At 43.5% G+C, this 72089-nt stretch overlaps 1 protein-coding gene across 6 annotated transcripts; it reads right to left on the bottom strand.

The window, feature by feature from the left end:
- Positions 1 to 28232: 28232 nt before the first annotated feature.
- LOC147639688 (uncharacterized) lies at positions 28233 to 70001 on the bottom strand. 6 transcript variants are annotated; one of them, XM_086772759.1, is made up of 14 exons: positions 69795 to 70001; positions 69598 to 69692; positions 69206 to 69241; positions 69017 to 69040; positions 64463 to 64547; positions 64292 to 64365; positions 64066 to 64196; positions 31803 to 32280; positions 31205 to 31698; positions 30656 to 31111; positions 30034 to 30098; positions 29872 to 29890; positions 29269 to 29438; positions 28233 to 29166 (listed from the first exon to the last, which is right to left on the bottom strand). In XM_086772759.1, the coding sequence occupies exons 2-13, from the start codon at positions 69620 to 69622 to the stop codon at positions 29412 to 29414; spliced, it is 1914 nt and encodes a 637-aa protein (XP_086628885.1). In that variant the 5' UTR covers positions 69623 to 69692; positions 69795 to 70001; the 3' UTR covers positions 28233 to 29166; positions 29269 to 29411. The 6 variants fall into 6 exon arrangements, with proteins under 6 accessions (XP_086628885.1, XP_086628891.1, XP_086628900.1 ...); XM_086772765.1 differs by having other exon boundaries at positions 29872 to 29887; XM_086772774.1 differs by having other exon boundaries at positions 69206 to 69301; positions 69795 to 69966.
- Between the last annotated feature and the right edge of the window lie 2088 nt (positions 70002 to 72089).

Raw genomic sequence — 72089 nt, 5'->3', positions numbered from 1 at the left:
TCTAGACTCTAGTTGTCTATTCTATTGGCACAAGTTTCTTCAACGTTGTTTTATGCATTTTTGAATAGCCCTGTGGCCAAGAGCCCTTTTGCATAAGTTTCTTCAACGTTGTTTCATGAATACATTTTGAATAGCCCTTTGGCCAAGAGCTTGTCATGGTATTTGTATTGTAGAATCAAAGCTATTGCTTTTCTCACTTGTTAGATAAAGCTTGTAAACTCTTTTGTATCTAGTGAATGACTTGTGATCCCTTTGACCAAGAGGCTATTGTGAACTCACTCTCACTTAAGCTACAAAACATAAGGCTATTCCTTGCCTCATTGTAAAGTGCAATCTCTTGTACCTCATAATGTTTTGGTTTTTCATTTGAAAAAAAGGTTACGTTGTTGGAACATTTTGTTAATCTCTATAAAGTGGTTCTATAAGACTCTAGTAGTGGACATACTACTCAACTAGGATTTGTGCACTCAAAGCAGTGCATTCATTATAGATGAGCCACTCTAAATGAAGGATATTTTTAAGAATGCATCTTCAGTTGAATGTTGTGTACATTAGTATGTAACACCATGCTCCATCATGTCACTTTTGAGGGTCTCAACTCTTAGATTTCCTTCTTCAAAGTAGACTTGACCCACTCTCAAAATTGTGCCAAAAACACGAATTATTCCCAAATTTCATTGTTGTCAATTTGGAGATAGATCCAAAATCATGCAAGCTAGGGTACACTTTTGGGGACAGAGCTATAGTACACGATACACATTTGTACTGGATTGCATGGGCATGGCCTATAGACAAGGTCAAGATGACGAGTGCTTTGAGTTCACATTTGATGGGAAGAAGGTTTGTAGTAAAGCATGGTATGTAATGCATGGCATTGGTAAGTCAACGTTCTATAGGCTCAGAAAGAAGTTCTTGAATGGTGCATGTAATGTCAGTCATGGCAACAGTGGGATAATACGGAAGGGCATGACACATGTTGAGATGGCAAAATCAATCATACAGAGCTTCATAGATAATAATGTCGATCAAATGCCACATAGGTCAAGGACAACTATGCATGGAGCTCGCGAGACCTAACGTGTTCTACCAGCAATGTATAAACAGGTGGACATATTGCGTGAAGTGAATGACACACTTGTCTCATTCGAATACCGGCCACTGTCACAACCATCATTCTCAAGATTGTGGAACACAGAGTTCAAGACAGTTAGTTTATAAAAAACCAGCACCTTCTCAAAATGCGACATTTGTACGGCAATCAAGGTCAAGTTGGAATCAACAAAAAATCAAGAGGATCATGCCAGATACATGGCACAAAGAAGGGCACACATGTTGCAGCAAATGAGTTGTAGAAATCTATACTATGCTTGGAGGAGCTCTTCCGAAATGAACCCAAATAGGTATTTGTGTATTATACATGATAAGATGGACCAGAGCAAGACTGCCATACCACAAATTAAACCAGTTCCTAAATCTCTCAATGGGGTTGAGAGGCTTCCAGTATCCTTAATAGGAATGCTCACTCATGGACATGGACAAACAGCTTATGGTCACTTTGCATTGGGGTTATGGCCAAGTGATCCCAACTTCACAATTTGATCTCTCTCAAAATGTTTAAGAAACTTAGAAAGAGGAGAGCAACACATGTATGGTGACTTGAGCTCACAAAACTCAGATGCAGAATCACAAACAGATCTTTTTTATTGTGTTTTGTCTACTATGGCCGTGTATCAGCATATGGAAGTGCTGAAGGAGAGAAACGCATATTGCAAGCAGAGCATTGAGGATGCAGATGCAGAGACACATGTAGAAACAAATGTGGATATAGAGGAAAATTGTTCTTCACATATTTCATACTAACACACATGTGCAGGATAGGGGCAATGTCAATGCCTCAAGTTTAATGCCATCAAATTCAAGGACATTTTTCAAGAGATTGCCAAGGACGTTGTTGTTGCAACTTGACAATTGTGGTTCTGAAAATAAGAATCGTTATGTATTTGCATATCTATCCCTATTGGTTGCCCGAGGAGTGTTTGACATGGTGCAGCTTGGTTTTCTTATGGTTGGTCATACTCATGAAGATATTGATGCATTGTTTAGTCGCTTCTCTGAGAAGTTAAGGAAACAAACCATTTTCACATTTCCACATTTAATGAAGATCTTTAATGACATTTCCACATTTAATGAAGATCTTTAATGAGTGTGTTAGAATGCATCCAGCCCCTTTCTCCTACAAAAGGTGGCAGACTTCAAAGGCTTTGTCAAGGGATGCTTACATGATGGAGCCGAAAGCTTGATTGGACATTCAAAGCCATTGCAATTCAGGTTTTATATGAGTGATGGAATACCTTTGATGCTATACAAAGTACACCCCAAAAATGTTGATTGGTTACTAGAAAGTGGTATAGAGTTATGGAAGAGAAATGACCAGGGAGGACCCAAGCTTCCTGAAGGTTTTCCAAAAGTATTGCCACCCTTTGAGTATGTTAAGGAAAATGAGAAGGTTGTGGAGGGCTTAAAAAAACATGTCAATTGGTGGAAAGAGCACTTGCAAGAGAAAGGAGACCAAAGTGATTATGCTAAGTGGATCAATCCGGTCCTTGCCTATTGGGAGAATCTTATGCTAAACATGCAAACCCCTAGTGCAAGGGAAGACATTGGATTTCATGACTTTTGGCCAAGGAGTGTATGCGAAAAAGCTGAGCCTCTTAACCTTCAAGTGGAGGATAATGTAGATGAAGGGTTTGATGTAAATGAGGACCATTATTGTGGTCCAATGCGCAACAGACCTGCTGAAGAGTTCAACCCGACTCTTGATGTGTCTAAAGGAGATTTTGTGCTTGTACAACCTTGTGATGCAAATTACCCAATATGGTTGGGAGTGACAACAAGTGATGTTGATCAAAACAACAACTCGATAAACTACCTACAAGTTCAGATACAATATTGGGCACCAATTTCAAAGAAGAAGAATGCAAGTGATGTGGAGGTTTATAAGGATTGCTAGAACAAGTATTGGCGAGAGAATAGAAATGATCCTCATGGGAAGACACTAGTTGCATCATTTGGGCATGCAAGCCCAAGGGTGGACGACTTCCAGAGAAAATCAAGATTCCAAAGGCTATAATACTCAAGGCCAAACAGAATCAATTGAATCAACATGAAAGTGAGGCACCATCACACGTCAGTGCAGTTGAGCAAGAATGATTTGTTAGCACATGGGCAACTAGCTTTGTAATCTTTTAGCAATGTTGTATGAAGCTACCAAACTCATAGTTCAATCATTATTCAGATTGTAAGGCTTTCTTAAGCTTTTAGATTCATGGTTCACCCATTGTTCAAGAATTTTGATTCAATACAGATGGGTGATCTTTTTAATTCTATCACCTAGTCTTTCTTACAACTTAAAGTTACATTGAATATCCTTTCTTTGTTAAAGTTTCTGTGTTTGATGGTCAAATGGAGGCTATGTGATATAAACAAACTTAATTCTTGGTGTGCATGTGTGTGTGCATGTGTGTGCATGTGTGTGCATGTGTGTGTGTGTGTGTGCAGGCAAATTTACATCCCACCAACATCATATATACTTGTTACAAATGTACAATAGTACATAAATCATATCGCATTATTCAAATGCTTGTTGAGAACATCCAATAATAAATCTTGCATATCGCACAGTAAACATTGTATTGGATCTAACAAAGAATTGTCCCAAAATTGTGCATATTTCCCAAAATTCCTAAATTTTAGTTTAATTGTATGATGCACTTTGGTGAAAGAAATGAATGAGTACTTCCAAAAACTATCAGCAACTTAAAGTGTTTAACATGATATGATGCTGGTGTCTGGATCACTAAAAATTATTGATCTTCACGGGTTGCATCTTCATCTTGGATCATAGAAACTCTTCCTCTTCCATGACCTCATCCATGATATCCACCTCTCTAGGGCTTTGAACTTTGTTTCTTACGTCATTGGATTGTTTAATGAAAGCAGCTCTTCCCCTAGGATTATTTGAGGGTCGGGGCCTCGCCCATGGATATTCGGACAAGAGACTAATCCCTCGGTTCTTCCAAAACGAACCCAGAAAAACCTCCCTCGCCCAGAAAGCACAGGTGATTCCTCCCGGATAAGTTTATTCTAACATAGTCAAAAGCTTTAACTATTCAAACTGATTAGACCAAACCCGTAAGTCACATGGTCAGATTAAGGAAGAGACTTGCACTTGGATCATAGAGACCAATGCTTTTTTCCTCATCAAGAGGCATAGCTGTTGATTCTTTTCCATAGAATAAGGACTATCCGGGATTTACTTCATCTATTGTAACATAACATAATTGAGTCTCATTTTAGGGATCCATCACTCCAGCCTAACCCCATCCAATCCCATGGGTTAGCCAACTGCCCAACCACTGTAGTGATAGGATCCATTTAGGAATTTGTTTATGTTTTGCCCCGGGTACCAAGGAAAAGAGCTCCCAAGCCCCCTAGCCGACGCTTCAAGCAAACTTCAAGATAGTCACACCACTTACACACCCAATATGAAATTGCCTGTTTCACTTTTCTTTTTTCATCATTTTGCAATTGCCGGTCATCGTGTGCACAAACGCAATCAAAGCCTTCCTTGCATCACCTTCCTCCTCACTTCTTGGAGTTCAATCGACACCTACGTGTTGAGGTGGGAGCTTGGGCCTTTCCTTGTTTTTTCTTTTCTTTCATATTTTCAAACATTTGATTGTAATCAATTGAATGCCTTGAACAAACAATGTCTTTGAATTTCGAACAATGTCTTAAGTTGTCGAAACACTGTCATCATCATTGATTACCTTGAGATCATCCTTGCACAAAACCCCATTGTGTGGTCCGATCAAATAATGCATTGATCAAATAATGCATTGATCAAATTTATAAAAACATGAAGGATTTCAAGAAGGATAAGGAAATAGTGGTGGAGATCAGATAGAGTTGTAAGAAAAAAGGCAAGAAGACTAAAGAGAAGCCAAACAACCTTAACTAGTAGCAATGGAATTAAAGTACCCATAGTTAAAAGGGAGAGAATGAATTTCTGGATGCCTATGTTTTCTCATATGAAATACATTCTTGACCACTAGAGCTCATGCATCTTAAAAGATAAGAGTCCTTTGCAACAACACTAGGTGGTAAAGTAGTCAATTAGTATGGTAATATGGTTTGTATGGCTCCCAAACATTTAACGAGCTTAAGAATTATTTCAGTGAACAGAAAAACAAGACCACCATGGAAGTGATGGAAAAGCTACAAAGTCTGACCTAGAGGAAGAGGCCTATTGAAGACTTGGTGGTGGAGTTTAGAGCACTCTTAATGAGATTGGATCAAGCCGATAGACCAACATAAGCTACTATGAGCCAATGGTTTTTGGAGGATTGTAGACAACGCTCCAAAGAGTAATTACCTCATCTGACCTTGAAACCCAATGAGAGGAGAAAGAATCCCAATGAAGAGCAAGAAAGAGCCCAAGAATAAGAAAAAGAAGTTTGAGAAAGGAATGTAGAACATTGGAGGATGGTGTAAGGATCTGTTAGGGTAGGATAAAACCATGTTCGCATTTAAAATAGTATGAGGAAAAATGTTGGAACAAGTTAATATCAACTCAAAATACGCTTAACGTACTTTGCTGATGGACTCCTCTTTGTGGAAAATTTCCATTCCTCCTTCCCACATAAATGTGCTGCAAAGGGGTCAAGCTTATCAGCAAAGCTATGGTAAAATTTATCAATAGAAAATGAAGGTTTAGGAATAAATAAATTTTATTCTAAAAGAGGAACTTTGAGTAATATTGACGAGAGAAATGCCTTGTGTCGAATGCAATCACTACGACCATCCCAATTGTCATTGTGCATACAAGGCACCTGTTCTTCTATACTGCCTATATTGTAAAACCTTTGACCATGATACTAAAAAGTGCCCCACTTCATCCACAATGGACTCAAAACCTCCATCTCCCATACACCAAACAGAAATAGTCCAAAGGGTAGAAACTGCTCACGAAGTAGTTAATCGAACACTTCAGTATTTCTATTGTCGTGGACCTCACAAGGTGGCAGACTCCAGAGTTTGGAATACTTCCATGCCCATAGTCACTGACACCTTGAGACCAATGTGTGAACAATGTGGCATTGATCACATGTTCCAAGATTACCCAAGACGAGTTGCTTCAATGCAACTTGTCTCACAAAATACAAGTCTTAACGTCTTAAGTGTACAAAACGGGCAACTGGCCACGGTGCCATTGAATTTGCTTACACGTTTACAAGCCAAGGCACAGTAAAAAAGAATGCAAAAGATAATACCTCAACATGGGTAGAAGAACATGCTTGAAAACAGAACCCAAAAGAGAAAACAAAACCTTCTAAACCCAAGAAAAACAAATGATAATAAATTGTCGAAACCAAGGTCGAATTAAAAGATAGGGAAAAGGAGTCTATATAGGACATAAACCCAAAAGGGGACATAAACATGAAAGAGCCAAAAGCTGTATAGGATGCAGAAGCATCCACCTCAAAGACCACCACACACACCTCAACACCCATATGTATGACAGGATACAAAAACCCAAAAGAAAATTCAATCTCGTCACATGGGTAAACATAGTGAAAAACTGACAAACCATAGAAAGTCAGAGAATGAAACGAGTTCTAGTACATCACTAAGTGAGGATGAGACAAGTTCTTCGTTCAGTGCACCACATAGACCAATCAAGAAACTAGAACCCACCCAACCACCCCAAATGGATAATGATAATCATATGACATATGCGGAATGCAAAAAACAAGCTCAGGAGAGCATGCTTACCTTGGTTGAATGTCTTACAGGGTCACCGGTTGTGATTGAGCCTCATAATGCCAAACCTAAAACATCAACCAAAATACAAAGCCTATAGGAGTACCGCTTTCCCTTTCAAGAGGAAGACATACTCTCTACACATTTGGAATAGACTGCGAACTATAGGCTTGAGAAAGCACGTAAGGAATTCGATAATTCCCTTACAAGATTAAAACAGTCTCTCAAAACCTCATTCGAAGGAATGCTCTTCTCTCATGAGATAAAGCCAGCATCACATCAATAACTGTACCTTTAATGGCTCAACCCGAGTTATACAAGGACATAACAAACTACATAAAATAGGAATGTCAAGATTCACAAGTTTCCAAACAGCCCTCATTAAGAATTGTCAGAGGGCCAAGAGTGCCATTGTACGCATTGGGTACTCTTGAAAAAGCTGAGACCCAGACAGAGGATGAAAGTGAATGGGAATATGAAATAGACACAGGATCTGAAGCTGAAACAATAACCGAAACACCCATGGTTCCTTTGGAAGATTCTATCATGGCATGGTTGGATTTCCCTACAGGCAATGACATTCAATGCAAACACGCATTGATTAGCCCTCGAGCAAGTCATAACATCATGACAATAGACACTTGGGTGTCATTGTCGAGACAACCTAAAATCACCCCGACAAGCAATAGTCTTGCAAAAGGAACCAATGAATAAAACATTAAAGTTCCAGGTTACTTTAGATACACTACTCGAACAATTGATGGTGGCGATATGGAATTTACATTTCATGTCACCCTAGATTCGCTTGAGTATGATGTCATCATTAGTGGACCTTGGATAAGTGAATTGTTGTATTCACTAGATGAATCCATGCAAACAGTCACCTTGAACACTCCTACATGCAATGTACAATTGTTATTACGGGAGGAAGAAACCTTGCAGGAGTTGGAACTTCCAGCATATCTTACTGAAAAGATACCTAGGATTTTGGTTGGTTTGGAAATTGCAAATAAAATTACCACAGCTAAAGCATAACTTTATCCAACATGAGAAAATCTCATGACCCTCGAGCTATGGGATTTGTTAGGTCAACCAACACTCACGGCACATCCTGAAAGGATTACCTTTACACAAGACTTGAACATGCCATGTCTGGGGTACTTTGAACATACAATGTATATTGAAACTAACACCCTCACTGGCAAGTTTTTTGTTGTTGAGTATGTGTTGGAAGTAGATTGAATATTGGGGCATAAATGAACTGTTGTGCTGCCCAAGCACCACTATGCTTTGCTCTAGCGATAGAGTTATCATGATGGTCAACGACAAAAAGTTGACAATACAATACTGCCAGGAAGAGGATCCAACTTTAATGGATATCTATGATGCTGAATGCAAAAGGATACAAGCCTCTTCCACAAAAGCCCCTCTACACAAAGACCTACAATCTGCGTCAACAACAACCAACTCCGATAAAGCCTTTACTCCTTCAACCCCATCCTCACCTACGAAGTTCAATGCCAAAACCTCGCAATCAACTCGTATGGGTGGACCAGCAATACTACTCCATTGCCAAGTTTTGTAGATCTATTGTCATCCCAGAGGATGACACTTTTCTCTTTCCAGCTCTCCCTATCTATAAAGTGATCTTCTTGATCAACAAGAAGTTCCGCAAAATTATCCTCTTTGGTATTAGTAATGTCTTTGTCCATAACAAGGTTGACTATTGGCCATTTGATGATGCTTCCAACTGCTTGAGACATTGTTCTTGCATCCATTGTGGCAAATGGAATGAGAAATGTGTCATCAAAGATTTGTTGAACATGTATTGCTGCACATGTCTCACCAATAATTCAAAACCACATGTTTGCATCAATGGTATGAATAACCCCGCGTGCCTTCCTTGCAGAACCATCAATGAGAAACACTGAAGCACCTTGTTTTAGACCTTGCAATCCCTGAGAAAATCAAGATCTCAATAAGAAAGATTGAAGTGATGTTTTTACGGTAGTACACAAAACTATAAATGTAATTCAATCTCAACATGAGTTCAGGCTCCAACCAACGTTTGAATCTCACCTATCAATGCTAGTTTGCTAGGAGGCTAGGCTCCATCTAAAGCTTGAGCCTTGCCTGCATATGCTAGCTTGTTAGTAGGAGGCTCCATGAGCCTCACTATCATATGTTAGTTTGCTAGGAGGCTCCAGTTAAAGTTATCATCCTCACTTGCATAATATATTAGTTTGCATATGTTAGCTAGAAGGGTAGGCTCCTCCAACAAAAGTTTGAGCCTCACCCGCGGATGCTAGTTTGCTTCTAGAAAGCTGAAAGTAAAGTTTGAACCTCACCCACCACAGATGCTAGTTTGCTTCTAGGAAGCTGAAAGTAAAGTTTGAACCTCACCCACAGATGCTAGTTTGCTTGGAGGCTCCAACCAAAGTTTGAGCCTCACCTTCATATGCTAGTTTGCTATTAAGAGGTCCCAATTGAAGTGATAATCCTCACCTCATGTATATGCTAGTTTTCCAAGAGGTAGGCTTCATCACCCTCTGCATCTGGACATACCGTTTCATTGGGATATTGAGTCAAGGTATGGTGTCAATTAGCCATCAATGTTTCATAGCTACAAAAGGCAAAGGTGAGTGGTTACAACAGTAGCAAAGGCAAAAAGAAAGCAATAGCGAGAAACAATATGCTAGTGAAGAGAATGTGACATGGAAATAAGCAAATGGACATTGGATTTGAGACTCTTCTCCTTCGTGAGGCTCAAACTCAAGTTTGAGCCATTGTGCATTATATAGATTTTAGTTGAATTTTTAATCGCATAGTTTATAAGTATATTTGGGTGTATGGGGAAAGAGGGAAGAAAAGAAGAAATCTCAAGCTCAAGCTCAAGCTCAAGGCCCAAACTTGAGTTTGAGCCTTGTCTATTACACAAGCAAGTAGGAATAGAGAGCGAAGCTAGGATAATCCCAGAGAACAAGTGGGGTGTGGGTGAAGAAGGGTATATAAACCAAAGTGAAACTAACTATAATCAAAAGACCTAGGACCTGGCCCTGGGGGCTTGGGGCTTGGGCTTGGGGAAGAAACCGAAACCGAAACCGACTTTCTATCGCACGCGATGCTCCTCTCCCGCACCCGCACTCCTCCTCCTCCTTGCGCTCAGCCAAGCGTGCCCACACACTCCTCCTCCTCGCACTTGGCCAAGCGTGCCTGCGCTGCTCGAGGCGCAAGACGCTCCTCTCCCGCACCCGCACTCCTCCTCCTCGCGCTCGGCCAAGCGTGCCCGCGCACTCCTCCTCCTCGCGCTCAGCCAAGCGTGCCCGTGTTGCTCGAGGCGCAAGGCAGAGCAGCGGCTGCTCGGCTCCCACGCTGCACGCACTGCACGAGCGCCGCTTGCCGCCCCGTCTCTCTCGTTTGAACTGCCCCGCCCCACCCCTTTGAAATTCAAATTTCCCCCTTCCCCCCAACCACACTAGTCGTGTTCCCACACCATGAAGACACGTCCGTGTTCCCACACTGTCCCCCAATCGCACTAGCCGTGTTCCCACCGCATGAAGACACGTCGTCCCATCCATGTAAAAAAAGAATGTCTCACCTTAATTAGAAACAAAGTGTCTGACCGACCTCGCGTTTAATCCAAACCAAAGGACCTGTGAGCCCTAAACGCGATTCTGTGTGGTGAGCGTACAGTGCTCGAACCGCCATCGCGCACGCCATCGTATGCAATAATCATCTCTATTTCCTATCTCTAAATTCCTGTCTCTGAAGTACTCGCTCAGCCCTGCATCCTCTTGCATTTTAAACAGTTTCTTTTCCTCCTGCAATCGACACGTCTGCATTGGTTCCGACCTCTGTTTCCTGCAAAACCATCACGCCATCGGAGACTTCAAGCATCCGTCCACGTCTGTGCGACATCGGAGACTCTTATGCACCCATCTATGTTTCGTGTGTTCCCAAGTCTTCAGCATTGATGTGATGAAATGTTATCCTGCTCCTTCAAACTATGTGTATAGAAGGTTAAATAAGGACTGGGTTCGTATTTTGACCCAAGACTTTATTGAGGACCCAAAGCAAGAAGAGGAGATACTTTCAATTTTGATGCCGTGTAATCGTGCTACGAAACAAACCCTTGATAAACTCGCAAAAGAAGATATTCATAAAGTTGAATATTGGATTATCTCTGGTCAACACTCCATTAGTGCTGCAAAAAGCTTGCAGGCTCTAAATATGGCTAAAGTGACCCCTCAACTGCATTAGCAGTTTAGGTTCAGAAGATCAAAGATAATTGTAAATTGCTCGCTTAAGATTTCTTGTGACATTTCCAAGGATGCAAATTTATCTGTTGTTACAAAGTCAATGCAAAAGGAGCCATTCCTCGATCAACTTCTATAAGCTCGAGCACAATGGCATGCAAACGGTCATCCTAGTAAACCTTTGCCTGGTGTCAATCAACCCAAGATGGACAAGTCTTGGAAGGTACTCTTTTGATTCTTTGCTATATCTTGGTAAATCATAGACATACATTACTTCTTCTTTACTTTTCATAATATCTTTTACGGATCTATAGTTTCAAGTGTAGCAGTAGCATAAGAAAGATGCATGTGAGGCTTCTTCTCAAACTGCATAAACTTAATAGTTTGGTTTGAAATTGAACTTCAAGCCTCACCTCTCTGTGATGGTGTAGCACTTGCATATCTAATTGTGGCTCGAACTTAAGTTGGAGCCTCACTTGCAAGTGCTAGATTTGCATACAGAGGTGATGCTCAAACCTAAGATCGAGCATCACCATTATATACTAGTTTAGCACTGGCAAGTGAGGCTCAAACTCAAGTTTGAGCATAAGCTCCAAATGATTGAAAACCCATAGATGCATGATTTCTCCTAATATTTTGTGATATCTATAGTAAGGGGGCTAACTTCTTACTTTGCAACTTTGCAGGCCTTTGTGGAGACCACGGAGCACACACTACATAAGAATTTTGTCAAAAATGATTTACACTTGCTTCTATGTGATGATGATGTATGGCAGAATTGGGTTAAGATCATGAGGCTATATGCAAAAGGCTTGCTACCAAATACAAAGGGCGAAACTCAAACTAAAGGTCTTGATCAAAATCCCAAACTTCCAACTTTGAAGAGGGGGCAAATTCAGCAGGCACCGGGAACAGTCACGCTAGGCCCAACGTTGTTTAGGTGCATTTTAGGCCTTCAAAAGAGTGAAGTTTTGGACATTCAAACAGCACTTCTTGACAATAGAATATTGCTTAAGAAGGTAAAGCAAACCCATCAAAGAATGGATATGGAGGAGATGGCTTGGAAGCTAAAAACAGATCGAGTGCTCAAAGATGCAATAACCGCCTTCTATTTTGATCTGACAAGGGAAAAGATGACTTCGGAACAGGTGCGTGAGACATATAAGCTAGGGGAGTATGAGTATAATCAATTGAGGAGCTACAACCAGTCCTTTGTTAGGGACTCTCTCAATCGTTCAAAAAAATTCCTTCACTTCCAAAAAGTGTAGTAACTTTACTCAATCACCTATATAGAGCATCTATGGGTATTGTATCTCAACAAGAGTCTATTCCTTGGACAATTAGGGAGGTGGGTTTTGATATGACAAAGATTATAGCCTTCTGTATAGTAGTGAAGAGCATGTACCATTTCAACTAGCAATCATGGACCTACATGGTACAAAGGAGCAGCTCTCGTCAGAATTTTCCTCCAAGTTGGCACTTGCTTTGAACACACTAAACTCACAATATGAATATATTCTTGTGTGTTTTGTTGATTTCATCACCATTGGAATGCTTATCAAAGGGATTTCTAGCCAGTCAACAAAGGTGCACTATGAATTTGGCGTGATCCACACGCAAAAAGATGATGCCTGGACATCTGGAACAGTTGAGATTGCAACTGTTATTCTTTTCATCAGCAAGGTTGACAAGTTTAAGGCCATAAGGTTCTCACAAAAAATGTATTCATCTAAGGCTCCAGTGCCAAAATAGAGAATTCATCGACAAAGGCTTTATTGACGGTCTCATCACACAGGGTTTTATCTTGAACACAGCTATGTTGTAGAGATATATTGTGGTGGAGTTGTGCTAGAGGAGAGCTTGCTAAAGAAGAGACGATATATTGCTTTATGCAAAGATGATTTGGAAGCGATGGCATTAGAATCAAAGTGCTCTGCTCTTTTAGACGGTCACCCGTCCTTGCAAGAGTGGTATGGTGCAAGTGGCGGCACAAAAAAGCAAACACTAGATGATGCAGAAAAAGAGAACCTTCAAAATCTTCACATTGACGACCCGCCAAGTACAGAGAAGGAAGACGAAGGTGATGATATTGACAACAAAAATGACACAGATGATGATAAAGAAGTTGGGGATGCTATAGACTTTGAAGATGTAGGGCAAAGGAATGAAGAGGACCAAGGGAATGATGCTCTATTCAATGAGGATGCCGAAGACAATTTTGAAGATATTGGAAGGCATGAAAATGATGATGAAGGTGGGAATGGTGATGATATATTGGATACTGCAAAAGCCATGGAAGCTTCAAATGTTGGGGTTGATATGGCCGTTGAGAAGATTGGGGATACAGATGTCAACAAGGCTTTCCATGCTCATAGCCCATCAAGCTCTCAACCAAAGAAAGGTAGAAAAGTGCACTGATAGTGCTTATGAATGTACAACGAATGGTGATCATTGAAAGGAGCTTATCAACAACTAATATTAACATAGGTCTTGTTCAAAGTGTGGATTTGTTGAAATAATTATTAGTCTTTTGATTAATACATTGGCTTTTTTGGATTCACTTTTAACATTTTTTTATTAAAGTGAATATTTCTATTCTAATTATCCTTGATTTCATGCCAACGTCTGGTACAAATTGTTAAGATTCTAGAAATGGGATTGATCATGGTGAAGGACATAGATTAAGCATAAGATTAAGGTGGATTAAACCACACTAAAAACTCCATGAGTAGAGAGAGAGGGAGATTGCACACTCAACACTATTCCCTTGTATTGCATATCACAATGAACCATACAATGATATAGGCTCTCTAGCCTTATCCCACTTTACACATCATCATCCATGTGGCAACTCCTTTTCCACTCTTTTAGTCAACACTCACACACCATGCAATATTACATGTGGCATTCCTATCTCACCACAATATCTTGCACCTCTAGGGTGCTTTCCCACACACACACAACACCGCGATTATATCTCTCAACACCCCCTCTTAATCGAGGTGTTCCACAACTCACCCATCATCCATCACCCATATCAATGTAGCATTGCACAACCGCAATCGCTACCTCTCAACACTCCCCCTCAATGATACATTGGAGTGTGCATCAACCAAACATGTGTGCCCGTGTCTACCATCTCAGACACCTAGTCCATTTTGAGCCGACTCGCTCATAGCGAAACCACTGAGTCCGATTTGAACATGGAAGTTCGGGTGGGAACCAACCCATGCGCATGCACCTCACACGTGCATCGCTCTTGCACACATCACACGACAACCATTTTGAGCTTCTCGGTGAGCTCGGGTAGGTTACCCTCATACCATGGATGATTACAAAAAATTCTGTTTTGAGCACGCATGCTCGTGGACGATTTGTCCATCATCTGGGTGAAAAAAATAAAAAATTACAAAGCCTTTTTGGCCAAAGCCGGGCAGCGGACCCTTATGCGGATGAGTGATCTCCATATAAGGTGTGTGTGAATAAAAAACTATGGATTTATGAACCTTAGAACTCCAGCATTGAAGGAAGTAGGTGTTAAGGGAATATACCCTTATGCCAATAAGGGTTACATTATTATATATTTTTTTAAAAAAAAATCCTGAACGTGAACGCCTGCTGTGCGCCGACGAGCCCAAATTGAATGCGCCTACTGCTGTGAGCCGAATTCGTTGCATGTGTCAGATCATCTTCTTCTCCTTCCTCTCGACCTGTTCTGCACAACAGCTATGGCGGTCTTCTTCCTTTCGCCTGCTTCTCTCTCTGGCTGTGTTATCGCCCTTCCTCTTCTCCAGCTGCCCAGCCGTTACTCCTCTTGCTGTTCGCTGCGCTTTTCTCTCTAGCTAGATCTTCACGGCGTGCTCATTTTGCCTACTATTCGCTGCAATATTTTTTACTGTCTCTGCTGATTCAAGGTTCACAGCAGTGTCGTGTGCTGAGGATGGTGGTCATGGCTTTTGCTCATGCTGCTATCCTTGCTTTCTTCCATAGCTGAAGCCCATGCGCTTTTTGCTATGCCCTGCTGTGGCTTTGGGACCTCTGCTGTTTCAGATAGCCGTTTAGCCAGCTCCTTAATAGTCGCATCCCTGGCTCGCATCTCCTTAGCCATCTGATGGAGTTCTTCAACTTTAACTCTAAGAGTCTCCTTCATAACGCTGAGATCGTCCATTGGCATGTCAATTCCTTTTGAGATGTTGGGTTTCACTCTGCTACAGTGCTGATGCTTGCATTGCAACAGCTATCTCCTCCGTGCACTCCTTGTTGAGAGTCACATTCAACTGCAGCACACATCTTCTTGCCATAGCAAACTGTTAAATCTCCTATGAGATTTACACAACCATCATCATGGCTATACCTTGAGCTCCCCATGAGCTCATCTTCTTTTGCCTCAACCATCAAAACCTCCCTAATGAGGTTTACACACAGCCATCCAAATGGCTTTCAAGAGCTCCCCAACTTAAGCTCTAACATGCATCTCCTTCTTGTTTCAATCTCTTTGCCTCTTCTAAACCTCTCTCATTGAGGTTTCTCCCATAGCCATCAACATGGCCTTGCAAGTTCCCAAATGAACTTGCACTCTCTATGCTTTTTCTTGCATACAAACTTCAAGGGTGCTACTTCACATGGTCTCTCAAATGAAACCATAGGTGCATAAACATGTGGAAACTGCCAAGGTTTCCATCCCCTTCTTTGCTCTCCTTCATTGAGCAAACATTCACAAGTGCATCCTCTTCTTGATGCACACACATGTGAACTCCATTGAGTTCACCATCTCACTTGCCATTATCTTGACAAGCATGCACCTCCACACAAGATTCATGGGATATACAAATCCCATACATAGCAACCCTTCATAGAGCATTCTTCCATGATCAAACACAAAACTTTGAGGCAAAACTTCACAAATTCAACCTTCTTGAGGCATAATCAGCAGCATATCTTCTCTTGGCAGCTTCTCCTTGATGATGATGAAGACTCCATAGTCTTCATAATGCTGAAATCTCTATTTTCAGCTTCCTTGATAATGATCAAGCTCTCTATGTTGCAAAACTCCATTTGCAACTCTCTTGGGCAGCTTCTATGCAACCTCCTTGTTGCAAATCTCCTCTCAAATCCTCACAAACACAAATCTCCTCTCAAATCCTCACAAATGCAAATCCAAATCATAATATGAGTGTGCATAAATTTTTTTTTCATAATAAGCTGAAAAAAAATGCTTAATCAAAGAAACTCACAAACCAAGCTAATATACATAATAAACACCATGACCAAGAGCCCATTTGGCTCTGATACCATGTTAAGATTCTAGAAATGGGATTGATCATGGTGAAGGACATAGATTAAGCATAAGATTAAGGTGGATTAAACCACACTAAAAACTTCATGAGTAGAGAGAGAGGGAGATTGCACACTCAACACTATTCCCTTGTATTGCATATCACAATGAACCATACAATGATATAGGCTCTCTAGCCTTATCCCACTTTACACATCATCATCCATGTGGCAACTCCTTTTCCACTCTTTTAGTCAACACTCACACACCATGCAATATTACATGTGGCATTCCTATCTCACCACAATATCTTGCACCTCTAGGGTGCTTTCTCACACACACACAACACCGCGATTATATCTCTCAACATTGATACCATGTTAAGATTCTAGAAATGGGATTGATTATGGTGAAGGACATAGATTAAGCATAAGATTAAGGTGGATTAAACCACACTAAAAACTCCATGAGTAGAGAGAGAGGGAGATTGCACACTCAACACTATTCCCTTGTATTGCATATCACAATGAACCATACAATGATATAGGCTCTCTAGCCTTATCCCACTTTACACATCATCATCCATGTGGCAACTCCTTTTCCACTCTTTTAGTCAACACTCACACACCATGCAATATTACATGTGGCATTCCTATCTCACCACAATATCTTGCACCTCTAGGGTGCTTTCCCACACACACACAACACCGCGATTATATCTCTCAACACCCCCTCTTAATCGAGGTGTTCCACAACTCACCCATCATCCATCACCCATATCAATGTAGCATTGCACAACCGCAATCGCTACCTCTCAACACAAATGATGATGCACACTTACTATTAAGAAATTACTCCATATCCTAGTGCAGCAGCAATGAGGCTCAAAATTAAGTTTGAGCCTAATACAAATGATGACACACACTTACTATTAAGAAATTACACTTACTCCATATCCTAGTGTATCGGTGAGGCTCAAACTTAAGTTTGAGCCGTACCTCCACTTATGTCCAACCTTGGGGATGTCTTCCAACACAAGGCACAATCTCAAGTTGAGCGATCTTTACTTTGCCCTTGTAAGTGAGGCTCAAACTCAAGTTTGACCCTTATGTGAAAGTCTTGACAGGTAATATGGTTCCTAATTCATTATGGTACATCACTCAATGTTTAGTAATCTAAGTTTGGATACAAAGTATATGTGTAGATATAAAAATGACTAGTGTTGTATTAGCCTTGGTGTATTATTTAAATCCTAAAAGTAATTGCATTTTATTTTAATCTTACAGATATATACAAAGAAGGGAAAGACGAAGATAACATTGCTCAACTAGAACATCATCATGAAAGCCTACTAGAGAGATCAACTCTCATGATTCAAATGCTAGAAATAATTAAGACAACATGGTGGAGGTAGATCACATCGATGATTCAGCTTTGCAAACATCTTCAAGGCCTTCAAGTGATAGGACTAAAGAGACTAAGGACATTCCTGATTTGCAAGTTAATGTTGAGGTTAGTGAGAATAAAGATAAAGTTAATGAAGAGCTTCAAGAGACTTTTGCAACCAAGGAGAGACAAGAAGAGATTGTCGAACAAATTGATGAGGCTACATATGCTACGAATCAAGGACTCTGTGGTGGCAGAGGGTGTTGAAGAAATTGACGAGGCTACATATGCTACGAATAAAGAGGGAATAGTTGAAATCAAGGACTCTGCGCGGCAGAGGGTGCCAAGAAAACTAAAGGTAGATCTTTTTCAATAGGATGTTATTTAAGATGATTTATTCAGCAATTTTGTGTGTTAAAAAGTATGTTTCTCAGTGAGAGTTGTTTTGCAGGTACAACTGCTTCTAACAATCACAAGTTAAGTGCGCAAGAAATAGAGCAACGTGTTGAGGAGCTACGTTTCGATACACAAAAGAGTAGGCCTCTAGGAAGTTTATATTCTTTTGAGAGAGATGGAGATAGATTAGTATTTCAATCTTCACCAATTAATAGGGAAATGCAATCAAGTCTAGGAGCCATCGTCATAGATGAGTATGGGAGCATGAAACGAAAGTAAAATTGTGGATGTTTTGTTGTAATTAGCTCTCATTGATAATATAGGATCACTTGTTTTAAAATTGTTAAGTATGTAAACACATTAAAGTGTTATCATTCTTCTGTATCGTATGCAAAAAATATTCCTCGTGCAATCATCATAAAGAAACATGCACTTATACTTGATCTTAATGGAGTTTTACTCAGCAAGGAAGAGAAGAGGCATCCACAAACAAATTGTATTCGAATTGATATTGGTCGCACCACAGTTGTTATTCGCCCCGGGTGTTTTGAATTTTTGGATAAGATTTGCCAGTATGTTGGTATTTGGTCCACCATGCTACACAAGAATGGTTGTGCCTATGTAAACACTCTTGAACAATATGCACATAAGAAATATCATTTCTTAATGGTGTGGGGACAAGAAGAATGTTATATCCATAATCTTTGAAAACCAGGTCGTGGATAGCATAATTCCTCTCATGCGTTCTAAGCTTTCGGGATTCACAGGCTACTGCATGACCTTCCTGACAGTGGTACTACAAAGCACATTACCTCGCATCGTGATATGTTCACTTGTCTTGAGGCTGTCCCTAATGGGAATACTATCACATGTGCCAATAATGCTTCTTACCCAGTGAAGGGCATTGGTAAAATTATGCTTACTGCTGCAAATGGCAGCGCTTTCACACTTTCAGATGCTTTGTATGTGCCAGGGATAAAGAAGAATCTATTGTCTGTCTCTGCACTTGCTAGACTTGGACTTGTAGTCAAATTTGTGGATGACAGATGTACTGTTCATGATTTGACTTCTGGTGATACGATTATTGTATCTGGCACCTTGTTTCGTGGGCTATATAGGCTCAATTCTTATGACAAGTGTGTGGAAGATTCAGCAAATGCAGTTTCTGATAAAAAGGCAGTTTCAGATGCAAAACTATGGCATGGTCGTTTTGGTCATCTAAACTTTGCTAGTTTGCTGCGTTTGCAGAAATTTGATATGGTTGCTTCATTGCCCCCTCTTGAGGCACCATTGAAATATGTTTGTGAAGGCTGTATTTTGGGCAAAATGCAGCGTTCTGCGTTTCCAAAGGATGGTTCTGTGCGGGCCACTCGCAAATTGCAACTTGTACATAGTGATGTACTTCGTGACTTTCATTGATGATTACTCAAGGCATGCATGGGTATATCCATTGAAGGCAAAGTCCGAAGTGTTTTTGTGCTTCAAACAGTTTTTTCTTATGGTTGAAAATGTATCCAATTGTACTGTGGGCACCCTCCATTCTGATCGAGGGGGGGAGTACATGTCTCAAGAGTTTGATGCATTTCTGGCTAGTCGTGGGATAAAACACCAATGTACAGTGCCGTATACCCCTCAGCAAAATGGTGTTGCTGAGAGAAAAAACAAGTCACTTATGGAAATGGCACGATGTATGGTCCAGAGCCAAGCTTTGCCACATGCATTTTGGCTTGAGGCTGTCATGTGTGCTGCATATGTACTCAACAGGTGTCCCACTAAGGCCTTGCAGTCTATTACTCCATACGAAGCTTGGCATGGCAGGAAGCCTTCTATTGGTCACTTGCGTGTCTTTGGTTGCTTGGCCTATGCTTTAGTGCCTATGCAACAACGCAGAAAATTGGATGATAAGGCTGTCAAATGCATTTTTGTTGGTTACAGTGCTGAGAGCAAGGGTTACAGATTGTATCATCCGCAGTCAAAGCGTATCTTGATTAGTCGAGATGTTGTTTTTGTGGAAGATGCTGTGCAGCCTTTGTTATCATGTACCAAAGAGACAGGTGTGAGCTCACGGGATGTATTTGATACGTTGTTGCCTCTCTTTACAGGTGTGGGAATTCAAATGTAAGTCCTAATAAGGCAAATATTCAGCCTATGCAGATTTCAAACGACATCATAGATCAGCCTATTTTTGATGCAGATTTACAGGATGTAATTCATGAGGATAGGGTTGAAAATGAGCAGGCTAGAGGTATGCCAAAATGGCTGGTGCAAACCTTGCGTGATAGTAAGATTGATGCATCTATGACTAGTCGTACTCGTTCAGGTTTTCAGCATGCCTCTTATACATCGGATTGTTATGCTTTGGCTGTGTCTAGTATGTGTGAAGAGGAAGAACCTCTTTCATTTGATGAGGCACAAAAATCAGAAAATTGGTTGGCTGCAATGCAAAGTGAATATGATGCTATAATGAAGAATGGTACATGGTCTTTGTGTGATTTGCCTATTGGTAAAAAGACCATTGGATGTAAGTGGGTTATTAAGTTGAAACGAAAGCCAGATGGCAGTGTTGATCGCTATAAGGCTAGGCTTGTTGCAAAGGGTTATGCTCAAGAAAAGGGCATTGATTTTGATGAGACCTTTGCTCCCACTTGTCGTATGACTACCGTTCGTAGCATTTGTGCATTGGCAGCTTATAATGGTTGGAATGTACATCAGTTGGACATAAAGACTGTATTCTTGAATGGAGATTTGCATGAGGAGGTGTATGTATCGCAGCCTCATGGTTTTGTTCAAAGAGGGCAGGAAAACAAAGTGTGCAGGTTGAAAAAGGCTTTATATGGTTTAAAGCAAGCTCCATGAGCTTGGTATGAAAAGATACATGCATATTTGACTGCACATGGTTTTCAGAATAGTCCAACAGAAAGCACTTTGTATGTTAAACGTGTGGATGATGTACATCTAATCATTGCTCTCTATGTCGATGACATGCTGCTCACAGGACCAAATGAGAGCCATATTGCTGATTTTAAGGCTAACTTGAATGCCTCTTTTGAGATGTCAAATTTGGGGCATTTGCATCATTATTTGGGGATACAATTTAAGCAGTGTGATGGAGGTATTGCTTTGTGTCAGACAAAGTATATTGAGACATTGTTGCGGAGATTTGGCCTTGAAGACTGCAAGCCTATTGCTACTCCAATGGAGACAGGTTTGAAGTTGAGTCTTCATGATGCTGAAGATCACTTTGATGTCACACTCTATCAGACAGCTGTTGGTTGCCTCATTTATGTATGCATTACGAGGTCGGACATTCAGTTTGCAGTCTCACAGGTGAGCAGGTTTATGCATAGCCCAGGGTCTCAGCATTGGAAGGCAGTTAAACGCATCTTTCGCTACTTGAGTGGCACCATACATCTTGGGTTGTTTTATCCCAAGGGGGGATCGTTGCCGCCAGATTTACATGCTTTTTCGGACTCAGATTGGGCTGGTTGCTATGACACAAGAGTGTCCACAAGTGGTTTTTGTTTCATGCTCGGTAGCTCATGCATATCTTGGTTGAGCAAGAAGCAACCTACTGTGGCCACTTCTAGTTGTGAAGCTGAGTACAGGGCAGCTTTCACAGCTACGGTTGAGTGTGTGTGGCTCAGATGGCTTATGGGTGGCTGAAGTTTGCCACCTCTATCTTCACTGACAGTCAGAGTGCATTGGCAGTTGCGAGAAACCCAGTTTTTCATGCTCGCACAAAGCACATTGAGGTGCATTATCACTATGTCAGGGAGAGACTCTCAGCAGGAGAGATTAGCTTGGCCTATGTGCCAACACAAGACAACCTCGCCGATCTTTTCACAAAGGCGCTTCCTCGTGAGAAGTTCGAAGCTTTTCGCAAAGCTTTGGGCTTGCTCCCCTTTGTGGACTGATCTACTTCGGGCATGGCACTCCCCTATACATGAGTGCCAGCTCTCGTTCACACCATCACTCCTAGGGGGGATTTGTTGTCATATATATATAGGCAGTGATGTGTGTGAACACACTTAGGACCGCCGGGGTACTTTTTCCCTCTTTAGGAGGTTTTTTCCCCCGCTTGTATATACGCCCATCCTTCTAGGGCTAACTTATCTTTTGTACATTGACACAATCTAATATACTTTGTGTTGTGTGCATTCTTGCTTCTTCTTCTTCTCCAAGCTTTGTGTGCTTTCCTGCAACCCTAATTCCAACAAGTGGAATAAAAAAAAGTCAACCTTTTAATGACACCTTACATCCCTCATAAATGACCCCAAAAATGGACAAATTGACAACTCATGAGCATCTTCTCATTGAATGCTTATTAGCTTTAATAAGTTATGTAAAAAAATGATTAAGAATTAATCTAAGATTAATCCTTTCACTAATCTTTTCCTCTTTTATAATAATCAAGAATCCTAATTAACCCACTAATCCCTAATTAATTCACGCAATTGAGCACACCATTAGATAGAGCAAGGAATAACTAATCTTTGTGCATCAACAATTGTGTAAATTAATCTAAATTAGGAGATTAATTAGACTCTTAATTATAGTCTCCTCGTCAAGGCAAAATTAAGCAAAAAGTTAAATTTCTCCAATTGATCAAAAAATTGATGTGATTAGGTGTTTTGATGCATCTAGATGCTCTCAAAACACTCAAAAATCCCAATTTCAACTACTCATACGATCAATTTAGACCCCAATTAACATATTTTCTAAATTTTTAGCCTCTTGAACAAGATTAATCACCCTTAATGACAAAAACCAGTCCATTAAGAGAAATTATTGAAATTCAAGGATTTTTTGATGGTTTTAAGAAATTTTTTGAAAGATTAAGCTACTCCTAATACTTGTTAACACTAATCCAAACAATTTCAACAAAAAACACACAATTAAACTAGAATTAATGATCTTAGATCTATGTTTAAACTAAAGAGAGCTAACATTCACTAAAAATTGCATTCTATTGCATTGTTTGATGCAATGGATGCGAACTAAGCCTAATACAAACTATGTGCAAGCCCTAAGATTATGCAAAATCATAAAAACAACAACAAAATCAATAAATTAATCTAAAAATCAAGCAAAAAGCATTCTTTTCAAAAACAAAAAAGAGAGCTAGTTTACACCAAATCTCACACAAAGCACTATAAAATCCATATCTTTTTCATGGGAAACCATTAATCAAGATAATGGGCAATGGGTTATCCGTAGATTAGAGACAAAACGATGGAAAAAGTCAAGGGATGGTTCCCTGGAGCGGCGCCAAAAATGTTATGGCTCACCCTAACCCTCCTTGAAACACATCCAAAAAGAGATTACCTGGTGAACCGCAACTATCGTGAGGATCTTTCCAATGTCCAACCTCGTAACCCTTGAGGTCTCCAAGCTCTACAACTCCTTGAGAAGCAATTCCATCGCGTCTCCCACGAGCGTTGTCACACGGCCGCGTTGCACTACAGGTCCTCGTCCCTCCTCTCACCTCACTTCACTTACACACACTCACTAGCATGCAGTAGGGAGAGAGATTAGCAAGAGCAAGACCAATTGCACAATGGGAGAGTATCTTGTATTATAAGAGAAATTCACTTATATACATGGCCATAAGTGTTCACACTCACTTAAACTGTGGCCGGCCTGGCACTTTAGGCTCATAAGAGGCCTAATGCTATTACAATGACTACTCTCATAATATATCCATGAAGTGCATCACTTAGGACTTCATTCTAACTTGCCACCACACGCTCTTGAAGCCAGAATCGCCATAAATACTCTGTCACACCATTACGGGCGCTCGTCCAAGTTATAGCTTTGGACACTATTGCTTTATATCATGAATGTATGACCCTTTGGTGTATCTACCTTGACTCCTTGATATAAGATAATGGCAGTAGCTCTTGTTAATCCTAGAATAGGATTAACAAAAATGTGTTTGGAGGACCCCACTATGTACAGGAAGATTGTGGGGAGTCTGATCTATGTCATGATTAGGAGGCCAGATTTGAGCTACATGTTGGCTTAGAGAGCTAGTTTATGCAGGTTCCGCGCAAACCACATCTTGACAGTGTGCGACGCACACTTCAATACTTGAGGGCCATTGTTGATTATGCGTTATTTTATGCAGCAAGCAGGTGTACCATTGGAGCTATATGGGTACACAGATGCTGATTAGGCAGGTAGCATTTCAGACAGGAGATTTACTAGTGGATTTATATTTTCATTGGGGAGTACTGCTGTGACATGGAGCAGCAAGAAGTAGCCCACAGTTGCCTTATCGAGTACAGAGGTAGAGTACAGAGGAGTTGCAGTGGCAGCATGTGAGGTAGCTTGGTTACGCAAGTTACTTGTTGCTGATTTGGGGTTGCATGTGGAGAGAAAGGTTGTCATATATTGTGACAATCTTAGTAGTATACAGCTGGCCAAGAACCCAGTTTTCCATGCGTGCGGACGAAACACATTGAGGTGCATTACCACTTCATCAGGGAGAGAGTCTTGGCAGGTGACATCCACTTGGCCTATGTCAACACAAAGGATCAGGTTGCTGACATCTTCACACGAAGGCCTTGGGAGCTGAGAAGATCCGTAGATTTCAAGATATGCTTAGAGTTCATGAGCTAGAGTTGAGCTTGAGGAGGAGTGTTGAGATGTCAAGGTCAACATGAGCTGACACTCATGAGGCGCCTGCATGATCGTTCGACATTTATATCACTGGCGCGTTTGGTAGCTGGCACCGACATATCTTCACCAGAGATTCTATAGCTGGACTACACCGACTAGTCCACATCTACTCACTCCTCTTAGCGTGTTCACATTATGAACCGCTTATATATACTCTATTATGTGTGTTAGCCACTTTATCTTCTTTGTAGACCTCTTTTGTTGTGTGAAGAAGAAGAAGAATTTTCAGCCTCTCACCTTGTGTGCTCTCTCCTAGGGTTTGTGTGTGTGTGTGTGTGTGTGCGCGCGCGCGCTTGCAAGAGCTCAAGCTCTTGCAGGGGAGAAGAGAGCTCAAGCTCTCTTCTCTCCTGCATCTTTTCAGCCCAGAACATTCTTTCTCATGCCATCACTTTAGTGGAGGAATATGAGTCAAAGGCCCAGAACACCATTCACTAGATGTGCACCTGAATCATCAACCACGCGGGTTGCTCATCACAAAAGCTACAGCCAAAGCCAAGGATTTGGAGAGCAAAGCACATATTATGGCTCAACATAATGTGGAGATGCAGAACAAGCTTGCCATGGCGGGAAAGGCCTTGGTCTAGCAAAAAGAGCTAAGTGAAGGGAAGATCAAAACCCTCACCAATGAGAAAAACATGCTCCAAGCTCACGTGGAAAGACTCAAGGTAGAATTAGCAGAAGCCCAAAAGCCAGCCAAGGTCTAGGGAGACACCATCCAAGGGCTGAAAGAAGAAGTGCTGGAGAGAACTACAACGTTGGCAGTCGCCAAGACGGAGGTCCAAGCCTTGAAGAACCAGAAGGAAAAAGAGATATTGTGCCTTCCGCTTGATGCTAAAGCAGTAATTATCAGCAAGGTATGGGACCTAGCCTTGGAAGCACTAATTGAAATACAAGAACAAATGGCTTGTAAAGCTCAAAAGGTCATTCATGACCTAGATGAAGATGATGATGCAGATAAGGAGCAATAGCCACAGCAGCAAACAACAACAGCAACAGCAATAGTAGCAACAACAGTTCTGCAAGCCAAGGGTCCCCCAAGCCAAGCACTTCCGAAAAGGAGAAACAAACAGAAAGTGAGGAGCAGAGCTTGGTGCAAGCCCTGAAGGCCATAGCTTGGAAAGTAGTTCACTGGGAGAAAGAGGCCAAGATGCTAGTATAGAAAAATAAGGTAAGAAGCTTTGATGATGATCTAAAGTCTAAAAATGGATATGGAGATTGGTGCCAGCATATGGACCACAAGGTTGGATGGACTGTCTAGGTCTATGTACACGAGTGCCGATGGTGAAATGATGTGTGTGAAAAGGGTTGAATACACACTAGAAACTTGCCAGGGTCTATTTGTTTGATTTTGGGTTAGACTAAGCAGGATTTGTGTTCGTCTTGCAACGGCAGGTTGTGTACCATTTGGGCTATTCGAGTGATCTACCCATAAGCAAACCGAGATGTACTAGCTCTACCCTCCGTGGAAAGCGCAGTTTGGGCTTTGCTGGTGCGTATTTGTTGTGTGCCGAGTTATTAGTTGTGTAATTTCGGCTCGGATTGCGGCTTGCTGACAATGAGGCCGGTTTGAGGGCCATCTCTTATTGCCTCCAACTAGGCATAGAGATCTCTTCCTTCACCGAACCTTAACCTACCTGACGTATTCCACGAAGAAGCCCAATCTCTCTATAAGCATCATGTTGTGAGATCAGGACATGATATCACATCATGCCTCGAAGACCCGGACCACCATCTACCCATGCGAATCATTCCAGGTGGTCCTTGAGCTCATTTTGCTTATCAGAAGCTGTGGGCTGCTTCTACCAACTACCTAATTTTGAAAGGTCCAAGCCATTTCTACAAAAAAAGACAGCCTCACATCAAGAACTTCTACATCGCCCATATCTTTCATGTCACCTCGACAAGCTGCCTATCACCAGGACTACCCAAAGCTTATCACTAGTATGCCCAACATTCATCTGTGGATCGGCCCCAAACCACGGCCCCAAACCATACCACTCAACCTCACATAACGCCAACTACATGGCGTATCTTGGACCATCCACACCTTCATTCTGGCAACAACTTCACCATTGACTTAGGTGACGCAAAGATTACCATTAGGAAAGAGGATACGTTGACCACTTTGTAAGTTAATATGGTTTCACTTGCCCAACCTAACGTTATGTACCTTGCCACCTTACTTGCTCACAACGTACACTCATTTTTTGTAAGACAACACTTGAAACATACATAGCAACCTTAAATTGAGCTTAATGTCAAACATGAAAAGTCTAGGACTGCATGTCTTGCTTACGACTAGTAATAGAGGTTGGACCATTTTTAAGTTTAGTCGGCCTAGTTGAAAACTAGTCACTTGTATATAAACCATTTTTTACACTAAGCAATACACAATCATTCCCTTGCAATAGAATACTTGTAAAGCCTCTTTCTCTGTTCTTGCTTGCATGTATGCTATTGAAATCTTGTTTGCTTGATGGATGTATGCTAGATAGTTTGTTTGTATGATTCCCACTCGCATTAGCTTCTTCTTCTTCTACCTTTTGTGAGAGAGACCGAATGCAAAGACGAATCTGTATTTGCCTCCATCTATGCAAAGAGAGATCTTCCTTCACCCCTTTAGCAAGGAGCAATCCGGTTAGACAACGGAGGAAGAACATGACAAGCTAGTGCACCCATATCAAGAAGAAGTTACAATTGCTACAACTCTAAGGCAAGGCTCAATGACACACGATTTGGCAAGGCTAAGATAAGCTCTTGCCTTGAACAAAGTTGTAAGCTCAAACCACTAGGATAAAGCCTATGGTACTATTAACTTTACAAAATTCACAAAAAAATAATCGTATCTTGAGCCCTTCACATGAAAATATCAAACTATTCAACCAATTTTTCAAACACATCCACTCAAGGGCAAATGTCCACGTTCTTCGCATGACTATCAAAGATTAATTAAAAGTCAACCAATTTTTCAAACACCATATCCACTCAAGGGCGGATGTCACCTTCAAGTTGATATGGGGAGCTATGTGGACTTTTTTAATTCCATTATAGGACTTGAGAAAACACATCATTACCATTCAACATCCTATTTGACTAGTCTAGGAAAGAATTATCTTGTTTTTGGCATTCTACAACTGAAATTTGTTAGAAGGGCTACATAAAGCTAGTGACATTCTATACATGAGAATATGGCTTTCTATTTTTAGCAACCTTCTGTTTTATCCTCCTTCAAGAGTTCAAAAGAGTTTCTAGGTCGATCCATGCATGAAACGTCTTAGCAAGAGGTTGAATAAGAAAATATAAATCAGAGCACTATTTCTACAATGGCTCATGAGATGAGATACCTTGCACTCTAGCCTAGACCCAACTTTTTGTTAAAATCCTTATAAAATGGATAGTGGGAGACAAGAAACCAATTGACAAACTTCTATACGTTTCCCATGAATTGATCAAGTTTTACAAGGCACAAATGAGTTGTCTATGGACTAGACTTCAAAATAAATATCTGAGACCCGCACAAGACTTCAATACAACCTCCAATTAATTGATTGAGCTCACTCATGGTTCCTTTATAAGCTTGGATCTAGACTTCAAGATGAGGACTAAGTCCCTTGCAAGAACTTTAGCTCCATCTACATTCTCCCTATTTATCTGAGGTCCAGACATTGGATGAAGCACTAAGACCCCTACTGGTCCAAGTGCCCTTTAAAAGCAAATTCATCAAAATTGGGACTAGAATTGAAGATCTACATGTTTACAACCAGACACCAACCACAATAGTACATGTGTTCTGTTTTTTGAATGGCACAAGCAAAAAGTGCTATGCAAACAGCCTTGATTTAATACACACGGTAACAAATTTGTCAAGGGTAATCATACACAGTAGGAAACCATGCATTTGCAGTAATTATACCTTGAAGAACAAAAACTCCACTGCTCGTTTCCAAGTACACTTTAAGGCTTGTTCTATGTTTTCTTTGTAATGGTGAGCCTCAGTTTTTTTCCACATCTTGCACCATTATAAACAAAAGACTAAGCCCCATTTACAAAGCTGTACTGCCTCATCCCTTAGTAGTGCATGTATCACATATTTTGGAATCAACCAAAAATTAAGACTTGACTCAACTTTTCATGACAGCAAAAAGTCCCATGACCACATCAAGAACTTCAATCTTCCCACTTCACATCTCATTTGCACCATCTTGTTACTACTGCATGTGATTCATAACTCAACTCTCTTGTCTCAACATTCAAAAGTGGGACATTCCGTATTATTGGCAATTTTGGTTAACCCTCGTCTACCTTAGCCTGTTCACAGTACAGCAATACAAAGTTCAAACCAAGTGTACCCTGCCATAGAGAAGCACATCATCACTTCCAGTTGAAAACCATGGTGACAACTTTTGTAACTATCTCTGTTACAAAGAAGAAAACATGAAATAGAAGACTCACAAGGTTGGCCACAGACATTGTGTGACGCATAGATAAGGTTCCTCTCTGCCTTGCCATCTTACTGTATCAGGCACCGTGACATAACTTCACATTGGTAAAGGTGGTAAGCTGATCCAGGAGTCTATACTCAGTAACACCATTTGCTACCTTTTCTTTTTGCTTATAGACCTCTGCTCGAAAACAAAAAAAAAATGGAATCAATAGACAAACTACTCAAGCAAGCATGCAGATACGCAAGCCAATTTTGAGCAGGTACCTAATTGCAACTACAAAAGGATCTACTCAAGTCAAAAACACCATTGTCTTCATGCTACGGCAACAAAGACATGGAAAAGGAAATGTGCAGGTAATCGCAACAAAGCGGATGCTAGAAAAGAACTAGTGAGTTCTTGCCTGATGTTCCTCTAGTGCTCACTCCATACACTACAGAGAGCATAATAGCCAAGCCAACAAACCACAAGATCCATAAAACCTTCTCACATTGAGAGAGAGAGAGAGAGAGAGACTTTGGAAAAGAGGAGAAAGTGTATGGAACTAGCTACATTGCAAACATTGGGATTACAATTCGTATACATTGACTAGAGCGAGAAAATGACCCATTACCTGCGGTGTGCTCGACCTTCTTCCAAACACAATTTTCATGCATGGAAAGGTAGATTTAAGGTCAGTATTTATAAGATTCGTCTGACAAAAAGGAGAATAGTGAATAATCAATCAACCAAAATGGTTACACATTGACAAACAGAACAACTGAATCATGCACACCTTCTGTTTGAATTTGCAGCCCATAGAAGAATTCCAGCAGCAACCATCATAGCTCCACCTAGAACCTACAAGGAGAATGGAGAACTCCAAACCATCAGGTTCTTATTCAAATTTTCAAATGGGAATTCTCACGGGGAGCTACTTTGTTGCGAGCATAATGCACGTTTGTTGATGTTCTCTAAGTGTTCATTTTTCATGTATTCAACTTCACAAATGAATTTTAATTCTTGTGAAGTGTCTTCAAATAATGTTCTCTTCAAAAGTATTAATTGTATTTAAAAATAATAAAATTTCATTTTATTTTTATGCTATTATTAATATAATTTGTTGTATGGGTGTGTAGCCTAGCAGTGTGGGTTTGTGACCAGTAAGGGAGAGGTCCTGAGTTTGAATCCCCATAGGCTCCCGGACGGCATCCAGGCCATTTGCAACCATAATTGTACTTCCTTCCGGTGGCTGCCTTCAGGTGGGCACTCATGTTGCTACTACAGAAGGATCTACAAAAGGAGAAGAGGGGGGGGGGGGGGTGGGGGGGAAGGAGAGAACCAAAACAAGTGTATCCACTTGTATCTCCATAACCACTGTATATTCTATATGCAAAACCATGATGGGCAATGCTCACCCGCTTTGTGAGACCATATGGTCCCGAAGATTTGAGCTGTTTCTCCTGTTCTCTTAAGCATGGAATATGCTCTTCACCTCTAGACTCCTCTGCACAAGCCTTGAGTGCAACATCATTTTCTGTTGTTCCAACATCATCCAGGCATTCCACATTGCCCAAAATTAGAAGCTGCTCTGCCGGATTTGTACCAGCACTGCTTTCTTCAACAACCTTGTTTCTTTCTTCTTTAGAATCCATGTCCCCACCTGCAGCAAGTTCCACATGACCTGCCAAGCCAAAGGACACACCATCTTCTTTGCCACTGCTTACTATATTTAAAGAATCTTCTTCTTCTGCCAAAGGTTTCCCCTGTTCATCCGAGCTACTACTTGGGACATTTTTCTTGGAGTGTGGATGAATATTTCCCTGCATCTTACCACCTTCCATGGGAAGCATTTGGTTTACATAGCCAGCATCCTGCATTTGTCATAATCGTCACTTTGACATCCACTCACAAACGCCCTAAGTAAGAACCAAACTAGACAATCTTAGCCAAACAAGGGTTGGTACCTGTGAAAAGGAATTCTCATAGGCTTTAATCTTGGCCTTGACACTGCTTGAAGTTAAGGTTGTGACGCCACATGTTTGTGGAGCATTTACAAAAGATTGTGAAGTCTTGTCTTTGAACCATAGAGAGGTGATCAACGGTGACCCTTTGTAAGTTCCGCAGACTGCCTGATTTATGAGGATAGAGTCTATATTATTTGTATTTTCATCCAGATGTGGAGCATCTGAAGCTAAGCAAGGCTCACACTCCATCGGTTTCTCAACCTCAACTGGATCTGAACCAGTCAGGTTCTCATCATCAGCATTCAAAGATGTTGAGTTTGAACCCATCCCATCCAAATCAAGAGGCATCGTAATTTCACAGAGAGCAGTCTTATCTGGAACTTGTATCAAGGGTGTTGGTGAGATTGACCCTCCCATTGAGCCTTGGGAACTCCAAGGATCAAAATCAAGTGACTTTCGATCACTTGGAGTCCCTCGTATTGATAGGGCATCAGCTGAAAAACCACATACAAGAACATGTCAAGACTTTTAAAGATCACTTACAAGCACTTGAATTTACATCCAGAATGTAGAAACACACATAAAAAAGTAACATTACCAGCACCAACAATATCCCTGTCCTTCTGTTGAGTTGCATCAGCTACTTTTTCCTTAGCAACCTCGTCTGCAACAACATGGTTTTCACCATTTAGACAAGTAAGGTCAATAGCAGAGGACTCGTTAGCATTCGAGATAATTTGGGATGTAGGTGTTTCCTCTGCAGATCTTGCAACTGCTTCAGATGAATTGAGGTTTGGTGGGTTCAATTCCTCTGCCTTTTGCTTTACTTCACACCTTACATTTCTCTCTTTAAGAGCTTTTAGAGTTTCCACAGTTTCATTTTGGCATGAAATATGCAGTGTTTCTGGGGAAGGAGCTAGACCATTCAAAACATCATCCTTATTAGTCTCTCTCCCTGTTATTGTGGGATTCAATATAGCAGGGCTTGCTCCAATATCAACTGCCGACAGCAATGGCTGATTCTTTCCAGACAGCTTTGAGGTTTCTTTCTCTCGTCTTTTTAATGCTGCTGCTCTCTAAACCCAAAAAAAAAAAACCACACTTAAAAATTATAAAACCCCATCCAATGAAAGCCACATCCTAACAACATTTGAATCAACAAGCAGTCAATTACATCAGAAATTTCCAGGACGATGAAGACAACAACGTGCTGAAGGTGCATTAAATGAGGTGCAAGAAGCATCTACGAATGCAGCGCATGCATCAAACGCACGAATCGACTGTCTTGAGGAGATGTCAGGCAAGAAGGATGAATTTGATCCAGCTCAAAAGACCAGGCAGACTGCTAGCTAATGGTAGCGAGAGAAAGCAAGGAGGAGACAGGGAGGATCTCTAGGTCTTGGGGGTGTTTTGAGGAGGATGAAGTGATGGTTCACAAAAGTGAGCATACAACTTCCGAAGGGCTACAAAATGAGAAGAGAGTGAGATTATTTGTGGAGACACTTAAGACGGCAAAGCAGTGCATGGAATGGGCCAGGTCAAGGCTGAATGAAGGGCTCAAGCAGAAAAGCAACGTACATGCAGAGAGTGGACAGCAAAATGTCCTTGTTACACACGAAATTCAGAGGGCTAATGTGGCTAGAGCATAGCTCCCAATTGGATTTGTAGACTTTGTGTCCTTTGAGCTGCTACTCTTCTGTACAGGCTAATGCACGGGTTGGGTGATCTGGAGGTGCCACAAGATAAGGTGGTTCAAGGAGTGCTCTACTTGGGTAAGAGTTTTTTTGATATCCTGCTTTCTAATCATTCTTAACCCTATACATGAGTCCTCAACTTACCAATGATAGGCGTTACGGCCACTACATCACCATGAAACACTTGTTCCGCATGCAAGGCCGGTCCCATCTCCTCGGGTTTGATACCCAACTATTCCGCAAGCTCTATGGAAATGAGATTATCTGTGGCTCCAATGTCAAACAACACTAGAGCATTCTTGTCCCACACACTGTCCCAAGAGAGGCATAACTCTCTAGCCTCAGGTTCTGAAGTGTTTCCCAATACATCGGAAATCCCATCAACCACTCGTTTAGATTTTTCCTTGGACTTTACTTGCTCTTGAGGTCCCTTACGACAACCCGCACATTGGACCGACATGTGCCCCTCTTTGCCACATCTAACACATTTCCCTCCGTTGTGGTAGGCCTATATTTGTTCATTGGTCAAGTTGTGCTTTCCTTTGTACAAGTTTGGAATACCCCTCGGCTTCATAGGCTGAAACCTATTCTTGGAGTTCTCACGCTTCTCAATTACTGAAGACTTTTGATCTCCAAAACTTGTCTTTTTCTTTGGTTCATCTACCATGTAGACCCTGGTAGCATCAGAAGCTGAATGCATCAAATCTTGGATGGTATCATTCGGGCATGCATTCACAAAATCTTGAATGTTGTCATGCAAACCAGCGCGATACTTTCTTAACTTCAATCGTCTCACATGTTTGATGTTTCCATCCGCAATCTTTCCCATGCAAGGTGCACATCATCATCTTCCTCTTACCCTCTCCACGGCATGGAAAGAAAGGGAAGAAAGGTAAGCACAAAGCTAAGGAATTCAAAAGAGGAGGAAGGACGGTGCGGTGTACACCATATGATGAAGCTTATGGTTACAAAGACAAAGCCCTCACTTTTATCCGTCAATTTGATATTTCTTTTGGTTCCGAAAACTATTCGGAGTCATCCAAGATTCGCATGGCTTACATCTTTCGGAGACAGCCAAGGCATGGTGATACCACTGAAACAGGCTTTCATAAGGGCTGCGGCACGGGTGCTTAGCTTATCTTCAAGCAAACAACAATTTTACGCGTAAAACCTTGAGAAAATCTGAAAATAAAAGAGAAATGAAATGAAATGAAATGATATATTAACGTCTCTAAGAGGCCATAGTGGCCTATGAGACCAAAACTGAGAGTACATCTGAAGTTGGTGTCTCATCAAAGAGAACAACTAAATGAGACTAAAAAGTACAATAAACTGATTGTCCTACAGTTATAAGAACTAAACTGTAAGACTCCGAGATGATACTGCGTAGAAAATATTGGAAAATACTGAAAAATGTATATCAGGTAGATCCATGTATGCTGATCAGTTGAAGTGTTGCCCTCTCCTTAGATCAAGTATCTCTGCCATGGGGCTGTCTAGAATGGAGAGGTCGTAGAAGCGAGGTAGGCGCCTCCGATGCCGACTGCATGGATGAGGTCAATGCCAATCGGGAGTACCTCTGCTGAGGGAGCTCCCATAGCCACTGTAAAAAGGTAACTGCCTCGAATAGGGCCTCGGTTACCACTGGTGGGGCACCCAGCTCAGCCCGAACAATCTCATGTGGTACTGACAATTTGCTCTGAATCATGCGGGCAATCATCATAATCAGTGGTCTCTCCATTTGCCTCCATCCCTCATCTATCCCTCTCTGAGATCTCTGATGTATACTAGGTCCCCAAATTGGAGCTCCGTACAGGAGAGTCGTTGTGACAAGCGTATCAAATAGCCACAATTTGGTACGTGGCTCCTGAAACTGTATGTGTGCACACTGCCTCTCAAGTGCTCCCAAGGCTGCATGCCCTCCAGCTAATCTAGCTGCTGCTGCCTTCTTCAGGGAGAAACGCGGTCCTGTGAAAGTAACTCCCAAGTAGACATATGACCTGACGTACTCTACCGGCTCCCCTCGGAAAGTGGACTGAGGCTTTGATCTCGTCACCCATGCCTGTGTGGTGTTAAACACCATAACCTTGATTTTCCCAAGGTTCACTGTCAGATCTTTATCCACACAGAAAGCCTGTAATGCATCCGAGTGTCTCTATAATCCCTCCGGAGAGTCTGAGATTAGAACAATATCATCAGCATATAACAAGATGGGTATCAACACCCCTGCCAGGCATGCCCCTGGGTCTCCCAATCTGTCTACATAATCAGAGACCGCATCAATGTACAGTCCAAAGAGGGTGGGCGATAGCGGGCATCCCTGCTTCACCCCTATCGTGCTGGTCACCCTATCAGATAGTCCGCCTGGAGCTCGGACTCTGCCTGTCACACACTCATACAAAGCATATATCCCCCACTGCATATCCTCCGGTACCTCAATGTCATGCAATCTGTGCATAAGCCTGGCACGTGGTACGGTATCGAAGGCTTTGCGGAAGTCCACAAAGCAGCAATATATCCTTCTCTTATGTGCCCTGCCCTCTTCAATAAGTGCCCGAAGTGTCACTATGTGATCCAAGGTAGTAATTCCTCTCCTGAAGCCAGCCTGTCCATGTGCTCGATGACCATGCCTCTCTGCCCATCGGCTCAGCTCCGACTCCAATATAGAGCCATATAATTTGGCCAAGTAATGACCAATCATGATCGTCCTGTAGTTGCCTGGCACCATGGGGTCCCCACTCTTAAAGAGTGGTACAATGATATGCTCTGTCCAGCTTGTCGGGAAACCCTCACAAATGGCACGATTAAACACATAGCGTTTTGTTGTGTTTCTAGTGAGTTTTTTGCTGCTACTTTCTTGCTGTGCAGCCCCTATCTACCTCAAATTTCAGAGGGGGTTCATCAGTTCTGGCGGTCGATTCCATTGGAAAGTGCTCGAGAGAAGTCTTGGAGTGTTGACATTTGAGGAGGTTCTTGCCGAAGTTCTTTTGCTATGGATATGAGTCCCCCCTGTATGAACAAGGAGGACAAGCTGAAGGAACTAACTATGCGCATTGGAAGCTGAATATGCGGGTCTAGTTCATTCATAAGGGTTTGTGGAATATTGTTCAGGGTAATGATAAGAAGCCCGAGCGTCTCCAAAACTCGAGGCATTGGACTCATGTCACGTGCACACCCATGCCATGGCTAATCTTCGGCATGAACAGCATAATCCCTGGTTAGGATAATCAGTTAGCACAGCATTTAGGACATCATTACCATCATCAGCATTATTAGCATCAGTAGCATCAGCACCATCAGCACCATCATCATCATCATCAGCATCAAGATCACCATCAGCAGCATAAGCATCATAAGGAGGGCATGAGTACCGTGTCGACAACCTCCAGTACGTGCCAGCAGGTGGCTCAAGCAATAGGTAGGCAGCCAGGCGACAGCATGCAAGGCATCAAGTGTGGGCAGCATTGAAGATAAGCGCAGCCTTTTCCGGAATATTTCATGAATTGTTTGTCCATGCAAACAGACCGACCAGCACCTCAAGCATTATATATAAGAAGGCATAATTCAGCATTATCATCAAGTAGCTAAGCATTTTCATAAGTCAATAGAAGCTACGTAGGGCCAGAGATCAATGGCTGACCAAGGGCCTCATCTCTCTCTTCGTCTCTCTCTTGTCTTTATTATGTTTATTCAGCATCTTGTTCTTAATCAAGCTTAGGGCTATGGATCAGTACAGGAAGGCTTCCGCGCATGCAAAAACCCAGGCTCAGGAGGATGAATTTCTTGCCGAACTTGAAGACTAGGAGGATGTGATTCTAAGGCGCACTCGACGCTTGTGCGGACCATTACGAAGGAGCTCTCACTGGCCATGCAAACCCTAGGCAGTGCACATGAAGTTTGGTGCAAGTTGGCGGATCTCTATGCTCGGGATTCCTCGATGCGGGCAGTTACTTTGCAAGGTCAGCTCTACATTCTCGTGTTTCCAACAAGCAGTTCTATGCAATCGTTTCTTATGAAGGGCAAGGTCATCCATGACCAGTTTACTGGCAATGGGTGCTGCCTTGTCCTCTACTCAGTTGGCTGCATTAGTCCTCACAAAGCTTCCTCCGGAGTACGATGTGGTTTCTCGGGCTTTGCGGTGCCAAGTCACAGAAAGCTGTTAGAAGTCATCCCCTGTCTATTTTTATACACCGGGGCCTTTGTTGTGGGTGTGCCCGCCCTTATGAGGTGTTTTCTCATTTTTCCCCACTCTCCGTATTTTTCCCCATTTTTTCCCTATTTTTCTGTGGCATGGGAGGCAGTCTAGTAGTGGCAGGAGGACCCTAAACCTGGCTGACTGCATCTGTGGAGATTCTGGAAGTGGCCGACTGCACTGCATGAGTCGTGGGACTTTTCTGATGCTGGCCGACCCACTTTGCTGCTGGCCGACTGCGATTATTCAGTCGTGGAGGTTTCTTGTGTCCAGTCAGCTGCCCTACAGCACGCCGACTGCTAATGGGGGGGCATATAAATAGGCCCCCAGCCCCCATACCATTTTGTATCATACCCGGGATCTTCTTGTGTATATAGAGCAGAGTTACACGCCTCTATCTCTCACTCTCTTGTGCTGTATTTTTCTGCATGCGTTTTGCTCTTGTGTTCCCAGATCTAGTCATCATCTCCGCTACGTATTCTGACATGGTATCAGAGCCAAGGCTCTAGATAGTTCTTGGGATTTGTGTGAGCAAGAGGGGGACTGTTGTGTTGCTGATTGGTGGACCGTACAGGACTGTTCGGGAAGAGGAGAAGCAAGAGGACGGCGGGCTGATTTGCTGGACAGCCACTTGCAGGTGTTAGTTCCTACCCACCCACCCGTTTCAGAGTACATCCCCGCAATGGCAGATCTGTTTGAGATGGCCGAGAGACATGTGAAGATCCCGACACTCCCCACGTTCCCGGTGGACCGTCAGTTGGACGGGAGCAACTACGGCATATGGAAGGTTATGATGGAATCTGTTCTGGAGTCTTACGACCTCACTGATTTCGTCGTTGTTGGGGTTCCACGGCCGGAAGTAGAGGAAGGGGAGTTACCGTCGATCCGAAAGGACCGGGAGGCTCAGACACAAATGTGGGATCGTGTCAACGCCAGGGTCCGTTCATTTATCTTTCTCAATTGCACACCGCAGGTAATCAATCATGTAAAGCATATGACGCTGGCCAGAGGTATATGGCAGCATTTGGCCTCTCTTTACAACAGGGTATCGCCCATGAAGAGGATTTCCTTGGAAGTACAGATGCGGGTTATGAACCCTGCAAAGTCATCGACGATGCGGGAGCATATTAACAAGCTGCAGGCTCTTCAGCAAGAAGTTCTTCAGGCTGGGAAGGAGATATCGCGTCAGAGGACATGGCCATAACGTTGCTGTCACACTTGCCCTATCAGTACTCGGCATTTTACTCGTCTTTGATTACCAGTGGCATGGCAGGCTCAGCACCATCACGTGGGAGGAGCTTGTGCCCATGGTCCTGGACCAGGAGGAACGATTCACGAACCCTCCTCAGGGTAGAGGTTCGGAGGCCTTAATTGGCCAACGGTCGAAAGGCCGTAACACGGGCAAAGGGAAGGCTTCATCGGAGAAGTCTTCTGAGAAGAAGTCCGACGCTGACCACGAGAAACTGAAGGCAGAGAGGACCTGTAATGATTGTGGCGAGAAAGGCCACTATTGGAGGCAGTGTCCCAAGCGGAAGACCGAGAAGGGTGAAGATTCCTCCCGAGCAATCATGAAGACTCCGGCTTTTGTGCACCTGGAGGTGGTGGACAACCGATGTTTCATTTTCTTCAGGCAGGGAGGAGATTGGAGGACTCTCCGCAACGGATACTCGGGAGTGGATTCTCGACAGTGGTACTTCCAGGCACATGACTCCGTCCCGTTCCGGTTTACAGGATCTCTGCAAGCTTTCTGGTCACATTCTTACTGGGGATACATCCACTATCCCAGTTCACAGTGAGGGCAGGATGGAGATAGTTCCCGATGGCAGAGGGGGGAAGCATTCCTCCCAGGTGTTGTATGTTCCGTCACTTGGTTTTCATCTGTTGTCAGTGCATCAGGTTTGCAAGACTGGCGTACGGGTGGAGTTTGATGAGCATTTTGTTGCTCTCCGGGACAAAGCAACAGGCCAAGTGGTTTGGGAAGGCGGAGTGGAGAATGGAGTTTACAAGCTTTCAGCACTCTCTCTCCCAGGTCCTCAGGTTTGTGATGAGTGGCAGTCTGGTACTGGCCACTTGTGTGTGGATACGCTGCAGGTGCAGGCTTTCCGGGACCAGATGGTGGATAGCTTGCCAGTAGATGGCAACAGTTGGCAGGAACTTTCCAGTACTGATGTTGGTAGTTCTTGTGTTCGTCAGTCAAAGGAAACTGAACAGGTAACTTATGCTCTGATGTCTCGTAGTATTCGGGACAAAGCACCTCCTGTAGATGAGGATGTTCTTTCCACGGGGACCTTTCAGAAAGCCAGGCAGGTGGCAGTTGATTACTTGCAGAAGGAGGTGCATACTCCAGGCTTTGTGGTTCCGGATTCAGAGGGGGTGGTTGACAGGTTTCAGAAGGCCTTGCGTGGTCTTCAGCAGGTTTCCAGGACTTGTTTTTGCACCGTAACAGGTGTTGATCCTTGTGAGCAGTGTGATGCCTCTTTGACTCAGAAGCAGAATGGTTCATTGATCTGGTTGATGGACACCAGATTGGACGGGAGCTTCCTGATGAGGCAGTTGAGCTCATGGTTGCGGATGACTCTTTGGGAGGCAGGATTGCGTTTCCTATAGTTTCTGCGGCATGCGAAGGATCATGGACTCTTGTACACAGGAGGGGGATTGATTGATGGAGTCCGACTCCACGGTTGGAGTGACTCAGTTTGGGGAGGAGATCTGGACACGAGGAGATCTACTTCAGGCCCAGGAGCAGTTTTACGAAGCAGTAAGAGGCAGTCATCTTTTGCCTTGTCGCGGACAGTCTGTTCGACGGAGGACAGTACGGTGGACCTCTTCACGAAGTCGCTATCTCAGGATTTGCTCAGGCGGCACCCCAGCTCCCTGTGGTTGGTTTCACAGCCAGGAGCTAAGAGGGGGTGTTAGAAGTCATCTGCTGTCTATTTTTATACACCAGGGCGGTTGTTGTGGGTGTGCCCGCCCTTATGAGGTGTTTTCTCATTTTTCCCCACTCTCCGTATTTTTCCCCATTTTTTCCCTATTTTTCTGTGGCATGGGAGGCAATCTAGTAGTGACAAGAGGACCCTGAACCTGGCCGACTGCATCTGTGGAGATTCTGGAAGTGGCCGACTGCACTGCATGAGTCGTGGGACTTTTCTGATGCTGGCCGACCCACTTTGCTGCTGGCCGACTGTGATTATTCAGTCGTGGAGGTTTCTTGTGTCCAGTCAGCTGCCCTACAGCAGGCCGACTGCTGATGGGGGGGCATATAAATAGGCCCCCAGCCCCCATACCATTTTGTATCATACCCGGGATCTTCTTGTGTATATAGAGCACAGTTACACGCCTCTATCTCTCACTCTCTTGTGCTGTATTTTTCCGCATGCGTTTTGCTCGTGTTCCCAGATCTGGTCATCATCTCCGCTGCGTATTCTGACAAAAGCAAGCTGGATTTTGATGACCTTAGCTCCCTTGTCTTGGAAGAAGAGTCCGTCCTCTTACCCTCGTTTCACAGGGTAAGGTCAAGGTGTCTCTAAATGGTCAAGATCAGGCACTTGCTACAGTGCAGAAGAAAGTTCAGAGCCGGTGCTACTCTTGTGGGAAGAAAGGTCACTTGGCAAAGGATTGTTTGTCCATGAAGAAGGACAAAGATAAGGTCAACAACAATTCTTCATCAAAGAAGAAGGGCAAGGACAAAGAGCAGGAAAGTGACTCTGATTCTTCTACTTCCAGTGCTCCTAGGGCCCTCCCGGTTCAAGAGGACCTGGATAGTATGCTTCTCTAGCCATAAGGACAGGTTTTCCCCCACGTGCAACCAGCCAAAGAAGGCTTGTGGGTGGAAGAGGGAGTTGTCAACAGTTCCTAATATTGATATATATATATTTTTAAAAATTTTGACAAGCAAGATCAACTTTGGTAGCTATGGATTGAATGTGTTTCAACTTCATTGGTTGGTGTAGCAAAGATTATAGACTGGATGTGTTCCAAGTTCATTGTCCGAGGTTGTTGCATGCGCGGGAGCCTTGCTGTACTTATCCACAACCCTAAGCCTGATTAAGAACAAGATGCTAAATAAACATGATTAAGACAAAGGAGAGAGAAGAAGAGAGAGATAGTTGGTGTCATGTTTTCTTGTATTTAATATGGTACAAAAAAGTGACTGAATGTGTGTACATGGTCAGGCCCTTGGTCAACCCCTTAGGGGTGACCTCTAGCCCTTACACGACTTCTACTAACTCCTAACTGATGACTAACTCCTAACTGATGGATTAATCAAGGATTTATGATGTTCATGCTCAAGATTTGCCATGGCACGAGTGTGCACGTGACATCCCCTCCTGCTAAACTTGATGATGGGGTGAACACTCTATCATCCTTCCTCCCTGGACTACTGACTTCTGACTTTGGTCTTCTACTTTAACTTTGACTCTTTTTGTCTGAACACCCTCCACTTCTGATCTCCACTTCCAAGTCTTGCTGAATCTATTCCACTATTGTCCCCATGCCTGCTATCCCTTTCCCCTTAACACAACGGTGGGTCACTTGCAGAAACTGATCATGCATGTTGCTAGGCCTTTGGAACTGATATGAGAGCTTAATTATGTACTGGTTTTGCGTACATACTCTCAAGGAATGCTTTTCTCTAGCTTCGCCCGTTGCAGACCACTCCATCTGCTACCCTATTGCATTCTTCTAATGGATCTATGCACCTCCTTGGGACTATGCTTAGTGGCTGAGCCTGAATGCTCCGATACCAATGTTGCATGCGTGGAAACCTTGGTTGTACTGATCCACAGCCCTGACTCGCATAGTTGCTAGGCGTTTCATGAAACATGTTTCATAAACGTTTCTTTCATTTCCCAGACGTTTCAAAAACCTTTCATACAAAAAGGGGGGGTACAGGCCCCAAAATTTATATACAAGTTTATAATATGTTAAAAATACGTTGCCTTCCCTGCAAAACAATATTAAACATGCATCATTTACACATTAAAACATGTTTACAAGCTAAAACTACAGAATCTCCGTGACCCAATTACAATGGACACCCAACTGAGTCACTGACCAATTGGCATAAATAAACTGGCAACATCAAGAATCAAGATCTGGATTCCTTCATCAATAATGGCACTCAAAGTGATCACAAAAAGTATGAATCTTGAGCTGATACAAAAAAAGTAAAATGAAGTCTGAAATACACAAAGTAGAGCATGTTGATAGATGCAATCATGCAAGACAAACAGTAAACTAGAGGAGCTTGATAGCCCCAAAGACTAGAGTCCTCAATCTGGAGTCTGGGCACTTAATCCTCAACATCCTCGATGTCCTCATCAGTAGCCTCCTCAATAGACTTGACGTCACTCTCAAAAGAGGATGATGCTGCCTCAGCTACCGCACTCATCTCAACTGCTACACTGGTACTAGCACCTCCTGATAAGGTTGTTGTAGTGCCATGAGCAGGTGCCATCAACTCCTCATACAACATGGCATATATATCGCACTCCTGAGGAATCTCTGGGACATCTTTCATCTTCTCAATGTCGATTTTATCGACATTGACCTAGCGAGGCTCTATCGGATTGCCCAACTGCTCAATTAGGCGGAGATTGCAATGGCAATACACCAACCGCTCCAACTGAGCAGTAGAAAACCTGTTCCTCTTCTTTGTATGGAAGAGGACCCATGTGCTCCAGTTCCTCTCAACAGGACCCAATCTGCAATCTTGTGAGAGGACTCGAATGGCAAGGCGTTTCTGCCATTAAAATATAGAAACTTTGTGAGTATAATCATCATTGATCAATGTATTATGTAAATAACAGTCTTGTCTTTTAGAGTTGCACTCACCAAGTGAGGGCTATTGATCCCATACTTCTCCCACAGTGAGACTGGCGTTGTGTCTCTCGCATGCATGCTGTCTGTCTACCAAATGCATGGCTGGCATTTTGATACACTAGCCGCTCATCCTCCAAGCGTCTCATGAGCTCCACGTCTCCTCTTGTCCATTTTTGAATGTAATCTTGCCATCCATCTTCCAACTCTTCATTAACATATTGTGCCTCACTCCGCCAAAGAGGGTACAATATGTGGGCAACCGCGTGGATTGGTCTATGGAACCAATCCCACTGGTCGTTCCAAACCCGTCGAATGTCCTCAACCCTGAAAATTAGCCATGAATGATCAAAGCTCTTAGCTAAAGCAGCCAACGATACAAGTTACAACAAGAAGGCAACTAGTTGGAAGTTCAAAAGAGAGTACTTGGCATGTTCAGTACCTCTCATCTGTCAAGAGAGTGCATCGGTTAAGAGTCTCTCCAATCCGGTCCATGAACTCATACAAGAGTCCAAGAGTGCTGCCCTCATAGTCACAAGGGACGCAGGGGACGGGAGCTTGGGACGCGGGGACACCATCTCGAGACACGGCAGCAACGGGGATAGAAGGGAACGGACGGACGTCCCCCTAGAGGCGTCCCTCACAAGGGACGAGGGACAGGGACGCCATGGCATCCTCCTCACGTGCCAGGGCTTCACGTATGTCAAATCCCCATAGGATCTCCTCGTAGAACGCTCCTGGTACAAGACTCGAAACCTGCAAACAAACCAAACAAACGTGAAGAGGGTGCACGCCTGACTCACCTCCCAACCTTGACAGCCGTGGACAAGCCCACGAGACTTGGTTGTCCCCACCGAGCCACGAGCTGAGCTAACTAGATGCACGTACCGACCAATTTCTACCTCGTGACGTCCCACACTGCCACGAAGCTACCCTCGCGGGCCTCGAGACTGCTGCCAGCCTCGGCTGCATGAAGCAAGTGCACGTCTGCACTAGATCCAGGCTCCTGACCATAGAGCTCTCACAAAGACACGCGAGACTCTATATGACTAATGACTAACCTTGGCCACCCTTTTATAGGCTCTTGGCCGGTCATCGGGCGCCCGCCCGTCCATACTTAGGTGCCTGTCCGTTAGTCTATCCCTAACTCAGCTCGCCAATCAGCCTACCTAGCTCCAAGCTTCCCCAACCTCGAAGCTAGTCTTGTGTGCATGTAGCACACGGTAGATACACACTGTGCACATGACATACTCCCCTTCCTCTAAGAGCTCTTTCCTGAGCTCACTAAAAAGCCAGGGTAATCTCTCTGAAGAGTAGTCAATGTCTCCCATGTAGCGTCCTCCTCAACACAATCCTTCCACTTAATCTTGTATTTCGTGAGAAGCGTATTACGCAATCTTCTTTCACGAAATCCAAGAATCTTTTCAGGTTCGTGTGGAACAAATTTCATGTCCTCGAGATCTATGATTTCTTGAGGAGTAACTAACCGGTCTAGTCCACCCAGTACTTCCTTAAGTCTACTGACATGAAATACAGGATGAACTTTCACATGAGAAGGCAAATCCAATTCATATGCGACTGAACCAATCCGTCGTGTAATACGAAATGGTCCACAGTATCTAGGGGATAATTTCGGAGATCGACTTGTCCGTAAAGTCTCGGAATCTTTCGGAACTCGCAAACACACCATCGTTCCTTCAGAGAACTCTCTGGGTGAACGATGTCTATTAGAATAAAATCTGTCTCGATCTTGAGCATTTCTAATAGATTCCTTCGCAACTTGCAACATTTCTTGCATATCTTGCTAAGCATGAAAGGACTAAAACCTGTACTCATATGCTTAGTACTGTTATATGCAAATTCTAACATAGGAAGATAATCCTCCCATGAACTCTGTCTTTTGGATACATATGCTCGAAGCATATCCTCTAAAATCTGATTCACTCGTTCAGTCTGGCCATCAGATTGAGGATGATCTGAGGAACTCAAATTCTAAGTTGTTTCCAACTTCTCAAAAACAAGTTTCCAAAAATCACTCGTAAACTTAGAGTCCCTATCACTGACTATGTCTTGCAGTAACCCGTATAGTCTAAACAATTACTCGATAAACTGCCTTGCTAATTGCGTAGCTGTAATGGTCTTCCGGGTCGATAAAAATCTAGCCATTTTTGTCAAGCGATCTACCACAATCCAAATAGAATCGTGGCCTTGATGTGTTCTTGGCAATCCGGTAATAAAATCCATGGAAATACTTTCCCATTTATTACCTGGGATTTGGAAAGGATGCCAGCAGAAGGGGCGTCATGACACTCCTTAAGAATCTTGGACCTAATGTCCGGGATCTGTGGTACACAAATTTTGTCATTACGGAATAGTAAACCATTCCGAATCATCCACTGGCCTCCTGCAGCCTGAATGGTAGGCTGCTCAGTCATTGAGTCTTGGTCAATCAATGAGCTCCCGTCCTGGAATCTTCTGCCAAAATGGACCAAAATAACTATCAGTCTTGCAAAGCCCTCTCAATGATTAAAATAAATCAATAGAAATCTCGATGAACGACAAAGTATTCACCTCTCTAATTCGACTAAGCGCATCTGCGACACTATTCATGGACCCTTTTCTATAACGAATCTCAAAATCAAAATCTTGCATTAATTCAGCCCATCGAGCGTTCCTTCCTCTCAAATCATCCGCATCACACACATACTTGATTGGCTGATGATTAGTCAATACCACAAACTTGGAGCCATATAAATAATGTCTCCAAACCTTGAGAGCATGAATCACAGCATAAAGTTCCTTCTCAAGGATTGGCCGACGAGTTTGAGTGTCGTCTAGCTTTTTACTTTCAAAAGCAACAGGTCTACCATCTTGAAATAAAGCAGCCCCGATGGCATAGTCACTGGCATTAGTTTCAAGAACATAAGGCCAACTAGGATCAAGTAATGCTATGATAGGTGCTTCCTTGACTTTATCTTTCAAAAGTCTGAAGGCCATATCCAGATCATTATTCCAAGTGATAGGCTGATTTGACTTACGTCCACGATCTTTCAACAAGTCAGTCATCAGTAGTGTGAGCTGAGAGTACTCCCGCACAAATTTCCGAAGAAAAACAACAAAACCGAGAAAAGAACGAAGCTGTTTCACTATTCGCGGTATAGGCCAGGCCAGAGCCTTCTAAACTCAATCATAGTCAATGCTCAATCCATCTCTAGTGATTTTGTGTCCCAAGTAAATGATGTCTGTCATGAAAAACTCACATTTACTTAATTTAGCATATAGTCGATTTTGTCTTAAAATAGTTAAGACAATCGTGAGGTGTCTAACGTGATCCTCAAGAGTACGGCTATATATCAAAATATCATCCAGGAACACAACCACAAATTTTTCCAAATGTTCACGAAAAAGATCGTTCATCATTTGCTAAGCATTGATTAACCCAAAATCTAATACGAGAAACTCGTAATGGCCATACCTAGTCCGAAAGGCGGTTCTTTCGACATACCTTTCATGAATACGTATCTAGTGATAGCCAGTACGTAAATCTATCTTCGTGAAATATTTCGCTCCTGCTAACCGGTCAATCAGGTCATCTGATCTAGGGAGAAGATAACGCTTCTTAATTGTCAGCTTGTTCAATCTCTTGTAATCTATACACATTCTCCAGGTGTTGTCCTTCTTTCTCCTAAGCAACACAGGTGCACCCCAAGGTGATTTACTTGGACGGATTTGTCCCATCCTCAAATAATCTTCGAGTTGTTTGGCCAACTCATCTTCCTCAGCTTGGCTCATCCTGTAAGGTGGAATACTAACAGGGTGAGCACCAAGGATCAGGTCGATACGATGATCTACTGCCCTTTCAGGTGGTAAGCCCGATGGCAGTTCCTTAGGAAATACATCTTGAAACAAATTAAGTATCTTCTGTAATTCTTTGCTTTCAAATACACTTAATTCATTGACATCCATAGAAGGTATGAGAAATGAAGAAAGTGGAATCAAGACACAATGGAAAGCAGTATGCAAAGAAGAATCCATTATATTGCCAAAATCAATTAAGGGATGTATACAATCACCCAAAATACTATACAGGATGTTCTTATGTTCAAAAGAAAAAAAATGACTAGACCAATCTATCTGGACTTGAAGAGTCTTAAACATCTCAATCCCTAATAACAAGTCTACATATTCTAGGTGCATAATATAGCATTCCGGAGTATCTTTGTAGTCCTGAATCCGGATCGGTAGCGTCTCCACCTTTCGATCCCATACTTGCCGACTCGCAGGTAGGCGTACCTCGTAGGTATGATCGCTGGGTGTTGTGTCAAGATCCAATTTCTGCACAAGTTTGTAATTAACAAAGTTGTGTGAGCTGCCAGAGTCTAGAAGAATGTGGATTCGATGGCCATTCACTTCTCCATAAACTCGGAGAAGATCATGCAAGCCAAAAACTTTAGAGTTGAATAAACAATCAGAACATGTACTAGGACGAGAAAGTACAATAACTGACGTACCTATCAAAGACAACTGGTTATCTGTCTTTGGCTTGGATCCTGTGTTGGTCTTTGCACCCTTTTGCTTCGGGCACTCGTTACGCATATGTCCTTTTTCTTCGCAGATGAAGCAACGTCCCTCCTTCTTGAGCTTCAAAGCCTTAAGGAGACGTTTCTTCTTCGCTGGTGTCGAAGTTGAATTCTTCGAAGGTTGGTCCGAAGACTTTCCTTCAGTCATGCTAGCCATTGGTGCGGAGAACTTCCTTTTGTGCTTGTTCCCTTGCTCGGTAACGGGTTTAGACTTGGAAGAGACCATTGTATCATCATAGATACAAGCGGAATGAATGGCCTCATCCAAAGTTTTACATTTGTTGTTTTTAACCTGTAAACGGTATGAGTCGGGTAAACCGGCTACGAAGAAACCCAAAAGAGTTATGGAATCCATCTTCGTAGCTTTCATCTGCAAGTCCCTAAATTTCTGGAGATAGACCTCATAAGTGAGGTTCTACGAGGTCATGGTCAAAGTAGTAAACCGAGCAACAACATCATAGTCATCCTCTTTCTTGAGGAATTCTTTCTTGAAGACGTCTTCGAACTGTGCCCAAGTCGTTGGTTTAGAGTTGAGTTCCTTCCACCAAAGCAAAGCTTTGTCTGAGAGTGCTGCTAATTGGATCTTTTTCCCATCATCATATAGATGGAACTGAAAATGGACTTGCCACTTATGTAGCTAAGTGTCCACTATCTCCTTGATACGCTGCTTTTGCTCGCCCCCGAACTGTTCCAGAGTAATATTTGGGCCTAAAGCAGATGCCAAGCTATCCATACCCGAAAGAGTAGATAGGGTAGTGGTCAACAAAGAGATGGAGTTCTGTAAAGCCTGCATCTGCGTAGCGATTTGTGCTTGACGTTCCGAGGAAGAAGCTTCGAGAGCAACTTTAAACTCTTGGAAATCTGATTTTGACACATAATCGTCGAAAAGATCGGCATCGGTGGCTTCCGTAGCCGGCAGGTCTTCACGTTCAGGAAGAGACTCCAACTCGGATTCTTGGGTCGATATCTTGAAGAGGGCAAGAGGAGAAAATATTTATCTTGCACAAGGAGAGTGCTAGAGAGCTTGAGAGCTTGAGAGCTTGAGAGATGTGTGGCAAGAAGCCCGCTTAAGGGAAATATATAGGCTTCCCCAAAAGCTAACTTTAGCTTTTACTTTTGTGTTTTCTTTTTTGCAAAAATATATATATATATATATTCTATTTTCTTTTTTTTTTAAAGAAAAAAAACACTTATAAAGCAATACTTGGGTTTTTTTTTAACCTTTTTACCAAAGTGTGGGTTTTTTTATATAAAGAAACCCTCCCCTAAGGTGTGGGTTTATAAAAACCCATAAGCGCATGTTAAAAAACCAAAAGCAAAGGTGATTTTTTTTTTTGACAAAAGCTAAAAAAAAATACCCGACTTTGCTTTCTGCTAATTTCTGTGCATCTTCATGCCACCTGCCACCTGTGCGTGTGTACCACCCGCGAGCGACTGCAAACCTACCTGGCCGCCAGCGAGTACATGTACTTGCCTATGAGCACTGGCCTGCCTGCCTGCCTCTATATACCAGCCGCCAACGACTGCATTTCCACCTGCCCTAGCTGCGCATACAAGCTTCTTGGCATAAACGGCTGCACTACCACCACCAGGCGTCACTTCTCTCTCTCTCTTTCTCTCTCTCACATACAGCAAACTGGTTTTTCTACTTTTCTCTCTCACTTCTTACAACAGCCGAGTGGCTTTTCCTTTTTTCTCTCTCAAACTGTTCACACAGTTGCAAAAAACACATCCAGCCTTCTTCTTTGCAAAGCAAACAACCCATACGAAACCAACCCTTCTTCACCGGTTCCTACGATGAAAAAGCAACATGCTGAAATTGAAAAAACAGCAATATACTCTGAAAAGCAGCAAGCTTCTCAAACTCATACCTTTCTTTTGACCTCATCTTCTCTACCTACCGACTTGCTCGTTTACGAGGCTTGCTCTAATACCATTGTCAAATCCGCATAGGATCTCCTCGTAGAACGCTCCTGGTACAAGACTCAAAACCTGCAAACAAACCAAACAAATGTGAAGAGGGTGCAGGCCTGACTCACCTCCCAACCTTGACAGCCATGGGCAAGCCCACAAGACTTGGCTGTCCCCACCGAGCCACGAGCTGAGCTAACTAGATGGACGTACCGACCAATCTCTACCTCGTGACGTCCCATACCGCCACCAAGCTACCCTCGCGGGCCTCGAGACTGCTGCCAACCTCGGCTGCATGAAGCAGGTGCACGTCTGCACTAGATCCAGGCTCCTAACCATAGAGCTCTCACAAAGACACGCGAGACTCTATATGACTAATGACTAACCTTGGCCACCCTTTTATAGGCTCTTGGCCGGTCATCGGGCGTCCACACTTGGGCGCCCGCTCGTCCATACTTGAGTGCCCGCTCGTTAATCTATCCCTAACTCAGCTCGCCAATCAGCCTACCTAGCTCCAAGCTTCCCCAACCTCGAAGCTAGTCTTGTGTGCGTGTAGCACACGGTAGATACACACTATGCACATGACAACGTAGAAGGACGACAAGATGGACGTGGCGGGAGGATGTTAACTACACCCCATCCGCTCATGGAGGCGGTTCTCAGCCATGCGCAAGCAAGCTTTGCCGGTACCGGCGAACGGGTGGCATCGACAAAGTGGAAGCCCACCTCTTGCATGAGAGTGGGCATGAGGTGCGGTTTTGCACAAATGTGATGCCCGAAAAGAGACAGGAACTTCTTGACAAGCTTGCCGTCCACGAGGCGGTCAAAGCGGCAAGAAGGACACCATAAGTGGCTATGGATCCAGTGACAATGGGGAGAGAAACTCAAGCCTATACGATGAAGTCATGTGGTGGATCGGGATCATGCACGCCATCACCTTCACCATCGAGTCAGAATGTTGCTCCATCCATGACACCGACACCCTCCATCTCCACGGCCTCTCAACCCTTGCGTGGCCCACGGCGACAATCTACACTTGGGGAGAATCGAAACCCCAAGGTGAAAGAGGAGGTGGATATGTCGATGGCCCGCTTCTTCTTCCACGACCACATTGCCTTTCAAGCGGCTAGGTAAGTGCGATCAATCATCGCCAATTCATCATTCATGTTTTCATCATCCTAGTCCCCTTCTCATTAGTAAATTGCTTTCTTGAATAGGTCAAAATACTTCAAGGTCATGGTTAAGAAGATTGGGGAGTATGGCTCAACCTATACGCCCCCCTCATCCGAGAGCTTGTGCACTACATTGCTCGAGAAGGAGAAGCGCATTGTAGAGCAAGCGGCCGACAACACAGCGCGGCAATGGGAGAGGAACGGAGTCTCCCTCATTGTGGATGGATGGAGCGACACCCACAAGAGAAGTATTCATGGCATGGTTGCATATTCCCGCGGAGAGATGTACTTCATTTCATCTCATGATGCATCCGGCACAGGGAAGAGCAACGATGTGCTTGCGGCGGAGTGGGCTACCACCATGGAGATCATTGGCCCCAAGCATGTAGTGGGCTTTGTTGCGGATGGGGAGCCTTCCAATAGGGCGACTGGAGCTATCCTCCAAGGTATGTATGGACATGTCACGGTGTCCTTTTGTATGGCTCATTGCCTAAACAACCTCCTCAAGGACATAGGGGCATTGCCATGGATCAGCCCGCTCATTGAGGAGGCCAACACCATGGTCTCCTTTGTCTTCAAACAACAAAGACTTCAACATGAGTTCAACAAGAGGTCCTCTCTCTCTCTCCTCAAATATTCCAACACCCGGTTTGCCTACAACTTCCTCATGTCGGGCCGATTAAAGGATTGTAGCGGTGCTTTGAGGGGGCTTTTCCTTAGCGAGGAGTTTGTCAACATGCAAGAGTCTCGTACAAACACTGGCCAAGAGTGTAGGTTACGGCGGGCGGATGACACCTCTTGGTGGGAGAGTGTGAAGACCACGGATGCTACAGTGGGACCCATAGTCCACCTATTGAGGATTATAGATGCTATGCAAACATGCATAGGCAAGGTCTACGAGGCCATGGATCGCATGATAGGGAAGTTGAAAGACTTCATGCCTGACGAAGACAAGTACGAGAAGATCCATGCCTTGTGTCTAGGAAAGTGGAATTCCTACTACTCTCCATTGCATGCAGCAGCTTATTTGGTGGACCCAGAATTCCAAGGCAACAAGCAGGAGAGCGACCGGGAGGTGAGCACTAGATGGAGGATCATCTTGGACCGTCTTGTGCCTGAAGCATCGGTTAGGCGCAAGATTAGGGACCAGCTTTCTATGTAGAGGTCATTTCATGGCTCCTATGGCTGTCATGATGCACAGATCGACCGCTCCAAAGTTGGTGTTGCTCTATGGTGGGAGGACTTTGGTTCGGATGGACCAGAGCTACAGCAGCTGGCCATCCGCATACTTAGCCAGGCCGTCAGCTCCTCTTGCTTGGAGCAACTTTGGAGCACCTACAGCCGCATTGGCTCTAGGAAGTGGAACCGACTCGGGGTAGATTGTGCCAATGACCTTGTCTTCATCAACGCGAACTTGCGAATGCTTTGCAAGAGCTTGACCAAGAAGGAGATCCCTTCACCGAGTGGGAGATGAGTCAACAAGAAGAGCAACAAGAGGATGAGATGCAGCACCAGCATGCCAATGAGGAGAGTGAGGATGAGCTTGATGCTCCTTTGACACAAGCTACCCATGACCATGAGGCGAGTACTTCACGTGGATGATCACTCATGGATCATGATTCATGGGCCTTACTGCTTAGCTCTAGCCTCTAGGCTTTAGCACTTTTTGTCATTGACTCATTTGACCCTTCCATGTATTGTGTCTCCTTAAGGCTTAGTCCTGACTCTTGAGTCATGACTCATTTTGTATCTACTTAATTATTAATACAATCAACCGTCAACGCCTTCACTCTTTGATTGGCGTATTTTGTTAATATGACTCAAAAGCTTACCATTTTAGTGTAAATTTGTGCTCATTTTGATGTACTTCCAAAGTAGAATAAGTGTAGAGTAGAAAAACTTTTTTAAAAAAGTATTTTTTGAGTGTCGTTCCTTGTCCCGTCCCCGTTCCCTACTTATGGCCGGCCCCTGTCCCGTCCCCGTCCCCATTATCATCCCCCGTCCCTTGTGACTATGGCTGCCCTCCATGTCAGTGATGCGAAGAACACTATAGATTGGTTGAAGAGCGCTCAACAAAGCCTCTACCAACTTCCACCAACCTTCTTGCATCACTTTGCGTGCAAAAGCAACTGCCTTCGGGTGCTCATGGTCCTCCCAACTCATCCACTCTCGACAGACCATTGTACGCATGAGTCCCTGTCGGACTCTCATTACCCTCTCAACCACAATGAACATATATGCAAACCTGGTTTGTGAGGGCTTCAGAAGCTCAAAGTCACTATTGGCACAAAACATTGCCAAGACCTTGGGCCTCTTGGTAACAAGCTTCACCAAGCTACGCTAAGTGTCAAAGATGTCAGCAATCCACCTAATCTTAGTAAGATCTTCAATGAGCAAGTCTAGGCTATGGGATACACATGGAGTTCATACAATCTACGAGAACTCATCCTCTAGCATCCGTCCCATAGAGACACAGTTGCTACCATTCTCAATGACCACCTACACTATGTTTTGTGGGCCTATCTCCATGATAGCCTCGCAGAGGGGTGACCATATGAACTCTCATGTCACCACAGTCCCAAGCACCTAAAGAGAGAAAGCATTCAAGCAAGTATACAAAAGCAGGCAATTAAAGATGCAACTAGGGAACTCACTAGGCTTTTCATCCAATGCGCGCTGTCTTTTCACATTGTGCGCACACCATGATGGAAAAAGACCATGAGGGCAATCAGCCGCAATGGATGTGAGTGGAAGGGACCCTTCTATGAGACCTTGCACACTAAAGAGCTCAGAAGAGAGCAACAAGCAATGGAGGTGGAGATGGAGCCATTAAAAGCCACTTGGAGCAAGTATGGTTACGCATTGTTATGTGATGGGTGGTCAGATATACGCAAGAGAAATGTGTACAATGTTTTGGTGTCCTCTTACAAGGGCACTATGTTTTTGCGTACCATTGATGCATAGAGGCTCTGGGTGTTGCGGGCAAAGGGGTTCGTATTGCTGTGGGAGTGGAACTACCAGCACCCCCAAATCCTGCTTGGCTCTGTGCATCTTCCTCTGAACCCAACCGTGTTCTTTTTGATGCATCACCTATATCCTCACTAGCCTCAATATCATAGTCACAAGGGACGGGGGACAGGGACGGGGACGGGACAGGGGACGGCCATAAGTAGGGAACGGGGACGGGGAAGGGAACGGCACTCAAAAAATACTCTTTTTTTTTTATTTTTCTACTCTACACTAATTCTACTTCGGAAGTACATCAAAATGAGCACAAATTTACACTAAAATGGTAAACGTTTCTACTCTACACTTATTCTACTTTGGAAGTACATCAAAATGAGCACAAATTTACACTAAAATGGTAAACTTTTGAGTCATATTAATAATTAAGTAGATACAAAATGAGTCATGACTCAAGAGTCAAGACTAAGCCTTAAGGAGGCAAAATACATGGACGGACTCAAATGAGTCAATGACAAAAAAGTGCTAAAGAGTAGAGGCTAGAGGCTAGAGCTCAGTAGTAAGGCCCATGAATCATGATCCATGAATGATCATCCACGTGAAGTGCTCGCCTCATGGTCATGGGTAGCTTGTGCCAAAGAAGCATCAAGCTCATCCTCAGTCTCATCCTCAACTGGCATGCTGCTCCTGCACCTCATCCTCTTGTTGCTCTTCTTGTTGACTCATCTCCCACTCGGTGAAGAAATCTGCCTTCTTGGTCATGCTCTTGCAAAGCATTCGCAAGTTCGCACTAACGAAGACAAGGTCATTGACACGCTCTACCCCAAGTCGGTTCCTCTTCCTAGAGGCAATGTGGCTGTAGGTACTCCAAAGTTGCTCCAAGTTAGAGGAGCTGACGGCCTGGCTAAGTATGTGGATGGCAAGCTGCTGCAGCTCCGGTCCATCCGAACCAAAGTCCTCCCACCATAGAGCAGCACCAACTTTGGAGCGGTCAACCTGTGCATCATGACAGCCATAGGAGCCATGAAATGACCTGTACATCGAAAGCTGGTCCCCTGATCTTGCGCCTAACCGATGCATCAGGCACAAGACGATCCAAGATGATCCTCCATCCAGCACTCACCTCCCAGTCGCTCTCCCGCTTGTTGCCTTGGAATTCTCGGTCCACCACATAAGCTGTTGCATGCAATGGAGAGTAGTAGGAATTCCACCTTCCTAGACACAAGGCATGAGGTCTTTCAACTTCTCTATCATGCGATCCATGGCCTCGTAGACCTTGCCTATGCATGGTTGCATAGCATCTACAATCCTCAATAGGTGGACTATGGGCCTCACCATAGCATCTGTGGTCTTCACACGCTCCCACCAAGAGGCGTCATCCGCCCGTAGCCTACACTCTTGGCCAATGTTTGTACGGGACTCTTGCATGGCGACAAACTCGTCGCTAAGGAAAAGCCCCCTCAAAGCACCACTACAATCCTTCAACCGGCTCAACATGAGAAAGTTGTAGGCAAACCGGGTGTCGGAATATTTGAGGAGAGAGAGACAGGACCTCTTGTTGAACTCATGCCGAAGTCTTTGGTGGTTGAGGACAAAGGAGACCATGGTGTTAGCCTCCTCAATGAGCGGGCTGATCCATGGTAATGCCCTGATGTCCTTGAGGAGGTTGTTTAGGCAATGAGCCATACAAAAGGACACCGTGACATGTGTTAGAAGTTATCTCCTGTCTAGATTTATACACCAGGGGCTTTGTTGTGGGTGTGCCCGCCCTTATGAGGTGTTTTATCATTTTTCCCCACTCTCCGCATTTTTCCCTTATTTTTCCCATTTTTTCTGTGGCTTGGGAGGCAGCCCTGTAGTGGCAGGAGGACCCTCAGCCTGGCCGACTGCATCTGTGAGATAGCCGACTGCACCTCATGAGTCGTGGGACTCTTCTGCTGCTGCTGGCCGACCCATCTTGATGCTGGCCGACTGTGTTTATCCAGTTGTGAGGCTTCTTGTGTCCAGTCAGCTGCCTGCATGCTGCTGGCCGACTGCTGATGTGGGGGCATATAAATAGGCCCCCAGCCCCCATACCACATTTGTATCATACCCGGTGTATATCAGAGCAGAGTTACACGCCTACATCTCTCTCTCTCTTGTGCTGTTTTTCTGCATGCGTTTTTTGCTCTTGTGTTCCCAGATCTGGTCATCATCTCCACTGCGTATTCTGACATGGTATCAGAGCCCTAGGCTCTAGATAGTTCTTGGGATTTGTGTGAGCAAGAGGGAGACTGTTTTGTGGCTGATTGGTGGACTGTTTTGGACTGTTCGGGAAGAGGAGAAGCAAGAGGAAGGCGGGCTGATTTGCTGGACAGCCACTTGCAGGTATTAGTTCTTCTTTGTTCCCACCCACCCACCCCTTTTCAGTGTACATCCCCACAACGGCAGATCTGTTTGAGATGGCCGAGAGACATGTGAAGATCCCGACACTCCCCACGTTCCCAGTGGACCGTCAGTTGGACGGGAGCAACTACGGCATATGGAAGGTTATGATGGAATCTATTCTGGAGTCTTACGACCTCGCTGATTTCGTCGTTGTTGGGGTTCCACGGCCGGAAGTAGAGGAAGGGGAGTTACCGTCGATCCGAAAGGACCGGGAGGCTCAGACACAGATGTGGGATCGTGTCAACGCCAGGGTCCGTTCGTTTATCTTTCTCAACTGCACACCGCAGGTAATCAATCATGTAAAGCACATGACGCTGGCCAGAGGTATATGGCAGCATTTGGCTTCTCTTTACAACAGGATATCGCCCATGAAGAGGATTTCCTTGGAAGTACAGATGCGGGTTATGAGCCCTGCAAAGTCGTCGACGATGCAGGAGCATATTAACAAGCTGCAGGCTCTTCAGCAGGAAGTTCTTCAGGCTGGGAAGGAGATATCGTCAGAGGACATGGCCATAACGTTGCTGTCACACTTGCCCTCTTCGTACTCAGCATTTTACTCGTCGTTGATTACCAGTGGCAGGCTCAGCACCATCACGTGGGAGAAGCTTGTGCCCATGGTCCTGGACCAGGAGGAACGATTCACGAACCCTCCTCAGGGTGCAGGTTCGGAGGCCTTAACTGGCCAACGGTCGAAAGGCCGTAACACGGGCAAAGGGAAGGCTTCGTCGGAGAAGTCTTCTGAGAAGAAGTCCGTTACTGACCGCGAGAAACTAAAGGCAGAGAGGACCTGTAATGATTGTGACGAGAAAGGCCACTACTGGAGGCAATGTCCCAAGCGGAAGACCGAGAAGGGTGAAGATTCCTCATCAGCAATCATGAAGACTCCGGCTTTTGTGCACCTGGAAGTGATGGACACCGATGTTTCATTTTCTTCAGGCAGGGAGGAGATTGGAGGACTCTCCGCAACGGATACTCGGGAGTGGATTCTCGATATAGTGGTGCTTCCAGGCACACGACTCCTTCCCGTTCCGATTTACAAGATCTCTGCAGGCTTTCTGGTCACATTCTTACTGGGGATACATCCACTATCCCAGTTCACAGTGAGGGCAGGATGGAGATCATTCCCGATGGCAGAGGGGGGAAGCATTCCTCCCAGGTGTTGTATGTTCCGGCACTTGGTTTTCATCTGTTGTCAGTGCATCAGGTTTGCAAGACTGGCGTACGGGTGGAGTTTGATGAGCATTTTGTTGCTCTCCGGGACAAAGCAACAGGCCAGGTGGTTTGGGAAGGTGGAGTGGAGAATGGAGTTTACAAGCTTTCAGCACTCTCTCTCCCAGGTCCTCAGGTTTGTGATGAGTGGCAGTCTAGTAATGGCCACTTAAGTGTGGATACGCTGCAGGTGCGGGCTTTTCGGGACCAGATGGTGGATAGCTTGCCAGTAGATGGCAGCAGTTTTGGCAGGAACTTTCCAGTACTGATGTAACGGGAGGCGGACGCGTGTATTGGAATCGTATAAATGTGAACAAGATTCTGAGCACTTAACACTTGAGCATTACAACCACAAAGCTGAAAATGACAGTACACCACATAAAGGGGCAGATGATAGGCTGACCCCCCCCTTTAGGTTATATTACCAAAAGAGTCTGCAAAGTACAAGATTATGGGTGCCTGGGGATTCACCACCAGCCTGCACCTGATTCTTCCAAATACATTATGAATGAATACATTTCAAACAAGAGAATCTGTAGGTACATCTGCCCTACACACAGGTATATCCGCCCTGCACAAGCCTCTTCACAGGTACATCCGCCCTGCACAAGAGTATCACAATCCTCACAGGTACTCCGCCCTGCACAAGATGTAAATGGATCTTTCGGCCCTGTTTCCACGCGAGAAACTAATCCAGAAACCTGTGTTCTCCGCGAGCAAGTGTCCCCAATGCTTGCCCTAAGCACCTGCTATACCAGGAATCCTTGAGACACGAAGTCATCTCCTGTCTAGATTTATACACCAGGGCCTTTGTTGTGGGTGTGCCCGCCCTTATGAGGTGTTTTGTCATTTTTCCCCACTCTCCGCATTTTTCCCTTATTTTTCCCATTTTTTCTGTGGCTTGGGAGGCAGCCCTGTAGTGGCAGGAGGACCCCCAGCCTGGCCGACTGCATCTGTGAGATAGCCGACTCCACCTCATGAGTCGTGGGACTCTTCTGCTGCTGGCCGACCCATCTTGATGCTGGCCGACTGTGTTTATCCAGTCGTGAGGCTTCTTGTGTCCAGTCGGCTGCCTGCATGCTGCTGGCTGACTGCTGATGTGGGGGCATATAAATAGACCCCCAGCCCCCATACCACATTTGTATCATACCCGGGATTTTCTTGTGTATATCAGAGCAGAGTTACACGCCTACATCTCTCTCTCTCTTGTGCTGTTTTTTTGCATGCGTTTTTTGCTCTTGTGTTCCCAGATCTGGTCATCATCTCCGCTGCGTATTCTGACAACATGTCCATACATACCTTGGAGAATAGCTCCCGCCGCCCTATTGGAAGGCTGCCCATCGCAACAAAGCCCACTACATGCTCGGGGCCAACAATCTCCATGGTGGTAGCCCACTCCGCCGCAAGCACATCCGCGCTCTTCCCAGTGCTGGATGCATCATGAGATGAGATGAAGTACATCTCTCCGCAGGAATATGCAACCACGCCGTGAATACTCCTCTTGCGGGTGTCACTCCATCCATCCACAATGAGGGAGACTCCGTTCCTCTCCCATTGCCGCTTTGTGTCGTCCGCTGCTTGCTCTACAATGTGCTTCTCCTTCTCGAGCAACGTAGTGTGCAAGCTCTCGGATGAGGGGGGCGTATAGGTTGAGCCATACTCCCCAATCTTCTTAACCATGACCTTGAAGTATTCCGACCTATTCAAGAAAGTAATTTACTAATGAGAAGGGGACTAGGATGATGAAAACATGAATGATGAATTGGCAATGATCGATTGCACTTACCTAGCCGCTTGAAAGGCAATGTGGTCATGGAAGAAGAAGCGGGCCACCGCCATATCCACCTCCTCCTTCAACTTGGGGTTCCAAGTCTCCCCAAGTGTAGATTGTCGTCGTGGGCCACGTAATGGTTGAGAGGCCGTGGAGATGGAGGGTGCCGGCGTCGCGGGCCTTGTGTGAGAGGCTTGGAACTTGGAAGTTGGAAGCTAGAAGAAGCTTGAAAGCTTGAAAGTTGTGTGTGCTTGTAGCCTTGTAGAGGCTTGTTCTTATATAGATAGGCAAGAGAGAGAGCCTAGAGGCAAGCCTTAAGAGCAAGAGACAGAAAGAGGGCCAAGCCTCAAAGGCTCAAGGCTCAAGGGGGCCAAGGCCCAAGCCATAAACGGCCAAGCCAACAGCCATAAACGGCTAGAAACGGCGACCGCAACGGCTAGAAACGGCGACCGCAACCGCAGAAAAACGCACAACGGCTCCCTGTCGTCCCCCCACAGAGCCGTCCCCCACCGGCGTCCCCGTTCTTGAGGCGTCCCCGTCCCCGTCCCCGTCCACTGTGAGTGACGCTTCCTAGGAGACGTCCGTCCGTCCCCTGCCGTCCCCGTCGCCGGTCTGTCCCGTTTCGGCGTCCCTCCGTTCCAAGCACTCGTCCCTTCCGTCCCCTGTGACTATGCTCAATATCCTCAGGCAGAGGCCCGCGTCCTGCGAGTTGCTGTCGTTTCCATTCTTGTAGCTCGGCTTTGATGTTTGCAGGCACCAATTTGCATACACCAATGCCTTCCCCGGTTAAACCTGTGAAATGGGCCTTAACACGGATTATGGACCCTCCTGAGCAAACCCCACAAAAATTGCATTTTCACTTTTGTGTGTCTGATCCACCATATTTTGAAATAGGAGTGACATGGGCCCACATGGCATCCTTAGTGCGAGGCATCTTGCCAAAGGTAGGGCTAGATTGGCACCTTGGCATGAAAACCTCGAAATTTCCAAATCAGTGTTTTTTTTACAAAATCGAAGAAAAAAGGTACAAATCAGCACAACCAACCTAAGAGATGGCGGGCATGAAACCTGGGAAGTGCAGGCGAAGCTGGTACAAGCTGATTTGTGCAAGGCAGGAGCTCCTTCAAACTGTTTCACAGGCGTATGTAGGCGTTTTTTCGAAAAACGGGCTCTCTCGATAAAAAAACACTGATTTTATTAATTTTCCCAGGTGGCATGAAAGAAACGCGTTTCAAACAGTTGCAATGAAATGCGTTTCATTGCAACTATGGCCTTGAGCCTGATTAAGAACAAGATGCTAAATAAACATGTTTAAGACAGAGGAGAGAGAAGAAGAAAGAGACATTTGGTGTCAAGTTTTCTTGTATTTAATGTTGAGAAATGTGGTGCCAAAGAGCACAAGGAAGAGGTAGGGAGTGAGAATAAGTAGCCAAGTAAGTACAAAGTCTAGCATGAAGCCACATGAGCAAAAGGAATTATCCCACATTGATGTACAAGCCCAAGAGTATACCTCTTCATATAAAAGGGGACCATTTCAAGCAATGAAATATGAAGCAAGCTCTCAAGCCTCTTTATGAGTACAAGTCTCAATCTTGTAGCCTAATTGTGCTTGAGTCTTAAGCTTAGTTAGCATAATCTTTTCATCATCATATGTGTAATTAGGTTGCATCCACCTTAGGTTAGATCACATTAATCTAGATTAGGATTTAAGATTAGGAAGCACACCATAGCCAAGCTTGAGGTGCTATGTTTGATTTCTAACATTTAATATGGTACAAAAAGGTGACTGAATGCTTGTACATGGTTAGGCCCTTGGTCAGTCCCTTATGGGTGACCTCTAGCCCCTATATGACTTCTATGGTTAATGAAATGATGAATGACTCAATGACTTTGTTGAATAATGACTTTTATGCTTATATATTATGCTGAGGTGCTGGTCAGCCATTTCTAGCACCTGTCAACCATATCCGTACATAGGATATTCACAAAAATTATCATATTAATGCTACGCTGGCTGTAATGCTTTTCCCACGTGCTAGTCTTCACCTGATACCATGATACCAGGACGCCTGCCGCCTAGGTACATGTTGGCTGCTAACTACGATCTACTAGCTACCGACAAGTCATCCAGGCCCTCATGATGATGATGTTGCTGTTGGTGATGCTAATGACGATGATGATAATGCTGAGGTTGTTGATGATGATGATACTGATCTGATGTTTATGCTACTACTGATGACCTAAATGTTGTCATAACTGATGGATTAATCAAGGATTTATGATGTCTATATTGGAGAATAGCCATGGCACGAGCATTCTATACTTCGGAGTTCACTACACATTGGTGTGGAAATTCGGAGCCGAGCAAATTTCTTTGTTGTTCATGGTGGCATTATGTTTTGAGGAGACAGGTTGGCAAGTGCATCTTCCACGGTGTTGGCAAGTGCATCTTCCACGGTGTATCTGGTATCTATAGTACTGGGGTGTCCATGGTCGCATCTTCATCAACTTTTCTTCTTCAGGCATTTACACACTAGGTTGCAGAGGGGGTGTTAAAATATGTGCATCTCATGTTTGTGCAGAAACTGGGTCTTATATAGGGGTTGACACTTTATTAAGGTGTCCCTTATTAATCCTAGTCATGAGGCTTCATGTAGGTCATGGTGCTTTATGGCTACACTATATAAAAGCTCCTCCCCCTCTTGTTGTATCTATCCATTGTCCAATGCATATTGCTAACGCCTATCTTCTGTCAAGTATTGCCCACTGTAAACCTCTTGCTAATATCAAGGTGATCTTGTTTGCAATCTCTCTTTTTCTTTCTTGTTCATGCTTCAGCCTGTGCACCCCAACACGTACTAGATAGTTTTGGCATACCATCTATTATGAGTACTTGGTCAAATGGAAGGGACAGTCTAAGGTCAAAGCTACATGGGAGTCAGTGCATAGTCTAAAGAGTCACTTCCCTGCATTCATTGCTAAAGACATCAATGGTTGCTAAGGAGGAAAGTATGTTACGTCCCATATCAAAGAGTCTTCGGCCTCATAGCCCTAAGGCTCTCTAATAATTTTATACACCATGCCGCAGATCTCTCCCAACCTCCAAAGAACAATATGAAAAGCTAGACAAGCATTTCAGGACTTAGACAAGGAACTCTAAAGTTTCTTTGCACATAAAGTTCTATGGTCTTGTAATGCAACCACATGAGAGCTTTAATACTCATGTGAACCGAATGAAGTCCTTAATGAACCAGCTTGCTAAACCTAATATGAAAAAGGATGTGGCCCTAGAGCAGTGCTCATAAAGTCTATGCCTAAAGAGTTTTACGGGAATTTCATCACCACACTACAGAACCTGCCAAACCTTACCTTGGAAGGAATCATAACTTCCTTCAAGGAAGAATAAAGAAGGTCAAGAACAAAGCAGCGGAGGAGGCGACTCCTTCACAACAAAGAAGAACTTCAAAGGTAAAAAGTGTTCCATTTGTGGTAGGAACAATCATGCACAGAAGGACTGCTATGCCAAGAAGCATTGCAAAGATTATGGAAAAGACAACCACAATGAGAAGAATTACTTTTACAAGAAAGCACAAGCCGATGTCACACAGGAAGAAGAAGAAACCTGCAAAGAAAATGCAAACTTTGCAAAGTATGAAGACTCTAAATATTTTAAAGGTCTACTACAAAGAAGATGGCTTGACTACCATCAACTCTACTCCAACAACAGAACTCGACACAACTTCTAGTGAAACTGTCGCGAGTATAGATTGATCCAAATGAAGTGTGTACTAGGGTGTACTAGGATAACGCTTCAAGAGGAGTGTTGGAGAACAAGCCTTATCCAAGTACAAAAGCATAAAGAGAGTGAATAAAATCCAAAAAGTAACTACAAGGCAAAAATCAAAGGGACATCTACCTCTGCTAGAATCAAGGAGTTGATTTAGGGGAAAAGGTGAAGAGAATCATGAAGCCACTCACCCACACCTAATCACTCATCTAATAAAAAATGTTAAGCTGTATTAGCAGCATGTATGGAGCCTATTTAAAGGCACTCTTCTCAATGATAATCAAGCAAGCATTTGCATCATTTTGCCACTCATGCTGAGTCGTGTTTTATTTCTCTCTCTCCCTCTAATTATACCATAGCCGTAGCCATGTTTCTGTATGTTCCACCATAGCCTCCACTTCATTGTTTTCTACAACTCCACAGTAGCTGTAAATGCTACCTTGTACTCAGCTTCATAGCTCGAAGTAGCCACTGTCTGTTGCTTCTTGCTGAGCCATGATATACATAATCACCAAGATGAAAGAAAAGGCCTAATGGACACTCGCGTGTCATAATATCCAGCCCAATCAGAATCACTAAAAGCATACAGCTAAATACCCCCCCCCCCCCCCTCCCCCCTCCCCTTAGCATAGAATAGGCCAAGAAACTACATACAAGATAAAAGCAAAAGCCTAATGGACACTCGCATGTAATAACATCCAACCCAATTGGAATCACTAAAAGCATGCAACTGAATATCACCCCCCTTCGCAGAGAATAGGCAATTGTTGATCCAGGATTTTGTAGATGACTATCAATAGTTTTTGGAAGCCAATAATGACAAGTCTCATGCTTTGAAAAATGGCTGGAAATGAGAAACGGAAGAAGTCAAAGAAGTTCAAAACCAAGGAGGTGAATTCATGTCAAATGAGCTCATGGCCTTCTGCGAGGACCATTGGATCAAGATGTTCCACAAGGCTCATACCCCACAACAAAATGAAATAGCAATCAAACAAAAAGGTTGAGATTATGTGACACTTTAATGTGTACCCAAGACTTTCAACGTGGCTGTAATGATTGCCATCACACAAAACCATCAACAAACTCGTTAGAATAAGTTCAAAGGATTCAATAATCAAATGCCTACACAATTATGACACTAGCCCTTTGTTTCCACATAACTCTAAGATTTTACAATTATTGAGATGCTATAACAGACATAAAAACAACTTTGCCAAAATAAGAACTCTGATAAACTCCTATGCATATCGAGCTCAAAAATTGAGGCCCAAATTGAATACCTCGACATGTATTTCATGAACCTGTTCATAAAGGGACAATAAAAACAACGTTACCATAACTTCAATCCTTCGACGCTCTTCTTCTGTGAGCACAAAGTTGAGCCTAAGGTGAATACATCCTCCACCTTTCAAAAGGAGGGCTTCATCACAAAAACCCTTCTCAACAATAATCGAGGTGTCTATTTCTGCAAGCGTAAACCCAATTGAATTCAAGCTCAAAATATCGATTCTCACAGGAATGCCTAATGCAGTAAAGGCAAATCGAGCAGCATATACTCACCGTTCCTTGAAAGATCCTCTCCCTTGCTACCAAGAAGCACCACCACCAGATTATCCCTAAGATTCAACACGGGACTGCAAAAGACAGAAGACAAACACAAACCGCCTAATGATTTCAAGCCTTCGATTGAAATCATAAATCCTTTAGGCTTGACTTGATTGTTGTACTTACAACACAAAATCTGAGTTCCAAGTGGTAGTCTTGACACCATCGACTTTGCTTGGCTTTGTCTGAAATTCCCTCTTCCCTATAGAGACTACAAAAGGTAGTCAAATGGATCAAAACTTAGGCACAAAGACTTCAAATTGTGCTCATTAAGAATTTGACTCGTGCATTTTATTTTTGCTTGTTTCATAGAAGCTGAAGTACTTTGAGATTATATTAGATAACTTTATAATAACCTTACTAACAGACACGGAGAAAAACACCATAACAATGAAAACCATAGTAACAAGAAATGACCATTTCCTAGCCAAAAATGTGGAAACACTGCTTCTCTAGAGTAGCTGTTCCATTTTTCTGTTTCTCCCATTTCGAAACCTCCCCATAACATATCCCCCAGTAATTTCCCTCCTCCAAGATCCGATTTTCCCCAAATTTCCTCGCTATCTCCTCAAAATTATGATCTTCTATGCTGTTTCCTAATCATTTCTAGTTTCAGGCTGTTTCTATTACACGGACATCAAGTGTTTCCAGTTCCGTTTCCATGTGACTAGGAAAAAACCCTTTCTTCATATGAAGAGAGCAACTAGGGTTTCATTCCTTGGTATTATAAGTATTGAGTGTGCACTTAATATTATCATACAAAAAGGGTTAAAGCACTTGAAGCAAAAGGAGGAAGGGGTGCCATATTTGACAACCAGTTGAAATCCCTCTTGCACAAGGGCAATGATTTGGCTGTGCACAACTTGCCCTGAACCGGAACTCATACCCACAGTTTGACCCACTATCTTCCCACAATTGTCCATTCTTCATTTCACATAATAGCCTATGTATTGATCTCCTCGGGAGTAATACGAAAAAATTGTTGAGGCCCACATCTCACATGCATGATGCCTTGCAATCAGAGCTAAAAATTAGGGCTGGCATATAAGAATCTCTTAAAATCTACCTCAAGTTCCACTCAGCGCGTCCTAGTTAGAGTGCACTACATAGTGCAGTGTGTGAGAAGATTCTTCGAAGACATCTGGAGGAAAACCTTGTGTGTAAGATTCCTTTTTCAACACTGTTGTCCATTCTTCATTTCACATAATAGCCTATGTATTGATCTCCTCCGAGGTAATACGAAAAAATTGTTGAGGCCCACATCTCACATGCATGATGCCTTGCAATCAGAGCTAAAAATTAGGGCTGGCATATAAGAATCTCTTAAAATCTACCTCAAGTTCCACTCAGCGCGTCCTAGTTAGAGTGCACTACATAGTGCAGTGTGTGAGAAGATTCTTCGAAGACATCTGGAGGAAAACCTTGTGTGTAAGATTCCTTTTTCAACACTGTTTGCCTAGAATAAGGCACTAAATTCTCAGTTTAGTCAAGGTTGCCTTACTCTGAAATGCCCATAATTGGATCAGTAATCCCCACGCTACCCTCATGTAGCCCTAGCTCTAGACTCTAGAGTATGTGAACCATCAAAACCAAGACATATAAAATTGCAGATCAGCCTCCTAAATTGCCAAGCACATGAAGCTCTGTGAAAATTTAGTCACTCTCGGAAGACCTTCAAAACCCTTCTGCACTCAAATCATAGTATGATCACCTAAGATTTTGGTGATGCACATAAGAGGGTTATTCAAACAAATTTGGCTATTCTAGTGTAATGAATTTTGTGAGGGTGCACACACATAACAAAGAGAATAGAATTTGAGTTCTTGCACATATCGCAAACCCGTTGCTTTCAGATCATAGGCCATGACAACAAACACTAAATCTTTTATCCTCTTCAGGGATGAGAGAAATCAATTGGTGACCCCACGTGAAAATTATGGCAGTATAGAGGATGCCATCTCACAAATTTAGAGTGGAACCCAACGCGTGGGGATGAATTGATGCAGCAAGTCCCACGACCACTATCTTTCTACCACTCAGGCTGCATTATCTTTGCTTACTCCAATAGGTGGCCTCAGAGCTGATGTGTATAGAGTCCAATGCACAAGGAAGGTATCCTCAGAAGTCATGCACCAAGTCTATACCCCCAGCGTGAAACCCTCCCCAACCTGCTTGGGACTTACTGGTCGGACACCGGTTGTGGTTAATGGTATGGAACACATCCAGTAGTCATTTGTGTGCAAGGTGGTCTACATGGTATGAGGGCCTCATACTTAATGTTCGAGACTGGATTTAACTCACCAAAAAGCTTAAGGGTGGTCCAAAGTACGATTGGGTGGTAATTTGTTGGCTGCTTTCCATGTCTGTCCATGTGTCTACCCATTGGCTTAGTGCTCTGGATGCAGGCTGATCTACATGAGGAAGTAGCACACTGGATGTCTATTGATTCTTGAGAAATGCACATCCTTCCATTCACTAACTAATCCAAACTCCAAAAAAAACCTCTATACCTTGTGTCCCGTTGATCTTAACCTACAACCAAATGCCCAAAATTCAGGGACACACCCATTGATATAACTCTCCATCCTGAGCATATGGAGAGTTGTATAACCTACAACCAAATGCCCAAAAATTAGGGACACACCGATTGATATAACTCTCCATCCTGAGCATATGGAGAGTTTTATCAATGGGTGTTACGAATGAGACCTGAGCATACGGAGAGAGTAACAGCAGAACACCCTGATATAACTCTCCATCTCATAACTCCTAGTCTCCTCTTCCAAGTGGTAGGAATGTAACATTCTTCCCTATAAGGCCTCCACAGACCATGCACAAGGATTATCTGACCTAGAACCGAAACCCTAACGAGGTTTCATAGACCCGACATCGCATTGCATGACACAGCAAAACGCTGAAGATTCCCTTTCAAGCCAGAAAGGTAGGATGCAATGTCATCTGCAAACTTGCATCCAAACTCCAAGATGTGGATGGGGAGGCTGAGGCCTTGGAGGCATGTATTCTGCGTGCATAAAAACCGCTCATTGCCTTTGTGACGAAAAAGGAATAGGAACGGAGCCAGAGGGCAGCCTTGGCGCACCAAGAGGGATATAGGAAAACAATAAGACACCCAAGGGCATGGCTCTCAAACTACTAGACCACCTTGCCATCCATCCACTGTTTCACGCAAGCCAGTTTCTCTTGGGCTAGTTAATTCAAGATCAATTCCCATGGATCAGATCTGAATCCTAGACCACCCTCTAAAGGCACACCCATAAGGGCCACATTAGTAAATCATTAACACAGGCGCCTTGATCCCTATTAATAACCCCAACTCACTGTGGAATTATTAATCTAACCCCTGTTACACCTAGTAAGGGTGAAACACCTTGGAACTCTTCACTTTATTGAATGAGTAGACTGACTGACTACTGGCTGTAGATAACCTTCTCTTGGCTGAGATTTCTTACAGCCTGAAGATGACCCCCTTGATCTACACTTTCCACCTTGCCTTTAGTTCCTTCTTGGCTGTCTCAGCCCTTGGTATAGAGAATATGAGATTAATGATGTTATATAGGCCCTTCACATGCTAGTCAATTTTATCCCCTTCTGCTCACGACTAGTAGAAAATGGACATAAAATCCATCGATTTCACATGTGTGAAACTGGGCAGCCTTTGCTGCCAGCCGACAGGGCTCCATGGGCTTCCTAGAGCTGGCTTATGGCCTAGTCTTGGCCCATGGCTCGCCCCTATAGCCACGGGCTCTTTAGTGGCTGTTGGACAAGCCCTACTTGGCTGTCCATGAGAAAGACTCATCAAAGCATAGTGCTCATGCATCTGGCTGGAAGCCTGACGAATGCCCAGTACACCCCTGCATCATTCCAGAGAGTTCCACAGACGTGTGGGTCATGTGCGGGTCAAGCACACGTGACCATTACCCTCTACAGTGGATCCCTGGCTGACTTGTCCCAAACAAGGGATCACAAAGTGCCAGTTACCACTCTAAGCTGTCCAGATATGTCCAAGTGTCATCCAAGTGCGGGATGCACATGACATCCCTTGCTGCTTAACTTGACGGAAGTTGCATAGCCTCCAAATAGTCCGTCAATTATGCCGGATAATCTTCAAATAAGTTCTTGTCAAGGCAAACTACTTCATGCATCCCTTGATATCCCAAAACTTCGTGAGAAATTGAGGCTGGAAGTCCCTCTAATTGTTAATAGCCCCTCTAGTCGTTAATAGTCTCTCTAGGCTAGTCTCTCTAATTGGTTAGTAGTCCCTCTAGTTGTTATGATGGTCTCTCTAGTCGTTAATAGTCTCTCTAGGCTAGTCTCTCTAATTGGTTAGTAGTCCCTCTAGTTGTTATGATGGTCTGAGGCTATGAATTGTTTCAGATCAACAAAATAAAGGTCTAAGCATCATTGGACAGATATTGTATCAATTGAGATAAGAAGCCGGTCTATCTTAGAAGAGGAAACTGTATCTCCCACAAATCTAACGTAGACCCAGTGCTTACCACAAAAACAAACCACAACAAAGAACGCTGCAAATCCAAGTCCAAATGACACTACCAGCATAGAACAGGTCCATGTGAATGTGCATGGGTGAGGATGATCACTAAATGGAAAGGACTAGAGTGTAAAAATTACTTTTGGACCAACACAGGAAATTCCCATTACCTTTAACTGAAACATACTTGCCATCTGCATCCCAGCTCACATGACAAGCAATGAACAAAAAAAAGTATCACTGTACTATTAGAACACGGAGCAGCACGGAAACCGCATGCTTGACTTTAAAAAAGTGCAAGGGAATGCAATTTGAATGTACGGTGTGGTTGGAAAAAGGATAATGTAGCGACTACTGACCTGCTGCTCCTGCTGGCAAATCAAAAGCCTCTAGAACTGTGCATATCCCGAAGAATTACCATCAGCTATGGATATAATGTACTACAACCTAGTTGGCTTTTGCAAACACGTGACTTGTAAGCACAATGTAAAAAACAATAACAGGAAAGAATATCTGTTCAATGAACTCTGCAACAACACAGAAATGGCACGCGAGGCGAATACACAGGGTATGTGAGTATCTATTGCCCCAGAGCTGTAACATAACCTTTTAAAGAGCATCTGACAGCTCTCAATGGGGATTTTCTTTCTTTGTCGTTAAGATTTCAGGAAATGTTTTCACTTAGGTTTATAAACCATCGATGTAGTCAATTTACAACAATAATCCATCTCAGCAGAAATAAACAACGCACCTGTTACACGGATGCTTCCTGGCATGTTTATCCCCTCTGAGAATTGCCCCAATTCCCCTTTGTAACAAAGCAAGCTTGTAACTGTACATATGAGTCTATGCCAAAGGGAAACATGAAGATAGTCAGAGAGCAAAGTGGCTGTCATTTAGAGCAGCCAGGACAGAGCTTATCGGAATTTGGTTTTGATGAGTAAACACCTTTTAATCCGACACCGGGATTTTGCAGCAAATCAGTAGATTTTGCAATTCAATCTATCTCCTCACAAAGGAGGAGCAGAAATTATAGCAGCTCGATTTCAGACCTGCAGGCTGAGGCCGCAGGCCCCAGGTGTGCTCAGCGCACCTCATCTGAATCCTCATAAAGACGCTCCACTTTTAAAGGGTGCACCGGGTTTTTTTAAAAAAAATACTTGATTTCCTCGTGCTCTTGGAGGGTAACTTCTAGGAGACCATTCACACTTTGGCCCCCCATTGCCCATTTGTGGATATCCACAGAATTTATAACCCAATAGTGGGGGTGATATGATATGACTACCTGGTTTTTTGCCTCGCAAATTCACACTTTGGCCCCCCATTGGATCTCGTCTGTGGATATCCACAAAAGGGTGCCCTTGCGACGCTCGTTTACAAGGACGAGGCGGATGTACGGACCACTACTCAAACCAAAATAACAAAAAATCAGTTGAAAGGTTGAAATCAAGAAATGCTAGACCAATGGGAGATATTCAATCCATGCAACACCACCTTCTCTAAACCAGAAGCCTCTTCACATGTTGGGACCAGAGATAGTTGATAAATCGAGCAAGACAAAAAAACTAGCAGCTCCTCGTAAAAACCCAAAAATAACTAGGGTTTTGTTTCTCACAAATTCCCTTTTTTAATGGGGATATAATAAAATATAATATGTTGGAAATATTTATTTGAAAGTTGTTATATCACCCAATCAAGGCACTTCATCCACACGTTCCAATTTATTTATCTTTTCTTTGTAACATTTCAACTCAACGAGAATGTGCAGGCATCATTACTTGGTGTGTGTGTGTGTGTGTGTGTGTGTGTGTGTGTGTGTGTAACCACACTTTCATGTGGGTCGAGAGTTAACACGTTGCTTCTCAAAAAATTACTAGACCAAGAACCATGCTCTTCACTAGAAGAATATATACAATTTGTATTCAGTGCTATGTAATATATAAGTTTAGAAATGGAAGTTTGATTTACTTGTGCTGAGAAAATAACGGAACTTTGGTATTCAGCATATGCGATCTATTTTTGAAACTTTGATATATGATTTTAGACATGAATTTTCTTGAAAATACATGAATAATATATAATATTCAAACCACAATTTCATTTGGGTGGAGAGTCATCACACTTCTTTCCGACAATTACGAGAGCTATGGTTTTAAAACTAAAAATTTGATTAAGCACTTTGGATAAGCATATGAGATCTATTTTGAAACTTTGATTTGAGCACTTTAATATTGTGAGCACTGATTAGGATTTCAAAAAGATTAGTTATCACCACTTGGGGTTTCAGTTCAGAAAGATAAGTTAACGTTGACTTGGTTCACATTTTGCAAAGCTTAGTAGATTCAAGAAACCGAACTTGAGTTCAATTAAGTCATTGGTTCTTAACATCTTTAAAACACAAAGGCATCTCTCACCTCCAAAGCCTACTTGTGAGCTTTCAAATCGATGCTTCTATGTTAAACTTGAACTTAGTGTTGCTGCTCCTACTGTCGTTCAACTACAGTCGTAGTTGAACGACCACCACTATTATCATTGCAATCGCAATCATAGCCACCACTATTATCATTGCAATTACAGTCGTATAGCCACTGCTACTCCTGCCATTACTACAAGACCCCACTTGTCCAATCCAATGGTGGTGGACCCCATATTGCAAGGGGCATGAAGGGCCAAGGAAAATTGCCCCACAATTACAAGGTGAGGGTTATGCCTTTTTACAACTAGAAGTGTTGCTCGAGAACACTTCCTTCATGGGAAGCCTCATTGTCATCTCCTTCTTTGTTAAACATCATGTTGGCCTCCTTGGCACGCTTCTTATGCCAACAATGCTTAGCCATGTGTCCTACCTTCCTGCAATAGTGGCAGGCAACTTTGCTCCTAGCTACTTCTTTGTACTTTGGTCCTCCTCTTGTGAGAAGAAGGCTTTCTCTTTCCTAGTGTTGTCATGTAGCCTTGCTTTTGTGCCTTCACTCTTCCTCCATAAGAGCCATTTCTATTCCTACAAATGTTGGGTCTGGAAAGTTCTTGAGAGTAGCCCCACCAATGGGCCGTACTTTTTCAACAGCATGCTTTTGAGAAGGATTGCTATTGTGTCCTCCTCTTCCATCAGTGCACCAATCCTTGCAAGTTCATTGTGGCTTTCATCTTGTTAACATGTGCAGGAAATGGATCCCCGTCTTTCATTTTGAGGCCCAAAATTTAAATCTTTAAGCTTATCTTAGAGTTTCTCCCCAAAAAGCTATT

This window comes from Cibotium barometz, chromosome 3 (assembly GCF_041138505.1).
Source record: "Cibotium barometz isolate CiBa-2024 chromosome 3, ASM4113850v1, whole genome shotgun sequence".
In the NCBI taxonomy this organism is placed as follows: Eukaryota; Viridiplantae; Streptophyta; class Polypodiopsida; order Cyatheales; family Cibotiaceae; genus Cibotium; species Cibotium barometz.
Note: the sequence above shows the minus strand (reverse complement) of the source record. Positions and strands in the feature narration are given on the sequence as shown.

Coding starts and splice junctions, on each gene's coding strand:
- LOC147639688 (XM_086772759.1), bottom strand. CDS start 69,622: ATGCCAGGAAGCATCCGTGTAACAG. Junction 64,197..64,291: donor AGAGGATCTTTCAAGGAACG/GTGAGTATATGC, acceptor TTACGCTTGCAG/AAATAGACACCTCGATTATT. Junction 31,112..31,204: donor ATGAGAATTCCTTTTCACAG/GTACCAACCCTT, acceptor TGACAAATGCAG/GATGCTGGCTATGTAAACCA.